Source organism: Malus domestica, chromosome 08 (assembly GCF_042453785.1).
Source record: "Malus domestica chromosome 08, GDT2T_hap1".
NCBI classification, from domain to species: Eukaryota; Viridiplantae; Streptophyta; class Magnoliopsida; order Rosales; family Rosaceae; genus Malus; species Malus domestica.
The window spans coordinates 29,648,545-29,720,633 of NC_091668.1; the positions used below are offsets into that span (position 1 = coordinate 29,648,545).

A 72,089-nucleotide genomic window follows, 5' to 3' on the forward strand; every position below is an offset into this window, starting at 1 on the left:
CATGTGCAAGATACTCTCCACCACTCTACTAGGCAAGGCGCAAGATTGGTTTTATACCTTGCCGCCACAATCCATCTGGAATTTCTATGAACTTTCTTTGGTTTTTACCAAAGAATATTCATCCTATCGTTCGATAAAAAAGAAGTCTGACCATTTGTTCAACGTCAAGAAGAACCAAATGAGTCGCTTCGCGACTATGTGAGGAGGTTCAATGTAGAGAAGGCAAAAATAGTCGGATGTAACGACTCGATAGCTAGAGCAGCCTTCCAAAAAAGACTTCCAGAATACCACCTACTATTCGGAAAACTGATAATGAAAGAAGATCTAACTCTGGTAGACTTTTTCACTCTGGCAGAAAACATGCACTTTGGGATGAAGTTCGGCGATCTTGAATATGAAGGTCACCCTTCAAACGCAAACAGTCATCATCATGATGCACCATTCTGCCAAATCCAAACGTGCGACGATAAAGGAGTAGACCTTAGCGGATGCAAAGTTTTCTAACGAACATAACAACTCAGCCTAAAAGACATACCAAGGGCAGAAGAACATTGGAAGGAACACTCAGAAGCAAGTTTTGTCCTCATCGTCCCAAAAGATTCTACATAAGAGCAACATGTCCTTATCGTCTCAGAAGCAAGTTGAGCACTACCTCCTGCCGCACATTCACGCCTAGCCTTGACAACGCAACAGAGCAGCCCAACGATGCCCCGAAGGCAGTCGAGCACACTTTAGCCGCACCTACTCCTTCAATGGAGATTTCTAGCATTTACATGTCAACGGTGCATCCAACTACAAAGGCTCACGAGCAGCTGTGGTTCGTGGCAACCGACTATTTCACCAAATAGGTGGAAGTAGAGCCCATGATAACCACGATTCAAACGGACATAGAGCGCTTCATATGGAGGAACATCATTTACCGATTTGGCATCCTTTAATCCATCGTCACCAACAACGGCCTGCAATTCGTGGGCAAAGATTTGGCGAAGTTCTTCCAAAAATATGGTATCAAGAAGCATATGTCCACGCCGAGATATCCTCAAGGTAATGGGCAGGCCGAAACATCCAAAAAGATGATCCTCGACTGCCTCAAGAAATCCATCACCTACAAGAAGGGAAAATGGCCAGACGAACTCCCCGGATGTCTATAGGCATATCGCACCACCAAAAGAAGAGTAACCAAAAGAAGATGGCTACAAGCTTAAATCTGGCAGAGGAAAAGTGCGAGCAGACTATCACCCGCATCACAGCTTACCAGCAGTAGTTCCTTTCCAGCTACAACAAAAGGGCCAAGATCTGGCAGTTCTAGCCCAAAGATTTAGTCCTAAGAAAAGCCTTCATCATTGCCCACAAAGAAGGCTTCAAAAAGATGAATCTCATTTGGGAAGGTCCGTACAGGCTCAGCAGAATAGGCGCCAAGAGTAATTACATCCCCGCTACCATGAAACGATAAAAAGATCAGAAAGTAGTGGAGCGTCTACAATCTGAAGAAGTACCATGTGTGACTTTCCATTACATCAAAGCCCGAAGAATCAAGAAGCTCGACGAGCACCACCTCACAAGTCAAGGACTATCCAGTTGTTATGCAGTTCCTACCTTACAGCTAAGTTCTCGTTCGTTTCACTCGTTTTTCAATGAGGAATTCAGAAGTAATCACAACTTGGCTCGGCTACATGCTTACAACAACTGATCACTCTGGCACTTCAAAAGAAGGCTGCGCCCTTCTTAGAGACCCATCGCAGGAATTGCACCCCCCGAGGGACCAACCATGCTCTTCAGTACGAGAGGGTAAACTAATTGCTCTCCAATGCAAGAGGGTAAACCAATTCCCCGACACCCATATAGGTCAGCTCTCTAATTCGAGAGGATAAACTTTACGCTCTGAATATCCAGACGTGGATGAGCCTGGCTGCCCTAGTATAACTAGATGTACAATGGCTTGCGTCGGGATTCCTAGAATTAGCCACAATGGTCTTTTTCAAGGCTTAGCTAACTGAAGGATTTTGGGTCTTTTGGCCTAATCTGTGGGGAACCGAGCCCTAGAGATGGAGGGGGCACATTACGTAGTACGCCCTATAGACGGCTGCCCTGGAACCCTAAAGCTGCTACCGAGTGCACTAAGGTAACCTACGGATTCCGGAAGACTACCTACGGCTTGCCCTTCGAGCAGTAAAGTCGCGCTAGACTTATACAACCGCACATTCTTGTGAAAGGTTAAACAAGCTAGCGCACATATACAAAGTTTTATCCACTGCCGACATGCTACTAGTCGATAAGCTTCACCTCTGCCAAGCGCGGAACAACCTACACCAAGTCCTAAAATGTTGTGATACTTGTTACGCAACCTACGGAATTGAAGAAAGTCAAGGTTAACAGCCTAGTGGTTACACGGACTTGTCTGCTTCTGTAAGTAAGGCATCCAACTACCAACCCTATGGCTAACAACTTTGCAAAGTTCTACACTAACACTTGCGGCTACATAGGCTACGCGAGCTTGTCTGCTTATAAAAAAGTAGCATGCCTGCCACTGGTCTATCAAGTCTAAAGGTTAGAGCATGAACAAAAGAAGCGAAGATGAAGAAAAGCAAAGGAAAACATGTTTATAAACAATTAGCAAAGACCGAAGGAGTTCAAGCAAAACAAGAGCTACAAGGAAAAACAAAGAAAATCCTAAAGGCTACCTAAAATACTACACTACAGCAGCTTGGACATCCCACGACTACTCGGTCGCCACACCTTCAGCAGCCGTAACGCTCTTAGCAGCGGCATCATCCGGCGCTTCACCCTCGGCTGCCCCAGCCTGGGCACTAACTTCTCCAACTACTTCACCAATGAAAGCCTTAAAAAGTAAAAACAAGCAAGTCTTCCGGAGAAATAGAGAAGGTCTTAAAACCTCAAGCCCATCATTTTCACCCTTCAGCTGCTCATTCTTCTTAAGCAGACTAACACGGACGCGCTGCAGCTCATCCACTCCCTTCTTAGCATAAGCAGCGAAACGAAGCTCAGAAACTGCAAACTTAAGATCTTGAATTTGAGGTATTGTAACATTCAATCTCATTCTCTGTACTTTCATACTTATCTTGGATCGCATCAAGCCTAGTCTTCAAGTCAACAATCTCGTGGCGAGCGGTCTCAAGCTGCTTAGAAGTGGGGGTAGAAATATTAGACCCCTTCAAAGCAACAAGCTCAGAATCCAACCTCTTAATCTCTTCGACTGAGGAATAAGCTTCAGCTGCCATAATCTTCGCCACCTCTTTGATAGCCTTGCTATATATGCATCATAGCAAGCAAAGTAGTCATTCTATATTGGGTCGTATGTTTCGCAAAGAAACTTGGGCAAACAACCTTTTTACCGCTATCAACAAACTTGGTACACATGTTCATGACTTCAAGCAGATCTAGTTTTAAAAGCACATAGATCGCAGCAGCCTCCCCAGAAGCAGGCTTAGTGGATTTCTCACAGCTGCCCACGCGAGCAATATCTTCTTTCCTAGCAGACGAATCAATCTCAGCAGCCAAGGGAGTAGGCTTTGGCGCCATTTTAGCAGCAGAGTCCACCTTACCACTCTTCATAATAGCAAGTCTCTACAAAGGTGAACCGGACTTGGCTCCCAACGAACGTCTTGGTACAGACTTCGGCACTAGGGGCATGATAAAACCTTTACGCTGAGCAATCTTATCAACAATTGTACTAGCCATTCTCAACATGGAAGATGCCACATGCTCAGATCTAGCAGCCTTATTTTTCTTCCCATTGGAAGAAGTCATGTCAATCACATACCTCTCGGTAGCAGGCGGACCCTCATGAGCAGCGAAAGAAGTCTTTAGTTTTTTCTTAACTGATATCTCATGAGCAGATGGGGAAGATCTCTTCTTTCTATCTTCATTCATAGTAAGCTTCACGACAGCGATCAGACGAGCCAATGCATCAGCCTTGATCCTCTTTACCTCATCTTTCGGGAGCAGCCCACCTTTCTTTCAGCAAAGAGGACTAAGCAGCCAACGACATTCATGGTACTCAGCAAGGGAGCTCAACCCAGCATTCCAGCAGGCAGGAGGCTTGCATGCCCAACATTACAGCAGCCTATGAGACCTGCAATCTCCTCATTTCTCTCAATCGCCAGCCTGGCCCGAGTCAGGTCCAAGAACCCAAAGGACATGAGCCATGCGGCTCGCCTAGCACTGCGCCCAAGCGCCACAATCCTCGACCCCAGCTGCACAAGCTACCCTTGGCTCAAGCCAAGCCAAGCTGCCCAAGCAGTGGTCCCTACCACGATATCTCATCGGCCCATGTCGAGCCAACTTCTGGCCCCTGCCAACCGACGTGCCGCACCACTCCGACAGTTGCCCCGCAATAGCACTATCTAAGAAGAATGCAAGAAAAATTAAATTTTTCTTACATCGGTGCGGCACGAAAAAGATGAAGAAAGCAACGAAATACGGTCATTTGCACGGGCAAGATGTAGAAGATTGCTAGAGGAGGGGGAATAAATATCCTCTAAGCTATCTCTCGCTTGTAGGGTAGAATAAATCGCTCTCCAAAGTTGATTTAATAACCCACTTAAGGTGGACTTAAATAGGCTTTGAGAGAAATTTATTTTCCTTTTCTAGAAGGATCTAATTTCCTATTAAAGAACATCAAAATAGGAAGCAGTCATAAGTTTCCTAAAGCAAGAAAATCTCTACACCTGCTGCCCTTTTCTGCGAGCAACCCAACAGGTGTAGGGGCATTTGTGGAGCCAAAAATATTCACATGGCGACACGTGGGTTTTTGGACAAAAAGGACAAAAATACCCTTGCAGTACAACGAGGTTCCTATGCGCAAGCAGCGGGCAACCCTCTTTCAACCAAGATAGAAGTGCCCAAAATAGGTAACAATTCAAAGTCCATTTCATCAAATCCTTTCTACAAGGTAATTCCCAAACACATTCCTTTTAAATTATGTTAATTGGCTAATTAATGGGTTTATTGCCTAATTAACCCATTAATTGTCAATTAAACCATCCATTATATCCAAATAACCACAAAATACATCCAATTCAACCCTAAAACACCACATGGCCGGCCATCCCCTTAGCTTTCTACCTTCCCTATCTTTTCCCACTTTACTACCCCAATTAAGCTAGCTAATTGATTCTATAACCATCCATTTATTCCCTTTATGTTTAATTAGTCAATTAATCATAATAAATTGGCTAATCAAACCTAAAATTCAACCACAAAACCCACTTAATAGCCGGCCACTTTCTCTAAAAAGTGGACCGGCCAAACCCTATAAAAAGGCTCCCATTTTCACAAAATTTTCATTCCAACACTTTGGCAAAAATCCCAAAATTCTCTAAACACTCTTTCTCTCTAAATTCTAACTTTGGCATCAGAGGTTCTTCGGCCAAAACCCCCCCATTCATCGTGGGCGTGTGAGGCTCTTGGCCTTAACCTAAAGTGCTAGTTATTTTGTAGGTGCAAAATCGTCCAAGATCGAGGAGGAGAAAATTTGCATCCACACATACAACGTAAGTAAGTATGTATCCACAATACTATAGCCAATATGTAAAAGAGAATATATGCCAAGTCATGATAAGATTAATGCCACAATAATATAATCATGTGATAATCAAATATAAACAGTTTGCTCATCATTTAAGCTAGCACACGAGTCGGAGTTGCCTAATGCAACCTGTACGACAAGACTGGTGTAATAATACTCTTTAGTACTATAATCATGAGAAGACTGGTGCTAAGCACGGTCACATACGATTCAAAATTGCTTAATATAATCTATACGACAAGACCATCACATAAACTTGGATCCAAGGTGAGCAAACGGTGCAGATGTGAACATACACGTGAAAGACTGGCCCTAGCCCTGGGCGGAGTACCAACACCGGGGTGCAGCACGATGAGCATATACACATATGTATGAATGTCATGACAATAATATCCCAACCATATAGCAGCATTTATCACATTACGTATCACAATATCAACTATTTGGCAATATAAGCGTAAAGTGCAGTAAATATGCATTTCTGGAAACTATAAATACGTATAGGTATAAAAATAAACTACCCATTCACAAGTACGTCATTGAGTCATAGCCCCCGAGCCTAGCCTGGCCTCGTACGTTCTTGGGATACGTTTCTCCTATATATGAAATAACTATTTTTGAATTAATTAAAGCACATATACGAAAACCTAAATAAACCCCCTAGTTTGCTCAAACCTAGGGTTTAAATATACAAACGTGACCTACTCAACATCACAAACATTCCCATATTTTTAGAATAAATTATGGACCCTTCACAAACCCTCACGCACCGGCAATGGCACGGCCAGACGTACCCCCACACGCAGGCCAATGCCGTCAGTCCACCTGACGCCGTCATGAATATTCCACGGAATATTCCGTTAAAACCTAACTGAAGTTAACGGCATTACCTGACCCCTTCAAGAATATTCCGTCAACTTTGACGGAATATTCCGTCACCTTCTCTGGCGAGCCTCGCCATCGCCGCTGTGAACTCCGAAGTTAAACGAGTTCACGCAAGAGCAATCCCAGGATGGGTGACACATTGGGAAGTTCTCGTGTGAATTCCTAGAAACAAAACCGTGAGGACGCGGTAAGGGCCTAAAGCGGACAATATCATGCTATGGCGGAGTCGAGCCCGGGCCGGGATATGACAATTTGGTATCAGAGCCACTCCCTGGCTGGATGTATGCCGACGAGGACGTCGGGCCCCTTAAGGGATGTAAGATCCCACATCGCCCAAGGGTGAGGATCCTGTAAGCCTTATATGTACATGCCCACCTCCAATTAGCACGAGGCCTTTTGAGAGCTAATTGGCTTCAGAGTTCATCGGAACTCCGAAGTTAAGCAAATTCGCACGAGAGCAATCCCAGGATGGGTGACCCATTTAGAAGTTCTCGTGTGAGTTTCTAGAAACAAAACTATGAGGGTGTGATAGGGGCCCAAAACAGACAATATCGTGCTATGGCGGAGTCAAGCTCGGGAAGTGGTCGAGTCGGACCAGGATGTGACATGATACGTGAAGGCTCTGATACCAACTGTAAGTATATAACTCATGAAAAACTAAATCACGATACCAAATTAACCACTCACCAGATGAAGACATTACTGCTTGAGTTGAAAGGAGTAATCAACTAATTAATTAAAGTTTAATTAATGATGGGCCAAATTAACCACTCAACAGAAGTTGGTTTAAAGAAAGAAGGCCAGTAATCAACTAATTAATTAAACTTTAATTAATGATAGGCCGCCAGAGTGGATTCGCTGCAGACTCGCTTTGTGGGCAAGTCTTGCTAGCATTTCCTTATTTTATTTATTGTTAGACAATAAATCAACTAACAAGATTCTGTGTATTTTGTTTGTTCATACAACAAGACTATTGATTAATATCGCAATGTGATCACAACTACAAGTTGAAAAAGAAAGGAGAAAAAAACGCAATTTTTTCCACAGTTTGAAGAATGGAAGAATAGAAGAATCTCACGTTTAACTGTTATCAAAATAGTCACTTAGTGATATGGTCTAGTAGTGTTCCCTTTAGCTTGTAATTGTGAGCGGTTTTAAGTTTGATTCTCATAAAAGACGAATATAAACCACATTATTGCTAGCCTATTATGAGACTAAGCACACCTCATCTTCCTTAATGTAGATAATATCATTAGTTCGAAAAAAAAAATGTGTATAATAAAATAGCTAACAATAGTTGTTTGAGTTAGTAAAAATTGTTTTCTTCGCTAAACTAATATCTAGGTTCGAGTCTCGGGTAATCTCTCTTTAAAACCAAAAAACCCTTTCTAAATCCTCAAAGAGGTTTATGGGAGATCGTCCCTTTCTCCTTATAAAGACTCCATTTATTGTAATTTTGTAAGAAATAGTGGGTTGCGTTTTAATTTTGGAATTCACCGTATAAAATTTTATTTGACTGCAATATATGATATCTTGTTCTGTTTAAAAGAGTACTACTATTGTTGACCCTAGAAACTACCAAGCCTACGTGGCGCGCAGGCCGAGTAATCTATAAGCTAACTACGTCCTTCGGTGAATGCGGGGCGTTCCAACTCGTCGGCCGAGCTCGGCCGAGGAGTAAATTTTGTTGATGTTGCGTTGGGTGCGCGGCTGACTTCTGCGTCTTGTGATTGCGGCCGAGAAAGGAACACGTCTCGGTCTCTTGGGTTCTCGAACCTGAAGACAAGGTTATTATTCTTACGAAGTTCAATATCGAATTCGGCTTTCAATGTGCCGAATGTAATAACTGTAACACCTCACTTTGCCGAGAAGGCTGATGAGATGACCTGGACCAATAAGGATTCAAAAATCCTTCTCGACCGAGACTTGGATAGGTAATCAACCGTCCTCGCCGCAGTGCTGTTGATGCCAACGGAAGATGCTGCGAGACCGGCTGATTCTACGGTGACAGAGCTATCTATGCCGACTTAAGATATCACCGGTTGCTTTCACAGTGCTGTTGATGCCAACGGAAGATGTGTCAGCGAAAAGAGAAAATAAAAATCTCAGTTGTTGAGAGAGTTTGCGCAGGGCAGTTGTGTGTTGAATTGGAGGTCCCTTGAACGTTGCCTGCGACTCTGTATTTATAGTGACGAATACGCACTGGTTGATAAGCTGAAAAAGACTCCCAAACAATTAAAACTCATCTTATCGAATCCAAGATAATTTGCAAGCTTGGGTAACGTCCATCTAATCAACCACCCAATATATATATATATATATATATATATATATATATATATATATATATATATATATATAAAAGGTTGCACCTTTCCCATGAATTGGCAGACCTCATGTCGTCAATTATATATATATATATATATAAAAGGTTGCACCTTTCCCATGAATTGGCAGACCTCATGTCGTCAATTATATATATATATATATGGCTGATAGCTTTTGACACGGCATACATGCCATGTCCATCATCAATTTACTTCATCCGACAACACCCCTTAGGTCTCCTACCTCATCCTCACCTCATCCACAATAGCCATCATCATTCTGATCAAACGAATTTTAAATTCATCTTACTTCCCAGTGTTGACAGTGTTCCAAATCAATTCGAATTGTACTGCTTATTCGGGATATGAATCGCATTCTATTTATCTGGTTTAAGAAGATACTGAGATAATTCATATTAAAAGATAATTAATATTATCCTTTAATAATCAAATTATCTCTACTTTCTCATCTAGCGGTCGAGAATCATGCCCACCCAACGGCCTCGATCGCTTGGGCCGATGATGTAAAATCAGGTCCAAACAACTATACTTACAGCATACCACTTATTAAAATAGAGGTAGAGCCCACAACCACATTTGGGTTCCATCTCTATTAGAAAGTTGACACAAATATAGTATGAAAAATATAATAAAAGTAGCCAGTTTGCGTTTTTAATATGTTCTTGTAAGATTATGTTAACAAAGACTCCATTTATCGTAAGATTATGTTAACTGGCCAATGTGCTATTCAATAGGCAATGCCACGACCCCTCCCAATTTTCGAGTGCAAAATCCAATGCCGTGGAGAATCTCCCATTCGTCGTGAGCTCCTGCCTCCTCTTCCATAAGCAACAATCTGACTCGAACCGTCTTGGATAATCGGTGTTCTGCTACTACTTCCTATGGAGCCGACTGCAGTAGTTAGAAGGATAAGAAAAGTATTTGGACCAAATTAGCGAAGTTCATTAGTCCCGATTTCTCAAATTAATGAAGTTTATTCATTTATATGTTATAAAAAATTCAATTCGAGTAGAAGTCTCGATAACAAAAATTGGTTGAGAGGTATCAAACTCAACAATAAATTGAACTGAGCACTTTACATTTTTTTATTGCCTGAAAAAACTCTCCAAATGATTAGTATTACGTAATCTCTTTCCATTAAGGCCAAGACATAATTGGGTCTGTATGGAATCTCCCAATTTCTAGGACAGAAAATAAATTTGCAGGGAAAATGCTAGCAAGACTCGCTCAAAAAGCGAATTTGCTAGGACTCTCTCTGTTGGGCTTCCACATGGTTGCGGAAAACCAACAACATTAAAAATGTTATAAATATGTCAAAGTTAGAAAGATAACCTTTATAGTGAGTGGAACGAAGCAGAAGTAAAATATCACATTGTAATTAAAACACAAGGAGTTGGCAAATTAAGGAGGGAGGAATGGATGATATTATTGATCTGTTTGTTTTCTATCTGTTTTTCCTTATCCTTTGATTGCATTCGAGTGCTCTATTTATAGGGCAACTCAAACAACCGTATTAATTGCATATGGAAATTTACAGCATGCAACCTTTGACAAACATGATCTCCTGCATCCAAAGTCACTTTCCAATTTGCATGGTCATTGAAAACTTCTACAAATGTTTTCAGTTTCTACGTGGGCATTCAATACCCACTAGTATTTTCAACACTCCCCTTTGGATGCCCACATATCAACATCAGTTGCCTCGTTAAAACCTTGCTTGGAAAAACCCAGTGGGAAAAAAACCATAGCGAAGGAAAAAGAGTACAACTTTTCTTGGATTGTTGATATAGTGTTCAGTATGCTTATGTTGCCTTGTTAAAACCTTGATAGGAAAAACCCAGTGGGAAAAATCCTAATCGAAGGAAAAAGAGTACAACAAGCATGTATCATGGATGCTCCCCCTGAGATGTATCTCCCCCTGATTCCGCATTCTCCAAACTTAGTTGTTTGGTAAGTCGACGTAATTCGATACTTTGCACTAACTTCTGAAACGTGCATTTTGGTAGGGACTTGGTGAACAAGTCTGCCAGATTTTCATTAGAACGGATTTGTCTGACTTCAATAACTTTAGCCTTCTGAAGCTCATGTGCGCTGAAAAACTTTGGAGATATGTGTTTAGTCTTATCGCCCTTGATGAATGCTTCCTTCATTTGGGCAACACAGGTTGCATTATCTTCATGAATGACAGTTAGATTATCTGTCTTTGAAGGTAGACCACATGAATTCTGAATATGATGGATCATTGATCTTAACCAAGAACATTCACGACTTGCTTCATGTAAAGCAAGTATTTCTGAATGATTAGAAGATGTAGCAACTAACGTTTGCTTTGTTGAGAGCCATGAGATTGCTGTATCTCCATTCTTGAAGACATATCCAGTTTGTGAGCGGGCTTTATGCGGATCAGAGAGGAAACCAGCATCTACATATCCAACAAGGACCTGGTCATTTGTGGAGTTCTTTGAGTAAAAGAGACCTATATTTGTTGTCCCACAAAGGTATCACAATACATCTTTGACACCCTTCCAATGACGGATTGTTGGAGCAGAGCTATACCTGGCTAACAAGTTGACTGAAAAAGCTATATCTGGTCTACTACATTGTGCTAAATACAACAAAGCACCTACTGCACTAAGATATGGTACTTCTGGACCAAGGACCATTTCATCCTCTTCTTTTGGACGGAATGAATCTTTCTTAATGTCCAGAGAACGAACGACCATTGGCGTGCTGAGTGGATAAGCTTTGTCCATACCAAATCGCTTCAAGATTTTTTCAATGTAAGCTGATTGGTGGACCAAAATTCCACTAGCACAATGCTCGATCTGCAGGCCGAGACAATATTTTGTTTTCCCAAGGTCTTTCATTTCAAATTCGCTTTTCAGATATTCAACAGTTTTATGGAGCTCTTCAGGAGTCCCAACTAAGTTCATATCATCAACATATACTGCCACTATAGCAAATCCAGAGTTGGATTTCTTAATGAACACACAAGGGCAAATGACATTGTTGATATACCCTTCTTTGATCAAATACTCACTGAGACGATTATACCACATTCGTCCAGATTATTTCAGCCCATACAATAATCGCCTTAATTTGATCGAGAGCATATCTTGTGGTTTGTTACTTGTTTCAGGCAACTTAAGTCCTTTTGGGACTTTCATGTATATGTCAATATCTAATTCTCCATATAGATACGCAGTGATGACATCCATAAGTCGCATGTCAAGCTATTCTGAAACCACTAAACTTATTAAGTAACGGAACGTAATTGCGTCTATTACAGGAGAGTATGTCTCCTCATAATCAATTCCAGGTCTTTGTGAAAAACCTTGTGCAACGAGTCGTGCTTTGTATCTAGAGATCTCGTTTTTCTCATTGCGTTTCCTTGTGAATACCCATTTGTAACCCACGGGGTTTACATCAAGCGGGGTTTGGACTACTGGTCCAAAAACACTTCGCCTTTCCAAGGAATTTAATTCTGCCTGGATTGCATCTTTCCACTTATGCCAATCTTGTCTCTGTTTGCACTCATCAACAGAGCGGGGCTTAATATCATCACTTAATATGATTTCAGTGGCTACTACGAATGCAAACATATCGTCAATGATTATTTCATTCTGATCCCACAATTCATTAGTACATGCATAATTTATAAAGATTTCTTTGCTTTCATGTACTTCTGTCTCTTCAGGGACATATGTCTCATCAAGGACATTTTCTTTTTCTGGAAGTCCAAAATCATGAATTGTGGATTTGTCATTCATTCTTTCTTCCTGAATGATTTCATTTGGATTCAGTTGTGCCCTTGTCTTTCTCTTTCGAGAGGCAGAATCTTTTGAACCTGGTGGTCTACCATGCTTCAGGCGTGCACCAGATGAATCATTCGCTGCCACTTTATTTTTTCCAACAGGGACATCAATTCTTGCAGGTGCATTTGCAGCTGGTATATGTGATTTTGTCACTTTCATAGCATCATTAAATGTATCTGACATTTGATTGGCAATGCTTTGAAGATGAACGATCCTTTTCACTTCATTTTCACATTGAATGCTTCGAGGATCAAAATGAGACAAGGTGGGAACAACCTATGTCAGCTCTTTCCGTTCTTCTGGAACGGTCTTTTCTCCCCCTAACGACAGGAAGACTGTCTCATTAAAGTGACAATCAGCAAAACGTGCTGTAAACATATCATCTGTCAGGGGTTCCAAATATCTAATGATAGATGGTGAATCAAAACCCACATAAATTCCCAGTCTACGCTGAGGTCCCATTTTAGTGCGTTGTGGCGGTGCAATAGGCACATAAACAGCACAACCAAAAACTCGTAAATGTGAAATGTTTGGCTGATGCCTAAACACGAGTTGTACTGAGGAATATTGGTGGTTGGTTATAGGTCTCAATCGAACCAATGATGCAGCATGTAGGATGGCATGTCCCCATGCAGAAACTGGTAATTTGGTTTTCATAAGCAGAGTGCGGGCTATTAACTGAAGCCGTTTGATCAATGTTTCTGCTAAACCGTTTTGAGTATGGATATGAGGAACAGGGTGTTCAACATCAATGCCCAATGTCATGCAGTAATCATCAAAGGTTTGAGACGTAAATTCACCAGCGTTATCAAGTCGGATTGACTTAATGGGATAATCTGGGAACTGTGCATGTAACTTAGTTATCTAAGCAAGAAGTCTCGCAAAAGCTACATTCCGAGTAGACAAGAGACAAACATGTGACCATCTGGTGGATGCATCAACCAAAACCATAAAATATCGAAATGGTCCACATGATGGTTGAATAGGTCCACAAATATCCCCCTGAATTCTTTGCAGAAATGATGGGGATTCAACATCAACCTTAAGTTGTGATGGTCTAATTACCAACTTCTCTTGGGAACAAGCCTTGCAAGGGTTATCATTTGAGATAGCAATGTCTCTGCTCAATAATGGATGTCCATTAGAGTTGGTAATGATCCTACGCATCATGGTGGATCCTGGATGACCTAGACGGTCATGCCAAAGCATGTAAACCTTTGAATCAATGAACTTCTGGTTCATAACAGTATGTGATTCAATTGTCCTTATGTATGTATAATATAATCCACTCGAAAAACCACGTAACTTCTCCAATATACGCTTCTGGGTATCATTGGAGGTAATGCATAGATACTTCACATTTTCTGCACTTTTCGTTTCAATGTGGTATCCATTTAGACGTATGTCTTTGAAACTCAACAAATTTCAAGTAGATTGAGTAACATACAATGCATTTTGTATGGACAATATTGTTCCATTTGGTAACAGAATCTGAGCTTTCCCTGAGCTTTCAATCACATTTGAAGGTCCTGATATTGTTGTTACCCCTACTCTTGTAAGCATTAAGCTTGAGAAATACTTTCGATCACGAAGTATTGTATGTGTGGTTGCACTGTCTGCAAGACAAATATCTCCGTCATTTCTCATGTTCTGAGAATAACCACAGTTTTTATCCATGCTTTCTGAGTAAATGGAATCACAGTTAACAAACAATTTATAACAGGAAATTTACATGCCACTTTTATTGAATCTGAAAAACTAGTTTTAGACAACAAGTTCAGCATAATAAAAGTACATTAAACATAAACGATTTAGTCGGACAGATATACTTTATTCCCCCTTTCCATAATGAAGTCTGAAACATCTAGGTGAGTTGTGTCTAATTGCCCTGATAAATCAAACACTAGATCAGGTATATCCATTGGTTTAGCCTGGTCGAGAAAATTGGTCTCAACACCCTTCTCTTTGAGGGATACTTGATACAACTCCACCAGATGTTTTGGGGTACGACAAGTTCGCACCCAATGCCCATTGCCACCACACCTATTGCAGGCTCCTTCAGAGTTCCTGTGAGCATTGGTCATGTGAGCTTTGCCTTTGTGATGATTGACATTTTTGAAGCTCGGCCCAGAATTATGCCTCGGAACCTGGTTGTGAAACTGACCACCATGGTTCTTGTTGGAGCAATTATGTTTTTATTTAAATGTTTTAAATATTTATATTTTAGTTTATTACAAACATTAAATTTAAAACATAATTTGTTATCATCCTTTGATTGTAGACAGTTTTGCATCCCATAAATCCCCATAAATATCCTTGATTTTGTACGGTTTCACACCCTCCAACGTGCATCCCATAAACATCCATGATTTCTTACGGTTTCAAACCCTCCAATGTCTATTTCTTTATATATATATAGATTATATATAGGTTAGAAAAAGTGCAGAACAAAGACGAAGTAAGAAAAGTTTTATATATATTGATTTATAAAAAGCAACATATTGGTAAGGTGTAAGTTCGAAGGTTCTTCCGATGTGCAAGGAAGAATCTTATCAGAAGAATGTTATGGGCTGTTTTATCCTGGGGACTACGTGGTGTTTGTGAACTGCTTGCACACTTTGGGCAGAGCCGCGAAACGTCTTAAAGAGAGCTACTTAGTCCGCGACTCATCCCAAGAATCATTCACCACTCCAGGCTTTTACATTTTTTCGGGTAACTTCGTTCCTTTCTATTTTCAGTTTACAACAATTTTAAGACGACTATTCAATTTGCCATGCATTAGAAAGAAAAGAAAATCATATTTTCTTCATTGTTTGTTTAAGAGTGTTGCTGCATGTGTTAGGTTTTTTTTTTACAAGTCATATGTTTCTCTCATGCGCTGCATGCATTAGAATGGGCTTTGGTTTTGGCTGCTGCTGCATATATTCGAATTAACATGCTTTTGGGTTTTGGTTTTTGCTGCCGTATGCATTGATATTTGTATTATACTTTCTATCGCTGCATGAAATATCATTGGAGCTCAAAAGTATGTTAGCATCTCCAAGTGCACAAAGAGCTACTTTCATTTCAGAAAAATCAGTAGTTTTATTGCTTAGTGTTTTTAAAGAGAGAGTTTATTTAATTTTTAATCACTGATTTTTCATGTTCTTTAATTTGATAACAATTTATGTTTTATATTTAATTTGATATCAATTATGAAAATGTGCCTTGTGATTTTTGTAATCAGTTGATTCTTTTAATCTTCGAAATAGTGGGGGTTCTAATTCTTCGAAAAATTATGAACCTACTGTCAGATACCTCTTTATGGGAGAAGAAGCAGGATGGTTGAGAAACCTACTGTTAGATACGTACCCCTTTATGGGAGAAAAAGCGAGATGGTTGAAAAACCTACTGTCAGATACCCCTTTATGGGAGAAAACGATTCCAGTCATATACGATCTGAAGAAAATTTAGTTGATCCTTTCACGAAAGGACTAACATGAGAAAAAGTTTGGAAAAATCCTTTGACGAAAGGACTAACATGAGAAAAGGTTTGGAAAACCTCGAAAGTGATGGGACTAAAGCCCGTAGAAAATTGAGTCATTTGTGATAGCAACCCAACCTATAGACTGGAGATCCCAAGAAATAGGTTCAAAGGGTAATAACAAGTCACAAGTGATATGAGTGAAGTCTTGCTAATTTTAATTTGGAATATTATTCCATGTCCATCCCTAAGAAGCATGACATCCTGAAGCGTTTTTAGGTTGAGATTTTTTCTCTTAGTAAGGTCTATACTCTATGTTGAGTGGGATATCTAGCTACAGGAATATCCTTGATAGTCTTACCTATGTGAATGTGGAAGTGAGGTTGCTTCCTATGAAATCTTGGGCAAGTTTCTAGAGCGTTCACTATACTGGGATACAAGCACATGGCCGTAATGTGCTGGCTTTTTGAACTTCACCTTAATAAAGTTATGTGTGTGGTGTTGTCAGAGATAGAGTTCAAAACTATAAGTTACTCTAGTATAATCTGGATCACTAACACTATGTACAGGTTCAAGTTGAGAAACACCTTTACTTATGCATAGCTTTATGATATGTTGCTTGATATATATTTTTTAAATAAAAACAAGTGGGGGATTGTTGGAGCAATTATGTTTTTATTTAAATGTTTTAAATATTTATATTTTAGTTTATTACAAACATTAAATTTAAAACATAATTTGTTATCATCCTTTGATTGTAGACAGTTTTGCATCCCATAAATCCCCATAAATATCCTTGATTTTGTACGGTTTCACACCCTCCAACGTGCATCCCATAAACATCCATGATTTCTTACGGTTTCAAACCCTCCAATGTCTATTTCTTTATATATATATAGATTATATATAGGTTAGAAAAAGTGCAGAACAAAGACGAAGTAAGAAAAGTTTTATATATATTGATTTATAAAAAGCAACATATTGGTAAGGTGTAAGTTCAAAGGTTCTTCCGATGTGCAAGGAAGAATCTTATCAGAAGAATGTTATGGGCTGTTTTATCCTGGGGACTACGTGGTGTTTGTGAACTGCTTGCACACTTTGGGCAGAGCCGCGAAACGTCTTAAAGAGAGCGACTTAGTCCGCGACTCATCCCAAGAATCATTCACCACTCAAGGCTTTTACATTTTTTCGGGTAACTTCGTTCCTTTCTATTTTCAGTTTACAACAGTTCTTGCCTTTCCTATTCCATCGACCTCGTTTGTGGCCACGTCCTCGTTTATGATAATCACCACCAGAGGATGTGGCGTTTACTTCGAGGGAAGCAGCATTCACTTCTGGGAATGGTGCAGATCCAGTAGGTCGGGAATTATGGTTTTTCATCAGGAGCTCATTATTCTGTTCAGCTACCAGGAGCACAGATATCAGCTGGTTGTATTCAATGTAGCCTCGCGCTCTATACTGCTGCTGCAGGAGCACATTATTGGCATGAAATGTGCTGTAAGTCTTTTCCAGCAACATTTCCTCAGTAATGGTATCCCCACAAAGCTTCATCTGAGAGGTAATCATGAACAACGCAGAATTGTATTCTGCCACTGATTTGAAATCATGGATTCTTAGGTGAGACCACTTATAGCGAGCTCTTGGAAGAATCACCGTTGTCTGGTGATTGTATCTGCTTCTCAAGGCCTCCCAAAGAGATAACGGATCTTCAACCGTTAAGTATTCACTCTTTAGTGCCTCATCAAGATGGCGGCGAATAAAGATCATGGCCTTCGCCCGATCTTGAGAGGATGAGTTGCTTTCTTCCCTGATGGTATCTCCAAGATTCCCTGCTTCTAGATGGATCTTGGTATCCAGTACCCAGGTAAGGTAATTCTTCCCGGTAATGTCCAGGGCAGCATATTCAAGCTTTGCCAAGTTCGCCATTTTCTTTTTTGAAAGAAAATGAGATGTGTAAGAACTTGCAATCATATGTATTCCTGGAGGAATATAATGTTAGAACTTCTGGTTCTTACAAATTTTTCATTTTGATCTTCAGGCCAAAATGATAAGCACTCGAAACTTCTGGCTCGAGATTTTCCAGATGAATGAGGAGGGCGATTGTACCGCACCACTCTCATAACATAGAATGGGTGATTATTCCACACCACTCAAGTAACAGAAAATTGAAATATGCAGAGCAAGGTGGGCGATTATACCGCACCACCTAAAATTGCAATGAAATTAAACAGCAGGTGAATTTAAATTTGCAGAGCAAGGTGGGCGATTATACCGCTCCACCTGAAAAATTTGCAGTAAAAGTAGATCTGCAGTCCAAGATAGACAATGATACCGCACCATCTTGGATTGCAGTAAGATGAAATTTGCAGTTCAAGATGGGCGATTGTACCGCACCATCTTGGATTGCAGTAAAATAAATACTGGGTTAGTAATCAATATCCAAACCAAACAAGTAATCAAAGATGTATGTAACCGCTAGTTGGAGAACTACAAGCAGGCATGGAGCAAATAGTTCGTCGCGAGGGTATACCGCGCAGTTGAGGCAGAGGAAGAAGATGAACAAGAAAAACCTTAGAGGAAACTTTTTTTTTTTCGTTCGGCGGAGAGAAATGAGAGAATGATTTCCTTTTTGTTTAGTGAATGTAAATGAGACATGATTATATTTAGAGACTCGTGCTGATAACGTGTTATAAATATGTCAAAGTTAGAGAGATAACCTTTATAGTGAGTGGAACGAAGCAGAAGTAAAATATCACATTGTAATTAAAACACAAGGAGTTGATAAATTAAGGAGGGAGGAATGGATGATATTATTGATCTGTTTGTTTTCTATCTGTTTTTCCGTATCCTTTGATTGCATTCGAGTGCTCTATTTATAGGGCAACTCAAACAACCGTATTAATTGCATATGGAAATTTACAGCATGCAACCTTTGACAAACATGATCTCCTGCATCCAAATTCACTTTCCAATTTGCATGGTCATTGAAAACTTCTACAAATATTTTCAGTTTCTACGTGGGCATTCAATACCCACTAGTATTTTCAACAAAAAATAATTTGTAAGGGAGTTTGCAAATAATTATAGAGAGGAGAGAGACGGACATTGACAATCGAACCAATATATATTATATAATTATATTTGATTTGGTTTTGTATTATTGAACATACTGTGTTGTAGTCCCGATTTCCATATCGAAATTTCGGGTATTATTCAGTTTCCATTACCGAATAATTCAGGATTTTCAGGTTTTGTTTTTTTTGAGTTTGGTTCAGATTTTTCGAATCGGATTTCTTTCCTACCCTACAAATAAAGTTAGAAATATCACATTACTTATATATAGCAAAGTGATGTAAGCAGTACACATCATTGCTATGCAAATTTTTAGTTTGATATTAAAATCTCTCTCAGTTTTTTTCAATCAATAATTAAAAAAAAAAAAAACTAATCAAAAAGTTAGCTTTTCGATAATAATCGTAGATGGACTTTTTTTTTTTTTTTGGTTGTCCTGTTTGTGTACTAGCGAATGGGTGGGTTCTTTTCAAACAAATTTAAAATTAAAAAAAATATATACGAAGGCAACAGGTCCAAAAGAGAGCCTAATTGGAAATGTAATAAACACATACCATTTATTGCTTAGGGAAGGTCAATATACTCTGCGCAATATCCCTATTCCTCAAACACACATTATTGCTAGGTTTTGTATCTTACATTGTCCAATGTTTTTATTGATTTTACGATTACATAGATATATAACAACGAAAACCTCTTATTCATATCACACACATAATATTCTATGTTTTCTTCTTTTATCCATAGAATTCAGAAGATAAGCGAGGTTTGATGAGAATATTGAGTGGAGTTGCCTTAACGTTGGTCAGTCCAAAACTCTCCGTCATATCAATTGGTGCACTCGACGGGTTTGAGATTTCAAATGCATGTAGAAAACTAGCCAACGTATATTGCACCAATTGAAGGCCAAATGCCATACCAGGGCATGATCTTCTACCACTTCCAAAAGGAATAAACTGAAAATGCTGACCCTTCAGATCAACATCCTTGTGCGTGGTTAGAAATCTCTCTGGCTTGAACTCTAATGGCTCGGACCAATTTTTTGGGTCAACTTGGATCTTCCAGAGGTTTGGGATAAATCGGGTGCCCTTTCGGATATGGTAGCCAGCAATGGTGCAATCTTCCTCGAATACACGCGGCCCTGATAATGGTCCTGCTGGGTACAAACGTAACGTCTCCTTTACAATAGCTTGGATGTAGACCAAGTTGCTCAAATCTTCCTCACTCACAACTCTTTGTCCGCCTATTTTGGTGTCCAGTTCGTTTAGGGCTTTTTTCATAGCGTGAGGGTGGTTCAGCAATAACGATATTGCCCACGTCATTGTCACCATGGTGGTATCGTTACCTCCTGCAATAACAGTCTGCCAAAAAAAATATTTGCTTGATTGATTAGGGGATATCTATATTTAACATCTATACATTCTTTAGGTGACGAAAATAAAGAGACTATTTTTATAAATCACATCTTGTAAAATCAAAGAATGTGGCGGTTAATAGTTGGATTCTATTTTTAAAGGTTTAAAGAAAGAATCTAACGATCAACCGTCATATCATGTGGTCTACAGAGACAGTCTAAAAAGATAATCTATCTACCATCACCTATTGGTGAGCACTCAAATATGTTGCATGAGTCATACATAAAATTGGAAATCATATGTTTTCAAAAAAAATTCTTGTCTTATGTTTTCATTTTCTTTTTATAAACCATGCATTTAGGTTAATTAAGTATTGACACTAAAAATAAAATCTTGATGTGTTGAGTGTCTTAACTCCAGCCTTTTATGGTTAATTATTCGCCTGCAAATTAATGAATTATATGTACGTACCAAGCTTGTGGCTTTGACGATCGTATCAGCATCAAAACCGCCAAGGTCTGCACCATCAAGCACAGAAAGCATCGCATCCATGAAGTCCTGTTCTCCTTTTGCATCACCTTTTGCTCTCCTCTGCTTATGCTCTTCAAGCCACTCTGCAGCAATTGCGTGCATTTCCGTTGCACTTTTCTTCATCGCCTTCTCATATCCACCCCAATCGAACCACCGCAGATAAGGAACTGCATCACCCACCAAAAACATGCCCATATAATCAAATAACTCCTTCAATGCAGTCTGAACCTTAAGCGCTTCTTTCTTCTCATCCCCAGTGGCAGCCACGGAGTACCGCTTTCCGACCACCATTTTAAGAATCACGTTCAGCATCATGTCCCCAAGCCATGGCTTCAGGTCTACAACCACTCCATCTTTCGAGCTCTCCTTCTTTGTACTCCAAAGTTCGTATAAATCTTTCAAGAAAGCAGTCACTTCATATGCTCGAATGTGCTTGAGCAGCTCAACCTTCCGGACTGAGAGCAACTCCAAGGAGACTAGCTTGCGAATTTCTCGCCAATAGGGTCCAGATGGTCCGAACCCAAACATGGCGTAGTCGTAGCTAACGTGGTCTACAACCACCATCTTTGGGCGGGAGAGTGAGCTCACGTCTTTGGTTGTGTAGCATTCTTTTGCGATCTCACTGCTGCTTATCACCAAAGCCGGATGGACGCCAAGGCGGATAGTAAAAATGGGTCCGTACTTGTCCGCCATGGCTCCCAAAGTTCTGTGAGGAGGTATGGAGTCTCCAAACAAAGGAAGGTGACCAAATATAGGCCATCCACCCTTGGCTTCAGGTGGTGATAATTTGCCCTTGTGATTTGCAGCTCTCCATCTTCGTGATAAGTAATAGAACACGATGATTACTGTGAACAAGCCAGCAGTGATAGAGTTTGCATATGGGAGAGAATCCATTTTTGCAACTCAATCATTAGAAAGCTAGAGGCAAAATGATTTTTATTGAACTGGGTAAAGGCTTAAGTTGATTTGCCTTGTCATACACACACGTATATATAGGAGTATGGGCTTTAGTACGAGATATTTTTCAGTGTGATCCAAACACAGGGTGTTACACCATATGTCATTATATAAATAGTGAAATATGTGTGTTAAAAAGTTAATAACTTAAAAAATAAAATTTTGCACCATTTATATAGAAACATGTGGTGTACTATCCGTATTCCGGTCACAATGAAAAATTTCTCGTTTCGTACATATGGTTGTTTTGAAATAGATAACTCTTTATCTTCGAGGCATGTTGAGGGGAGAAATGAAAAAAAATATGACTAACTAAAAGGTAAAAGATAGATTGTCGTTGTTTTTTTTTTTTTGAACAAAAGATATTATCTAAATTAAAGAGGTGGAGAAGTGGGCTAAGCTTCACAATAGGTTAATAATAATGTGGTTCAAATTTTCCTTTGACAATAATCAAACATAGAAACCCACATAGAATTAATTGTGTACATCAAACATGCAATAGGAATATTTTAAGCATTCGAAAAATGTAAAATATGTAAAGTATAATTGATGAATTTGCTTATGTGGATCTTAGTTATTAAGAGAAAAAATTATGTTGGGTTCTACGTAGAACATAGTGCTGGGCATTTGAAAAAAAACCAACTAAATTGCTCGAATTGCACCCGCGGCTTGGTTTGGTTTTGTTTTTTTTTGTTTTTTTAATTTTCAATGGCTAAACCAAACCGCACCGATCTTAATCGGTTTGGCAATTGGTTCCCAAAATTCTTATGGTGCGGTTAACCAAACTGACCCGCATATATTTAATTTTATTTTTTAATCATAATTAATACGTGTAATAATATAATTGGTTAGTTATTTATGAGTTACCATATTTCCACCACATGAAAACAAAACTTGGTTAGTTTAAGAGTCTCTTTAGAGAAGAACAAGGGGACCATTTAGAGAAGGCAGCAACTGCTACTTTGGTGCTCCTCTAGGGCTGCTTCATTTGTGCTTTTTTTTGAGCAATTACTCATATTGATGCTTCGTTATGTAGCTTTTGGAAGACTTTCTCGCTTGTTAATGACGTGATTGATTACTTTTCAAAACTATACTCTCTTTAATTTTTTGAAAAAAAAAAACAATATTTTCTACACTAAAACCATCTCCAACCCTTGGGCTAAAACCTAAAATTTTTAGCCCAGAAACAGTTTTTCTGCTCCAACCCTTCTAGTCTACAATTTTAGCCCTAGATTATTAAAGAATGAATTTAGGCTAATTTTTTTTAAATTAACTTAAAAAAAATTATGTAGACTATCCTAAATTAATTTTATGAACATTTTAACCTAAAAATATTTAAAGTTCGATAAATTTTGAAAAATCACTAAATCAATACATGACACTCATGAAACATTACTGAAGAATATGAAAGTCATGATAGAGATGTATAAACTCAAAATACATGAAACACACAAGACACACAAAACTCATATAAAGCACATACAAAGGACATGATAGAGATGTATAACACACTAAACATGTGAAACACATGACACACACAAAATACATACCAAAATACATACAAAACACATGATAGAGTTTTTGGGTGAATTTGAGTTAAATAATTTTTTTTTAATTATTTTAGCCATTGGATTTAAATTTCAACCGTTAGATCTTTTTTTTACGATTCGATTTGATTACATTCAATCTCAGCCGTTAGATTCAATGTATTTTAAAATTACATTTTTTAATAAAACAAAATTTGAATTTGGACCGTTGGATCAACCAACGGTCCAAATATATCAGCAGTTGGATGAACAAAAGAGTCGTTGGGCTCCTGATTGTCACGCCCCAATCCTAACATACGTCCAAGATCGACACACTACGTCACCAAATACTCGTATATCTAACGTACCTTGCCTCATGGATATGAATAAACCACCACTCAAGGTCCAAATTGCGTAGTAATTTCCATATATTTTATGGTTGCATCTAACCTTCTCGTTAGACTACCTAAGTACCCTCAACAGGAATCAAGCCATTCGTAGTTCGTCACTCACTACCCATCTACATTTACCATAGTACATTCAAGCCGAAAGATATAACATTCCTCAATCAATCATTAGAACTTGACAAGTATGGAAGTACTAGATTCAAGGCTACATAACAATCCAATATGACAATCAAGGTTTCCATTCCACCCATCATATAAGTCACTATGTTTTCAACATAATATTACAATCCAGTCATGTAACATATCAAGGATCAACCAAGCACAATATTTCTCTAGTCACATTCATTAACTAATCTAATCGTATTAATAGCAACTATATCCAACGTCATTCCACAATCCCGTCAATTAATCAATTCATGAATCAAAGATGCACGATTTTAACCTTTAACTATATTAATCAACCAATGAGATAACATACCATTTCACCAATTCAATTAGAGAGCTTTGTATAATTCTCTACTTAGGTTATGAGTAATAACATGGTATATAAATTCACAAGGTCTATTGTGGGTAATTCCCATTCACTCGAATCTAGGGTTCTAGACTAATCTTATGGGAATGAGCGAAAGCAAGGATTCCGGACCACTCAACAGAATCCAACAACATAGGGTTATGAACCCCTCAACAGAAACAAAATATCAAGTATAGAATCATGCTTTATGAAATCATAATCAAGTCTCTGAAAACTGCGAAGGAGTCACCTAGACATCCAACGGCTTCTCTAATTCAAACCCCAAGATTCCCAAAAACCATTGTTCATATGTACATTAAAAACTAGGCTAAAGGGACGCAGTTCGGCCGAAGCCTACATCTTGGAAGCTATCTCAATCCAACTCAATGAAACCCGAGGTGGATATGATCCCGGACCATCACTCAACGGAATCGCGGAGTAGAAAGTATTCCGAACCATCTCTCAACGGAATTTGAGTGGATACGATTCCGGACCATCACTCAATGGAATCGCGGAGGGCCAACAACCATATATACAACGGCTCAAAGAAATAAGACAAGCACAAGTTACTTAATTTACAAAAGATCAACCAAGGGAAATAAGGCACAAATACTAAATTTAGAACGAATCAACAAAGTGGAAGATGAAACCATATCGAAACAACGAATCCCCATCACCACGGGTTAACGGTCTACCACTAGTCCTCACATTTCATCACAACATGTCAATCAAACCAATCAAACCATATTTCAATATATACATGTCAAATCTCATTTCATAAACTTAAATCATTGGCTAAACATTGAAAATAACAATTCAATAGAAAACATATTTATAAGACTAAGTAATATCCACATAGGATAACAATTACGAAAACAGGGTAATCACCAATATCACATATATTAAAGTCACTCACCTGAGGTCCACACTAACGCACTCTAGCATGAAATTCAAGGCATCAAGCTCTATCACTGCCAAAAACAAAGCACAAGTCCACATTTAGATTTCTCTCAATAAATTCACATACCTAAAACTCTCATTAGTCTCCCACAACGACATTTAATGAGAATCAAACCGTCAATCAAAGGTATGGTCCATGATCTTACATCACTTGCTCCGTAAGATCCAACCACTAGATTTTCACTAGTAAGTTCCTAAGGTCCAACAACTGATAATTGGGATGATCATAAAATTGTACGACGATCCAACGATCGGATTGTCGTGAATCGTGCAAACAAGTGGTGGTCCAATTTGATCACCACACAAAACAATTGAATTTCGGGAAACTGAGCTAGACATAGGTTCATATGGTCACTAGAAGGTATTTGGTATTTAGACAACACTTGTGGACGGTCCCATGCACAGCTACACACGATGCTAGTCATGGTGAAGGGTTTGAAAACCCAAATTTTCAACATTAACTAGATGAGCTCAAATTTACGTGGTAACTAGAGCTCAACAAGGGAAACATTAATCACAACTAGACCAATGACAAATTCAAACCGGAAACCATCCAAATTCATCGGGGAAAACCGAGTTTCTAGGGTTCTAACACCCAACTCTAAAATGAATACGAAAGCACAAACCAAGCATACCAACTTGAAGATTATGAAGAGTAGATGAAGTTTCATACCTCACTCGAAGGAAATGATTGCCGGAATCACCGGAAAAATGATAAAACCGTCGGAAAACCCACGGAAATTTGCTGCCTCGAATTGGAAAAATAGATAAGAAAATGGAAAATTTAACACTACAAAGATGTAGGGCTCGTCAAGAGCTTTTCATGGACACCAAGATCACCCAAAACGGAGCTCGGATAAAGGAGATACAAGCGGGTCAAGGGGTTAAAGGGTTGAAAACGCCCCAAAAACGGGTCAAAACCAGACCCCTCCTTCCTTTTTCTGAAAACTTTTCTCTTTCTAATTGGTCCCTCACTCTTTTATTAAGCTCACTTAACCTTTAACCCACATGTGGGAATTAAATAGTTCCCACAATCTATAGTTCACAACTTCAAACGTCCGTAACTATATCGTTATAATTCGGACTCACAAACGGCTTTCTCTTATGCGCTCGTGACTTCGAGACCTATTCAAAAACGTTACTTGTGACCTCAAAAGGTCAATGAATTTTAAATAATTATTTTCCAAACTTCACTCTTCGTAACTAGTTTAATTAAAATCTAAATCCAAACAATTTAAAATAAATTCTCGAGAAATAATATAAAATCTCAATAATACAAAAACGTAGATTATAAAAGTGAAATCCGGAAATGGGATTTCACACTAATGGTGGCCGACAGCTACCCTGACAGTGGGCCCTGTCGGGCGCTAAAGGCTTCAACCCGCGTGGGGCGTTTGAGGCACGTGGTTGGGCCGAGACTGGGCTGGGTTTTGGCGAGTCCACGTGCATCTAGGCTAAATCCTAGGTGGAATTTGGTTTTTGTTTGGGTTTTAGCTTTTAATCCACACATTTAGGTTGGGTTGGGTTGGATTTGGGGGAGAATTAAACCTAAAATTTGGCAATTAGCCCAGGGTTGGATTTGGTCTAAAAGAAATAGAATGAGTTTAGCCTCAAAATAAATTAACAATAATGTGGTTCAAAAATACTTTTGTCTATATTCTATCTATCTATCTATCTTTACAAAGTCAAAATATAAAAATAGTAACACATTCAAAATACTTGAAATTATGCTTTCCTTTATAAAACTCTTGAAAATGACAATTTAATTAATAATGACGTGTTGATTACTCTTCCAAAAATACTTTTCAGAAGATAGAAAAACGAGACATTGAAAATATTTAAAACTACCCTTTCCTTATCTGTTCGTTGCAACATGCAAGTAAGATGGGATTGTCTTCTGTGTGATGTGTGCATAATCTTAATATCGTTGCCCCCACTAAAATATTTAAAACTACCCTTTCCTTATCTGTTCGTTGAAAACGGTCATTCTATAACCTGCTAGGGGATGACCCACTGATTGAAAACGAATTTCAAACTTATATTTCATACACGGTACGTTTTGGATTAGATTGTTAACGCGTGTGTTTCACATGATAATGGTTAAGAAAGTTGAAATGACTATGTGAGTCTTTTCGATCTCTAAAAAGTAGACTATTGTGGCAAAGCCACCAAGTAAATTTTTTTTTATCACACATCGATGACATACTAATCCTTTTAGTCCATTTTGTGGTGATTAAGTTTGTGTCTAAGCTTGCTTAGATTTGAGTTCTCTATCACTTATTTTTTTTGTCCTTTTTCAATCCATTTTTCCTCTCAAAATCTTCCCTCTATGGTTGTTTGGGTAGTGTGGGGTGTGGCAAGAGATGGAGCTGAATTTTTATGGTGTGGGTTGTCTAGATATAATGCGGCTCTCGTCCATGTTAAATTTGCCTTTTTGAGCTTTGTGTCTTTCTTTTATGTCTCATGGTGACGTTGATGGGATTGATCATGATGAAATCGATAGCTTCATTGGTAGTTTTGTGTGCAAAGTCCTTATTGTAATGGTCACTATTTATTTATTTTGCAATTCCTCTTTGAAGTTGACGTTGCTTGTATATGTAAACAGTGCTCTTTACTAGTTTTGTTGGCAATTTTGTATGCAAAGTTTCTCATGAGGCAGATTTGAAGTGATTGAATTTTTAGTTGCCAAGATTATAGTACTTTTAGTTTTAGAGTGCTAGATGTGTTATCATGTTAGTCACACTCGAAGATCTGCCGATATGGTAACTATTAGATTGGTCAAGTTGGGTTTATTTTTTGTTTTGGAACCGTTTTGTTTGAGGATCATTCGAATTTGATCTAAGATACTCTATATGAAGTTTGTACTTTAAAAAAAAAATGCTAATCAAACCATTATCGTTTTGCCTAAAAAAATTCATTTTCTCTATAGTCTTGGTCCCACATGAGGCATTAAGACAATAATGTACTTTTGATCCCGAGCAAAATGTATACCAGAGCAGAGTTGGTGGCTCCCACCCCTTATCATCTCTTCTCAACGAAATAGCGTGGTAGGGAAAATAACATGCAGAGGATCAGAATTCATACTCATCAGTCAAATGTTGAAGTGAGGGGCATCAAGCTGATTGGTGAAAAGTGTGATATTTCTTCGACGACTACATGGCCTTATACTTATTATTTAAATTTATCCCATAATATTTTCTTGTCTATATACCATACGACATCGAGAAATATTAATGCTATTCTCTTAAAAGTACAACTCCAGATAAATTTTCTGATACTTTTTTTTTTTTGCATAATGATCTAAAATATTGGTACAATAATTGACGTTAAATTATGAAGTGATAAGAATTACTTATAAAATCTCAATTTAAAAAAAAAATTCTTAGCATTTCTCGTATAATATTGGGGCATTTCAATAGAGATGCATTTTCATTGGCACGTAATGGATGTGATCCAACGTACCTGGACTACAGCGTACAGACCCTACGTCAGCAAATTTTTGTGCAAGTTACATTATCTATGTGTTTGATTTCATGTGCAGGTTAAAAATAGGCTGCTGCTCCATCTTTTTGGAATTCAAAAAGAATAAATTCAAATGAAAACTAATGAAAATGGCTTCAAAACTTTGCGTTTTAACTAAAAACCACCTACTAACTTTATTTAATGATAAGGACAATAGAAAAAAAAAATACATAACAAAAGTTTGGTGCAACCCCTACTTACTACGCCAAGTACGCCCGTGAGGACTTTGTCAATTACAGAGAGGTCAAGGCCAGCGACGACCAAGCCCTCCATGAGCTTTTCCTCAGGGCCTACAATCACTCCCTATGGGTCCTCAACAAGGTAAATAATGGTGTATGATCCAAATGGATATGGAAGGAAAGGGTACAATGAACAAACTGAGTTCGATTTTTCTTTTTGGTCTTTTGTTGTGGTGAATGCTTCCATTGGTGTAAGCTAGAAAGATCTCACTCCCTAGTTCCCAACCCACTTTGGCCGTTATCAGTGTGGACGTAGTGACCTTGTTGTCATGTTCTACTTTCAAGTTTCTTTCTGAAACATCATTTTATTTTTTTTTGGTTTTTGACGCTTCCGTGTGAGTTTCTGGTGAACCCAATTGGGGTTTCTTGCGATTGTAGTACTCAGTGGACGAATCTACGACCGATAAGTTGAAGAAAATATGCTCCACTTAGCACGCCTGCCAAGTGTTCGATGTAATGCCTAAAAGATCACGAAGATATCCAGGCTGCAAAATGTGACTAAAGTTATAATAATGAAAAAACTTGAATTAACTGAGTCATCATCTGTGCCAATATATGTGGAATACTTTTGTCAAGTTTTCAGAAAACCTAATGCCAACATTGATAAAGGGAAGAAATAGATATTTGTTCAGAGTTCAAATTGATTTTGCATTTAAAATGCAAGAGAGAAAGGAACGCGTGTGCATAGCCACAGTGGTTGAAAGGATATGCAACACAACAGAACATCCACCATTGAAAAGGTGAGGCCCTTGAGGGCTTTGATGGTGCCCTCTTCTCCATTAGGCATGAATTCGCCACAGCCATCCGTAGCAGTCCCTTCTATGGCTACTGCATGGTTCTTGAGGCACTCCTTGTAGTAAGTTTTCATAAACAGTGTCCTAAGTTTCATAAATAGTGTAGTAAGTTTCATACACAGTGTACCGTGAGTCCGAGTCAGATTTTTTGTCCTTTTTATTAAAATTATGCTTTTTTCATTAAAATTTAGGATTAATCTCTGTTTACTATCCTGAAGTTTCGTGGTTTTCAATATTTAGTATATCAAGTTTTTTTCATCCTAGAGTCATACCTAAAGTGTAAATTTTGGGACAGTCTCATACATCCGTTAGTCAAACTGTTAATTCTCCCGTTAAGTGATGATGTGGTGCCCATGTGGACAATGACTGGGCGCCACGTGTCATTAAGAGGTTTCACGTGGAATTATTATTATTATTATATTTTTTGAGAATGACTTAAAAAAATTCAAAAAAAAAAAAAAAGAAAAAGAAAAAAGCCCGGTCTCCTCTCTCCCTCATCCCCCCGCACCTTCTCCCTCCCTTTTCTCTTCTGTAGCCCGCACCCTTTCCCTCCCTTCTCTCTTCTACAAACTGCACCACCCTCCCTTCTCTCCTCCTTCCTCCCTTATCCCTCCCTTCTCTCCTCTGCACCAACCCACCAAACCCTAGTTTTATAAAATTTCATCAAATCTGTCGCCAAGGGAGCCCGAGTGTGGGACGCAGGCGGATTGTGAAGGGAAGTTCACTTGTAGGTCTGACCCGGCTGTCGGGGTGCTGGTAATTAATGAGCAGGTAGACATTGAAGACAAAGACGATGATGCAGAGAACAATGGCGACGATGACGAGCGCGAGGTTGAAATCACCCATCGCATTTAAAAATGAGGCTTCTATATCAAAACGCCCTTAAATTCAATGGAAAACTAATGAAAAAGACTTGAAAACTTTGAGTTTTAACAATAAGGACAAAATAAAGGGTAAAATAAATAGTACCAGGTTTGACTTTTTAGTGTAAAAATGTGGTTTTTCGTTAAAGTGAACAGTACCACAGGCTTTTCGTTAAAACTCCCTAAATTCAAACTAGCAATGGATATTTAAAAAGAGAAATAAAAATCCTTGAATAAAAGAATAGAGATTATTTAAAATATAAGGGCAAAATTGAAATAAAGATTAATAATTTAAAAGATAATAAAAATGACGTGGAATGAACTTATGTCAACAATCACGAGAAATAGATTGTTCTTAATATTGACTATGAAAATTGGACTTAAATTAAATTAAATCCTATAATATTCAGGTTCTTCAGGTGACCCAAAAAAATGGGAATCACATGCTCAGACTCAGTCATTACATATTTTTTAGGTTTTTTTAATCCTAAATGATTCATGAAAATTGCATATAACTCCTCATTTTAGTCATTAAAATTTGAAATCAATGGAATTGGTCCCTGAGTTTGTCTACCATCAATCATTTTGGCCATTCCTTGAAAAATCTCTATTAAATAAGAATGACCAAAATACTCCTAGTTTTTATTAAATCATTTTAGCCCATTGTTTATAAATTGAGGTATATTTGTCATTTTGATCCTTATTTAACGTAATTTTGTACGGAATGACTAAAATGATTGATAGTGGACAATCTCAATGACCACTTCTATTGATTTCAAATCTTAGGGACCAAAGTGATGTGTTATGCAAATTTCAGGGACTATTTTGACTAATAAACTATCTTTTAATGGGATCGTATGGCTGTTAGTTAACTAAAGCTTTATTCGTTTTTAACTAAAGCTTGTTGAAAATATCAGCATTGTTGACAACGTTGGCTGATAATTGAATGCCCACAAATGGATTTTCAACATTGCAGACTAATGAAAATATTGGCAATAGACTTTGGAATTGTAGGAATCAAATTTTCAAAGTATATGCTGTAAATTTTGAATGTACAATTAATGGGTTTGATCGAAGCTGCTCTATAAATAAAGCGCTCCGTATGCCTACAAGAAGATACAGAGAGAAAGCATACAGAAAAAAAGAAATCTCTTCCTCCATCTTTTATTTGTCATTCACTTGAGCTATAGTTTCAGTGTGATATTTTACATCTGCTTCGCACCTATCTAAAAGGTTATCCCTCTAACTTTGACATATTTATAACACGTTATCAGCGCGAGTTTCTAAATATAACCATGTCTCATTTACATTCACCAAAAAGAAATCATTCTCTCATTTCTCTCCGCTGAACGAAAAATAAAAAATATTTCCTCTACGATTTTTCCTGTTCATCTTCTTCCTCTGCCTCAACTGCGCGGTATACCCTCGCGACGAACTGTTTGCTCCATGCCTGCTCGTAGTTCTCCAACTGGCGGTTACATACATCTTTGATTACTTGTTTGGTTTGGATATTGATTACTAACCCAGTATTTATTTATGTTAATTTTACTGCAATCCAAGATGGTGCGGTACAATCGCCCATCTTGAACTGCAAATTGCATCTTACTGCGATCCAAGATGGTGCGGTATCATCGCCTATCTTGGACTGCAGATCTACTTTTACTACAAAATTCAGGTGGAGCGGTATAATCGCCCACCTTGCTCTGCAAATTTAAATTTACCTGCTATTTAATTTCATTGCAATTTTTAGGTGGTGCGGTATAATCGCCCACCCTGCTCTGCATATTTCAATTTTCTTACTACTTGAGTGGTGCAGAATAATCGCCCATTCTATGTTACATTATTTCAATGAGAATGGTGCGGTACAATCACCCTTCTCATTCACACTGAAAATCTCGAGCCAGAAGTTTCGAGTGCTTATCATTTTGGCCTGAAGATCAAAATGAAAAATTTGTAAGAACCAGAAGTTCTAACATTACATTCCTCCAGGAATACATATTATTGCAAGTTCTTACACATGTCATTTTCTTTCAGAAAAGAAAATGGCGAACTTGGCAAAACTTGAATATGCTGCCCTGGACATTACCGGGAAGAATTACCTTACCTGGGTACTGGATACCAAGATCCGTCTGGAAGCATGGAATCTTGGAGATACCATCAGGGAAGAAAGCAGCTCATCCTCTCAAGATCGGGCGAAGGCCATGATCTTTATTTGCCGCCATCTTGATGAGGGACTAAAGAGTGAGTACTTAACGGTTGAAGATCCGTTAGCTCTCTGGGAGGCCTTGAGAAACAGATACAATCACTAGACAACAGTGATTCTTCCAAAAGCTCGCTATGAGTGGTCTCACCTGAGAATCCAAGATTTCAAATCAGTGGCAGTGTACAATTCTGCGTTGTTCAGGATTACCTCTCAGATGAAGCTCTGTGGGGATACCATTACTGAGGAAATGTTGCTGGAAAAGACTTACAGCACATTTCATGCCAATAATGTGCTCCTGCAGCAGCAGTATAGAGTGCGAGGCTACACTGAATACAACCAGCTGATATCTGTGCTCATGGTAGCTGAACAGAATAATGAGCTCCTGATGAAAAACCATAATTCCCGACCTACTGGATCTGCACCATTCCCGGAGTGAATGCTGTTTCCCTCGAAGTGAATGCCACATCCTCTGGTGGTGATAATCATAAACGAGGACGTAACCACAAGCGAGGTCGATGGAATAGGAAAGGCAATAACCATGGTGTTCAGTTTCACAACCAGGTTCTGAGGCATAATTCAGGCCCGAGCTTTAAAAATGTGAATTGTCACAAAGGCAAAGCTCATATGAACAATGCTCCCAGGAACTCTGAAGGAGCCTGCCATAGGTATGGTGGCAATGGGCATTGGGCACGAACTTATCGTACCCCAAAACATCTAGTAGAGTTGTATCAAGCCTCCCTCAAGGAGAAGGGTGTCAAGACCAATTTTCTCGACCAGGCTAAACCAATGGATATACCTGATCCAGTGTTTGATTTATCAGGGTAATTGGACATAACTCACCTAGATGTTTCAGACTTCATTATGGAAAAGGAAATGAAGTATACTGGTCCGACTAAATCGTTTATGTTTAATGTACTTTTATTATGCTAAACTTGTTGTCTAAAACTAATTTTTCAGATTCAATAAAAGTGGCATGTAAATTTCCTGTTATAAATTGTTTGTTAACTGTGATTCCATTTACTCAGAAAGTATGGATAAAAACTGTGGTTATTCTCAGAACATGAGAAATGGCAGAGATATTTGTCTTGCAGACAGTACAACCACACATACAATACTTCGTGATCGAAAGTATTTCTCAAGCTTAATGCTTTCAAGAGTAGGGGTAACAACAATATCAGGACCTTCAGATGTAATTGAAGGCTCAGGGAAAGCCCAGATTATGTTACCAAATGGAACAACATTGTCCATACAAAATGCATTGTATGCTACTCGATCTACTCGTAACTTGTTGAGTTTCAAAGACATACGTTTAAATGGATACCACATTGAAACGAAAAGTGCAAAAAATGTGGAGTATTTATGCATTACCTCCAATGATACCCAGAAGCGTATATTGGAGAAGTTGCGTGGTTTTTCGAGTGGATTATATTATACATACATAAGGACAATTGAATCACATACTGTCATGAACCAGAAGTTCATTGATTCAACGGTTTACATGCTTTGGCATGACTGTCTAGGTCATTCAGGATCCACCATGATGCGTAGGATCATTACGAACTCTAATGGACATCCATTATTGAGCAGAGATATTGTTATCTCAAATGATAACCCTTGCAAGGCTTGTTCTCAAGGTAAGTTGATAATTAGACCATCACAACTAAAGGTTGATGCTGAATCCCCATCATTTCTGCAAAGAATTCAAGGGGATATTTGTGGACCTATTCAACCATCTTGTGGACCATTTCGATATTTTATGGTTTTGGTTGATGCATCCACCAGATGGTCACATGTTTGTCTCTTGTCTACTCAGAATGTAGTTTTTGTGAGACTTCTTGCTCAGATAACTAAATTACGAGCACAGTTCCCAGATTATCCCATTAAGTCAATCTGACTTGATAATGCTGGTGAATTTACATCTCAAACCTTTGATGATTACTGCATGACATTGGGCATTGATGTTGAACACCCTGTTCCTCATGTCCATACTCAAAATGGTTTAGCAGAAGCATTGATTAAGCAGCTTCAGTTAATAGCCCGCACTCTACTTATGAAAACCAAATTGCCAGTTTCTGCATGGGGACATGTCATCCTACATGTTGCATCATTAGTTCGATTGAGACCTATAGCTAACCACCAATACTTTTCAATACAACTCGTGTTTGGACATCGGCCAAACATTTCACATTTATGAGTTTTTGGTTGTGCTGTTTATGTGCCTATTGCACCCCCGCAACGCACTAAAATGGGACCTCAACGTAGACTGGGAATTTATGTGGGGTTTGATTCACCATCTATCATTAGATATTTAGAACCCTTGACATGTGATATGTTTACAGCTCATTTTGCTGATTGTCATTTTGATGAGACGGTCTTCCCATCGTTAGGGGGAGAAAAGACCGTTCCAGAAGAACGGAAAGAGCTAACATGGGTTGTTCCCACCTTGTCTCATTTTGATCCTCGAAGCATTCAATGTGAAAATGAAGTAAAGAGGATCGTTCATCTTCAAAGCATTGCCAATCAAATGCCAGATGCATTTAATGATGCTATGAAAGTGACAAAATCACATATACCAGCTGCAAATGCACCTGCCAGAATTGATGTCCCTGTTGGACAAAATAAAGTGGCAGCAAATGATTCCTGGTGCACGCCTGAAGCGTGGTAGACCACCAGGTTCAAAAGATTCAGCCCTTCGAAAGAGAAAGACAAAGGCACAATTGAATCCAAATGAAATCCTTCAGGAAGAGAAAATGAATGACAAATCCACAGTTCATGATTTTGGACTTCGAGAAGAAGAGAATTTCCTTGATGAGACACATGTCCCTGAAGAGACAGTAGTACATGAAAGCAAAGATATCTCTATAAATTATACATGTACTAATGAATTGTGGGATCAGAATGAAATAATCATTGATGATATGTTCGTATTCGCAGAAGCCACTGAAATCATATTAAGTGATGATCTTAAGCCCCACTCAGTTGATGAGTGCAAACAGAGACAAGATTGGCCTAAGTGGAAAGATGCAATCCAGGCAGAATTAAATTCCTTGGAAAGGCGAAGTGTTTTTAGACCAATAGTCCAAACCCCGCCTGATATAAACCCTGTGGGTTACAAATGGGTATTCGCAAGGAAACGCAATGAGAAAAACGAGATTGCTAGATACAAAGCACAACTCGTTGCACAAGGTTTTTCACAAAGACCTGGAATTGATTATGAGGAGACATACTCTCCTGTAATGGACGCAATTACGTTCCGTTACTTAATAAGTTTAGTGGTTTCAAAAAAGCTTGACATGCGACTTATGGATGTCATCACTGCGAATCTATATGGAAAATTAGATATTGACATATACATGAAAGTCCCAGAAGGACTTAAGTTGCCTGAAACAAGTAACAAGCCACAAGGTATGCTCTCGATCAAATTAAGGCGATCATTGTATGGGCTGAAACAATCTGGACAAATGTGGTATAATCGTCTTAGTGAGTATTTGATCAAAGAAGGATATATCAACAATGTCATTTGCCCTTGTGTGTTTATTAAGAAATCCAACTCTGAATTTGCTATAGTGGCAGTATATGTTGATGATATGAACCTAGTTGGAACACCTGAAGAGCTTCATAAAACTGCTGAATATCTGAAAAGCGAATTTGAAATGAAAGATCTTGGAAAAACAAAATTTTGTCTCGGCATGTAGATCAAGCATTGTGCTAGTGGAATTTTGGTCCACCAATCAGCTTACATTGAAAAAATCCTGAAGCGATTTGGTATGGACAATACTTATCCACTCAGCACGCCAATGGTCGTTCGTTCTCTGGACATTAAGAAAGATCTATTCCGTCCAAAAGAAGATGATGAAATGGTCCTTGGTCCAGAAGTACCATATCTGAGTGCAATAGGTGCTTTGTTGTATTTAACACAATGTACTAGACTAAATATAGCTTTTTCAGTCAACTTGTTAGCCAGGTATAGCTCTGCTCCAACAATCCGTCATTGGAAGGGTATCAAAGATTTAATGCGATACCTTCGTGGGACAACAGATATGGGTCTCTTCTACTCAATGAATTCCACAAATGACCAAGTCCTTGTCGGATATGCAGATGCTGGTTTCCTCTCTGATCCGCATAAAGCCTGCTCACAAACTGGATATGTGTTCAAGAATGGAGATACAACAATCTCATGGCGCTCAACAAAGCAAACCTTAGTTGCTACATCTTCAAATCATTCAGAAATACTTGCTTTACATGAAGCAAGTCGTGAATGTTCTTGGTTAAGATCAATGATCCATCATATTCAGAATTCATATGGTCTAACTTCGAAGATAGATAATCCAACTGTCATTCATGAAGATAATGCAGCCTGTGTTGCCCAAATGAAGAAAGGATTTATCAAGGGCGATAAGATTAAACACATATCTCCCAAGTTTTTCAGTGCACATGAGCTTCAGAAGGCTAAAGTTATTGAAGTCAGACAAATCCGTTCTAATGAAAATCTGTCAGACTTGTTCACCAAGTCTCTACCAAAATGCACGTTTCAGAAGTTAGTGCAAAGTATCGGATTACGTCGACTTACCAAACAACTAAGTTTGGAAAATGCGGTATCAGGGGGAGATACATATCAGGGGGAGCATCCATGATACATGCTTGTTGTACTCTTTTTCCTTCGATTAGGATTTTTCCCACTGGGTTTTTCCTATCAAGGTTTTAACGAGGCAATATAAGCATACTTAACCCTATATCAACAATCCAGGTAAAGTTGTACTCTTTTTCATTCGCTATGGTTTTTTCCCACTGGGTTTTTCCAAGCAAGGTTTTAATGAGGCAATTGATGTTGATATGTGGGCATCCAAGGGGGAGTGTTGAAAATATCAGCATTGTTGACAACGTTGGCTGATAATTGAATGCCCACAGATGGATTTTCAACATTACAGACTAATGAAAATATGGGCAGTAGACTTTGAAAGTGTAGGAATCACATTTTCAAAGTATATGCTGTAAATTTTGAATGTACAATTAATGGGTTTGATCGGAGCTGCTCTATAAATAGAGCACTCTGTATGCCTACAAGAAGGTACATAGAGAAAGCATACAGAAAGAAAGAAATCTCTTCCTCCATCTTTTATTTGTCATTCACTTGAGCTATAGTTTTAGTGTGATATTTTACATCTGCTTCGCACCTATCTAAAAGGTTATCTCTCTAACTTTGACATATTTATAACAAAGCTTTATTAGTTTTTTTTTTTTAATTTTTCCTTTTGTCTTCTTTTCAAGGACTATGTTTGCTACATCATCACTTAACGGTTAACTTAACAGATTTTTTAACGAACTAATGAAATTGAAATAAAGGAAAATGAATGAAAAATGCTTCAATAGTTTGAATTTTAACCAAAAATCATATAATAACTTTATTTAATGGGTATGACATAACCAAATATAAAGCAGGCCAATAAGACTGGGTCAAACAAAATAGTTTATCATGCTTCCGATATTACCCCAAACGTCAAACCCTCGCCGTTGCTTCTGCCTCTTTTCCTCAAACCCTCGATAGTGTTTGCACTACTTCAGCTCCGTTGCTTTTCAACTCCATGGGATTTTTCAACTCACAGCAAGAAAACCCACAAAGGTACATACCTTGCTTTTCTACTCCATGACTTTTGTCTTATATGTCGAATTCTTTTTTGGCTAAATCGTCAAAATGGTCCCTGAGATTTGCATAACTCATCACTTTGGTCCTTGAGATTCCAAATCAATAAAAGTGGTCCCTGAGATTGTCCACCATCTATCATTTTAGTCCTTCCGTTAAGTGTCCTGGAGGAAGTTTAGGCAATTTTCAAAGCTTCGTAACTCAATCGTTTCTTAACCAAATTCGACCCATAATTTATCAAAATAAAGATAGAAAAGTTTAGAATAAGATTATACCTATGTCGAAGCCCAATGGTTGCCGGAGATGGCCGAAAAATAGCCTCAAAGTTGACTGGTCCGAGCGAAAACTGGAAAACTCGCCAGAAACTGGGTAAACTTTAAACGTTCATAACTTCTTCAATACTTAACGAAATCAAGTGATTCAAAACGAAAATCATACTTCTCGACGAGACAAAGCGAATGGTACCTTTATCGACTGCTAGATCGTCGTGGTTGGCCGAAAAACTGCTCGAAAGTGGCTAACTCGAGATCAAGACAGCCACTTTCAAGCCGTTTTCTGGCCAAAACACGGTGAGTTAGTTGTCTAAAAAGGTATCATGCTCTTTGTCTCATCAAGAAGTATGATTTTCGTTTTTGAATCACTTGATTTCGTTGAGTATTGAAGAAGTTATGAACGTTTAAAATTTACCCAGTTTCCGGTGAGTTTTCAAGTTTTCGCTCGGACCAGTTAACTTTGAGGCTATTTTCCAGCCATGTCTGGCAACCATTGGGCTTTGAAATAGGTATAATCTTATTCTACACTTTCGTATCTTCATTTATGAGTCGAATTTGGTTACGAAACGATTGAGTTATGAAGCTTTGAAAATTGCCCAAACTTACTCCGGGACACTTAACGAAGTTTTTGTCGGAATGACCAAAATGATGAATGGTGGACAATCTTAGGGATCACTTTTATCGATTTGGAATCTCAGGGACCAAAGTGATGAGTTATGCAAATCTCAAGGACCATTTTGGTAATTTAGCCTTCTTTTTTTGCTTGATTTGTGTTTGATTGAGATGATGAATGTAAGGTGGCTCTATAAGGTTATCTTGGGTTTCTCCTCTAAAGCTTCATAAAACTCCTCAACATCACAAATTTTTTGAAATTGCTCGAAATCAACCGGCAACACCGCCAAACTGCCCATCCTTCATCTACACCAAATGCCATTCCAATTACAAATTATGAAATTTAGCCTCAAATCCAATGTTTCATAAACGCTAAACTCTAATTAATGCAATTGATGGCCAATACTCGTAATCGGTGTAATCAAATTATACATTTGGTGTGAAATTAATAGATTTCATAAAAGGAGCTTCATGCTGTGTACGTAGGGAAGTCCAGGAGAAGATACTTGGTCAGCGCGAACTTCGTTGACCACCCCCATCATTCAGGATCTGGTGGACACGTCATCCGATGAGGTTGTGGTGGCTTGTGAGGTGGTGATGTATGAGCACTACTTGTGGATGCTTAAGAACTACACTTGCTGAGTTTCTACATTAAGCTTGCTAATTAAATTTGTAAATTTAGATTAAGGTAGGAATTAATATTTGTTTTTGTAGTTTTTGTGTGTGTGGACTGACTGCTGCTATGTGTGTACCTACGTATGTATGTCCATTTGAGACTGCGAGATTTAACCCATTTCATTTAGAGCGAATGGAGATCGATCGACCATGTTAAAGTACTTGGTTAATTATAAATTTTCATCATTATAATTTGGGTAAATTACACAAAAATACCTCAACTATTGGTGTCGTGACATTTTCATACCTCATCTCACTACAAGAAAATTGGGCAGTGCACACAATAAATTATATGTGCCCTTTAATGCCAAAGGGCACTAACATATGTGCTCATTGGTCAATGGCAACAATGCAGCAACTATGTTTCCATATGTACCCTTTATGGGCGTTACCATTGCTGATAGCACACAATATGATGTTTTGTGCCCAAAGGCTAAGCACAAATACAACCCTTTTTGTGTCTCACCTCTAATAAAGGCTATTGAATGTATGGTGTAAGATGGGCACAATTGTTGTTTTAAAGGTTCAGATTGATGTATAGATGTTAAAGCAAAGGCACCACAAGTTTAAAATTGTGCCACTCTATTATATTTTAATAAATACAATTAAGCTCCAGCACAACTTTAAAATTGTGCCACTCTATTATATTTTAATAAATAGCACAATTGTAAAAATGTGGCACAATTGGATATTTTTATTTAAATATAGAAATCATCTGGCTTGCTCACAGGACCTAATTTCCACCAAATTTTAGGAACTTACAAATCATCCATTACAAGCTAAACATAAATCAACATTAGCTTCATTAACATTAGCACTAAAATAGTGAAGTTAATATATTACATAACCCATGTTCTTGGCTAAGACCGATTCATCCAACCTAACAATACAACCCATCCAAATGTTAAACCAAAAAATACATGTTATCCTATTCTGGACATACCCGGGATTCTCTATATACAACAAAATACAACATATCCAAGCTTGTATCCCCAATTTAAACGTACTAATGGTTAAACTAGCAATATATAAACACAATACTCATCTACAAGGGCTGCTTGATGACAACTAACCAGTATTCTCACTTTGGCAATCCTCATGCATCATAGCACTAGAAACCGGAGGTCCACACTGCACATTCTTGTCATTTCCACCTTCGAAAAGTGAAATCTGACCGTGTGAGCTTCCATACCCTTGTTGCTGAGTTAAAGTACTTTGTAGAGCACCCACTCCAAATGAACCAATGTTGTTGCCTACATGTGCCAACATGAATTTCAATTGCTCAGCCATTTGCACCTTTGCTAACCTTAAATTCTCCTCTTGTTCGGCCCTAAGCCTTTGTATGCTTTCTTCTTACTCTTTTTTTCATCTTTTCCGCTTTCTCATTTGCCTCATGTTTCTGAGCTTTATAAGCTTCCCGAAGATACTTCACTTCCCTAGAAAGACCTCACTGCTCAGTAACAATTCCTGGTACATCTGCCTAACCAACTCCAAGGCCAAAGCCACGCACTTGATTTCGCTTCTCTGGCCCCAGCACTTCGGCATAAATCCTATTGCGAACCTCTGTTGTTACCCCTTCACCACGCTCACAAACCTCCACTTCCAGATTTTCAAACGCCAACTGTTTAAAAAAGTCTTAATCATTCGTAAATACATAAAATTTCATTAAAGGTTGCTGGAAATAAATTTGGTCAAGTGAAAATGTACAAATTACCATCATTCTAGCAGATTCAGCATGCTCTGGGAGTTGCTTAGGTCCTCTTGTGTGTGTCATTCTGAAAAAGGTCACACAATCAGGTTCACATCCATCATGTTCTTCATCCTAAGACACCAAAAAAGATCCCAAAAACAACCACATCAAATTCAAAGAAATCTTAAAAGAATCAACATTTTAAAGACACCCAAATCTTATGCAAAACAAATCCAACTTTTAAGCAACCAAAGCTACTTCCTTCAAATTTTCTTCCTGGTCAGGTGGAAGTAGCCTTTTTAAAGTTGTCCCTCAAGGCAAAAGTTGTATGATATGAATTAACTTTATACATAGATGTTAAAGTTCTCTTCTAAGTGTGTGACAACCAATAATAATGAGAAATGCTCCATCTAATCTACAAGTATTATTTGTTCGAAGTGAATGAAATACCACGATTGCTTTGGAAAAAAATGGATTCGTTGGCTTCTTAAGTAATCTCTCAATCACTTTGAACCGTAATAGCAATAGATTAGAAGTATTTTTCGACAGTACTATTGCTATAAAGCTGATTAAATTGTTTATGTAGATGCATAAATAGGGGCATGGATCTCAATACAGAAAAGGGCCAGAATCTGTTAGGGGAACACAACCAACAGCCATGCTTAGACTGCCTTGCTATTGCTGTGCCCAGGCTGCAGAAACAACATCGACCATCCAAGGGCAAAGCCTCTCAAAGACTTCAGAACCCTACAAACCCACTACAAGAGAAAACATGGGATCAAACCCTTCATGTGTACAAAATGTGGCAATCACAGTTACTGATTTGACATTGGCCAAGGACAACCAAGTTGGCTTTGAGGACAATTATAATAGTAATGAAAACAAGTATTCATGGCATGAATGAAAACAAATCACAGAAACTAACCTATGATACAAAATTAAGAAAGATCTTATTACCATCCCCAAACTAACCTATAAGTACATGGTTACAACTAAGTCAAGTTATAACCATGTACTTATAACAGGAATGAAAACAAGCATTCATGGCAACATCAAATTATAATGGTAAAAGAATCCACTCACATAATCATTCTGTATTTAAATAAAAGTTGTTGACCCAGTTGTGTGACTCATCTTTAACATTCTTTGATTCTTGGCATTAGTTGCACATCTCCGCTAGTTCACAACAAATAAAGAACACCACAAAGGAAAATAATCATTTTATTGAACCTTAAGTTTCGTTTCAAATAAGATTTAATGAAGTATAGTAACTATAATGTTGAAAAGTTTTACAAACCTTATTTTCCATTTTATCCCAATGAGCTACCAAGGCTTGCCATTGTGTTTGGATTACCCTAGCATCATCGCAATGCTTCCTCTGCTCGGAATTCTCAAAGGGAACATAATACAACTTACAGAGTTTAGCCTTCTATGTCCTGAAACGATCATGTATTTTCGTTTCCACAATACCCCTGACTTTCTCCTCCTTGCCAACAACTCTTGAATTTGTCCATTCTATAGTGGCCTACATAAACAATAATTAAGTTGTCACAGAAAATTGTAACCATCCAACAAGTCAAATTTTACAAATTTGAAGTATCTATTGCATCAATACCTGGACCAACAACCACACTCGATCAAGTTTCGAAGAATCTATTTTGCGCCAATCAGGTGAATCAATTGGGATCAATCCACCATCACGAGCCAACATGGCTATGTAGCGGCCAAATCTGGCCACATTGTCATGAGGAGAAAAAGCTTGACCGAATCTGTTGAAGTTCAGGTTTTCACGCCTCCCTCTGCCCAACCGTATCCTGTTAACTCCCATATTCTTCTTTCGAGTTGTGGCTGACAAAGAAGTTAAGCCACTTGATTGCATATTTCCACTACATGTCTCATGGTGTTGGTAGGTTGCAAATGATTCATTTGGAGCGAGTACACCAAATGGGGAGTGTGGTTGAGTTTCCACAGATGCCAAAAATGCATCATCATCAAGCATCAGATTAGGCATCTACATTGCAAATTGCAAAGCAAATACACAATCAAAGTGAATATCCTTAAACTTTAAAGGAAAAATAAAACCTACTAAATTTTACGTCTCTCTCACTGAAGGGCTATCCTTTTCTCCAAATAAATATTAAATCAAATTGGTTGTGAAAGAAAACTATGGGAACCTTACATTGTAATTTGGTTTCAAAGCATGAGCAGCTACAATGTAGATAGCCAATTGACTATACAACTCATTAGGTGAAACTTCTTTGGGGTGTCCAGATCCCCCAGTTCTTAGTGTGTCCTCAACCAATCCGTACTGCAAGTAAGAAAAAGAGCAAGGTTTGGTAATTCAAGTTACGGGGGATTATTAGATAAGAGAACCAGTGGTTTCTTGTTATCCAGTATAGAGGAAACTGAGAGTCCATTTAAATTATGAATGGAGTATCACATTATCCTAAAATTATTAAGATAAGTAACAAACTAACCAATACGGTTCCAAAATTGTAAATTGCTCTATGGAAATCAAACTACAACAGAATCATTTTCTGACATTTTATAAGAGCGAAATTCTAATTTATTCGTAACATCAACGACAGGAGAAAACTCAAACTATATAATCAATCTTATTTGTCAATTTCATAAACATAAACATAGTAAACCTTAGTTCTATTTATCAATTTCATACCAAGCAAAAAAGCTGCAGCCGTTGCACCCACCCACCCTCCCAACGACCTCTAGGTCCTGCAAAATCGGAGCACACCCAAGTTGAAACCCTTCCAATCCCAATGACTTGCACCCATACTAGATTCCTAATCCCAAACCCACTGTCCTCCTAAACCCATTGTCTTCAAACCATAAATCATATTCGACAATGAACATCCAATTTGACCCCAAACCGTAAAGAACAAAAACCCATTGAAAATTTGAATTTAAGAAACCTTACCTGTGGGCCTCCTGTATCTCTGTGTGTGTCGCCGGAGGAATGCCTTTGAACTGGACAGATGAGCGGTGTTGAAATTGACGGACTCGACGGAGGAGCTGTGTTTGATTTTTTGGAGAGTAAGGGTGAGACGGACTGGGAGAGATAGAAGGGACTGAGAGAGATAGAAGGGGCCGAAATAGATATAGGGTACATTTTTAATTATTATTATAAGAGTTAGTGGGCACAATTATTATTATAACAACTATTTTTTATTATTATTATAAGAGGTAGTGAGCACAATTGTGTATTACAATGGTGGAAACCCAAATTTTTGAATTTGGTGGTGGGAAATCCAAACTTGCACCATAAAATAGAGGGAGAAGTTCAATTTGGAGAAGGGAAACTTAATATAAATCCAATTTTATAAGCCATTATTAGTTATAGTCCAATTTTGAAGTTTTATCGAAGATTAATTATGTTTATCTACTTGTACCATCGGGTTTTTTTTTTATTTTTTATAATACTCTACTTATATTACAGATTAATTGCATATGTATAATTTGTTTTTTTTTGTTTGTAAATTGACTACCTGCATTGCTTTTAAAACCGCCAATCATTTTTTTTTAGCAGCTGCATGTTTTTGGCTAATTGCAGCACGTACTCATTCCTTGTACTTCTTCTTGTAAGAAACTTAATGTGAGTTTCATCAAACATTTGACAAGTGTAATATTATAAGTTAAGTGAGTTATATATATTGAACTTAGCCTAACTAATGTAATAATGCAGTTTTCGGAATTAAGACTTGGAGGGAAACCTAAGAAGATTCAAATTGATTTGAATCGGACAGTTGCATTGAAGATGTAACTGGTGGTAACTCCTTTCTTGATATACAAAATATATCAAGTTCAAGTGGTCATTACTATTGTGACAACACGTCCCTAATTTTAAGAGTTTTTAAAGTTTTAATAAAGGATTTTACAAAAATGCCCTTTTACGCACGCGCATTATTCGAGGTTAATCGTTGTGTCATTCCATCTAAGATTTATTTTCTTGACATATCCTCGTAGTATTCGTCACTATGGACGTGTGGGCGCTGACGGTTCGTGATTTGGAGTTATATCGAAGAAGTTATTAACGTTTGAAATTTGGGATTTTAAGGAATTATAATTTTAGTAAAATCTAGAATTTCTTTTATAAAAATGGACAGCCCAGATTTATTGAAGAATTAAATGGATGGATCGGATGTAAAGGAAAATAAAAATAAATAAATAAAAGTGAAGGAAGGTTTTGTGTGTGTGTGTGCGTGTGAGGAAGAAGAAGAAGAAGAGATTGGGCAGAAACTGCCCAACCAGAGGAAGAGAGAGCAGGAGCTCCACGAGAGAAAGGAGAGAGAGCTGACGAATCAGGAGAAGAGAGAAGGAGAGGATGGCCAATCGGAATAGAGGAAATGAGGAAAGGAGGGAGAGTGTGGCGCGGGGGATTAGCCGGATCCCCTTGGCCCATTTTTGACCCGGTCGGCATCCATGCCTATTTCCGACGATTTTCACCCATTTTTCTGGCGAATTTCTTCAAGAAACCTCATGGGAAGCACTCTAGGAGCCTTCCTCTATCCATTCCATCTCAAAATTGGAGAGATTTGGCCTTGAAAATGGAGAAAACCGCAATGAGGGGTGCGGCGGCTTTGGCTTCGAATCACCCAATCCTGAAGCAATTTCTTTCAATTGCCACCACCCATAGCTTCCTCTAAAGGCCTAGAACAAAGCCCAAGCATTAGTTGGAGCATCAGAGTTGATTTGAGGACGAATTGGAACTCACCCAATTCTAGGGTTTCGCACGGGTTTGAGAAAATTGGAGCCTTTCCAGGCCAAATTGGCCTTGGCCTCAGGTATAAAGTTTACTCTACTCATTGAGATCTTCAATTATGTATTTTTTGAGAATTTTTGGAAATAGTTGGATTTTCCGACAAGCTGGGGCAGCCAACCGCCACTCGCGGCGGTCCGTGCGCCGGCGCGTGGCCAATGGCCCGCCAATGTCATTCTTAGCATGTGTTTAAGGTTCTAGGTTCAGTTTTTATAATTGATGGACGTAAATTGAGTAATTGAACCTAAGTTTGTTACGATTCGTGGTTAGGCCAAAAGGTGAATCGACGATCCAACCGTCGGATCGTCACCAAACTTTGATACGTTGTAATACGTAATATTTGAGGATTATAGAACTTATGGATCAGGAATCCGATTTACGGATCTTTCGGAATTGGAGTTGTAAGTTCATAAAATAGAATGTTAACCGTCACTTGGTTTTGGAAATTGATGGAGATCCGACCATTGGATGGTAATGAAATTTTAGGATGTTGTCCTAGAGGTATATGGTGAACCTCTGGAAGTTATGGATTGGAAATCTGAGTTACAGATCTTCTGGATCGAACTACGTAGTGACGTGTTTTATATAAGTTATATATTCTATCGATATGATTTCTGAGGTTGGATTTGATTATTGTTCTAGGCGCCGATCGTCATGACACCTTGACGCGTTGTGCTAGGGAGTTGTTGGGCGAACTCCAGGTGAGTGGGCAGTATTTCTGTTTATACCTATATACTATTGATATTTTCCCCAGAAATTGAGTTTAAATGAAAGTACGTTTTAAAATGCCATGCATGCATATTATGAGATATATGAATTGATAATTGATGCATATATATATATATATATATGTGAATTGGTGTTGTGGACACACAGGTGAGTATCAGGTGAGTTTTATGTTATTCCTGTGAATCATTGATGATGTGAATTGTGTTGAGAGCTCATAACCTGCACCCTTAGTGTTAGTGCTTATATTATTCACCGCACCACACGCTCACCTTGGATCCAAGTAGGTAAATGTCGTACATACCATGAGAGGGTTCCGACATGCTAGTCGTACAGACCATTAGAGGTGGTTCTGACTAGTAGGTGACCTTAGATTATGTGCACAGATGATTGATGAGAGAAGCACTAGAGCGTATTCTTACACCATTCTTATCGTACAGACTACTTTAGGTTGTTCCGATTTATGTGCAGAGTAGTGTCGTACAGGTCACAGTGGTGACTCCGGTTGGATTGGATATTAAGCTATAGAATTAACCGTATAGGACCAACTGCAGGGTCTCCGGTTGATTCCTTATTTCACCTGTTATAATGTTGCATCCTTATTATGTTTTGATGCATAGCATGGCATATTTTTCTTGAAAAGTGTTAAAGATTTATGAATTGAGTTTTGAGATTAATTATGGTTATATATATATACTATTTTATGGGAAAGTATACAGGTTTTACAGAGAGGGGTTAGAAATGTTGTTAATTGAAATGTTTTCGAAAAACTTTGTTTTACTGACCCACTCAACTTTGTTTTGCGCCCCTCCAGGTTCTAGATAGCAGAGCTTTGGTGACCACGAGGAATCCAACGATGTTCTAACAGAATTCACAAAAGTAGGACTCACCCTCGGGTGTTTCATCTTAGTAATTGTATCTGTAAAGCTTCCGAACTGTGTAAATGGTTACGTCACACTCACGTGACGACTATCATGCCCTCCTTCGGGACGGGGTGTGTCAGTTGGTATCAGAGCCTAAGTTGCAATTATGGACATCTTGAGAATTTCCTAGTGTCTTCTCTCAGAACTATACCGTCTTGTAACGAGCCACGTTGTTCGGATGAGCCTAATTTCCCTGATATAGTAGTTTAGGGGGAAATTATTGCCATTGTGATTCAGTCTATTATCTAAAGGAACCCTTTGAGACTGGTTATAAGTTAAATTTGAATCACTTTAGGGAAATGAAGAACCTAAGGGAGCAGATCGATGGCTTAATCATTTGGGAAAAGACGTTTCGGATTATGCAAAGTCAAAGGAATCTTCCTCCCGACAGGTGGGTCAAGATGACTACCTAGTTTCTGTGTGTTGAATCTGCATTATGATCGAGATAGGAATGTTATCCGATGTCATCAGAAGAACAACTGTTTGGAAGTCGTTTAAAGAATTGTTTAAGGAAAAGTTCATTCCTCCGACATATTATTATAAAGAGTTTACAGACTTGCCTTGTTTCCATTCGGATGTTGTTGCTAATCCGGTCAAGGTGTTATGTCGTTTTTGGCTAGATAATAAGAAGAAGTAGCGTTCTTTGGCGACCACTATTCATTGTACTTTTTTTTACCAGGAGTTTACGAGATGTTGTCGAGCATCGAGGACTCTGAGAACATGACCAGCGAGAGTAAAGAGGAATAAGAAAAGAATGAGAATCAGAAGAAAGACGATAAAGTTAAAGATCCGTCATATTAAAGACCTTGGAAGACTCAGAGCTTCAAAAGAAGTGAAACTAGAGCTAATTTTCCCAGCTGAGGTTTTAGTGCCACTGGTCAGATGCGAAGTGATAGGTTTACTAGTGATCCCAGATCTCAGAGACAAGGTGACTCTGGTAGAGGAGATGTATCTTTGTACCATAGGTACAATATTAGGCACTTTGGAGAGTGTGGGAAGTTGTGAATATGTTCATGTGGTTAGATGAGACATAAAGGTATGAATTGTCCCTAAGATCAGTTGTTACCCAGCATGCTTCCTTGACATATTACTTGGAAAATTGATGAGTAAGTCGTACAGGTCACTATAGGTGACTCCGACTTATGTGCTAACATGGATGGTCGAGTTGTAGACTCAGCCGTACAGGTTATTCTAGCTTACTCCGGCTGATATAATTCTTATTATGGATGATGTTGCCAAAGGAAGTAGTGAATGAGCACGATCGAGGCGTATATATGTATTTTCCCTGTGAGGAGTAAAATGATAATATTGCACCCTTAAGAATTGTTGCTTACTTATCGAGACGACAATGAGTTATCGTTATTGTGGGCTGCAGACCGTAATATCCATAACTTATTTGTTGGATTCGTTAAGTAAGTAAACATGTAGGTCATTCTATGTCGGTTATGACTATTTAGGGTGTCAAGTGATGGTGGAAGAAGTAGTTATGCCAGTGAATCGTATCCCGTTAGACATCGTGGACTTTGATGTGATTTTAGGCACATATTGGTTACATTATAATCGTGCCAATATGGATTGCTACGGGAAATCAGTTACTTTCCATTGTCTTGGATTATCAGATGTTACTTTTGTGATTGAGCAAAGTGGAGTGAGGCATGCCGTTATTTCTGTTGTGAGAGCAAAGAGATTGTTATCAAAAGGTTGCCAAGGATACCTAGCTCATGTGGTGTTGTAGGATCATACTCCTAGTATTGTGGATGACGTACAGGTGGTAGACATTTTCCTAATGTGTTTCCGGAATGATTTACATGGATTGCCACCAGACAGAGATGTGGTGTTGACTATTGAATTGTCTCCAAGTACAAACTTTATGCTATAAATTGGTTCCTACAGAGTTAAAGGAATTGAAAATTCAGTCACAAGAATTGGTTGATAAAGGTTTCAGTCAACCTAGTACGTTACTTTGGAAAACCCCAGCTTTGTTTATAAGGAAGAAAGACGGGACCTTAAGAAAATGTATGGATATTAGGTAATTAAATTGGGTAACGAGTAAGAACCGTTATCCATTGCCGCGCATTGATGATTGTTTGATCAGCTTAGAGGTGCCTATGTGTTTTCAAGGAAAGAGTTGAGGTCTGGTATACTTTTAAGTGAAAGTAAAGCATACTAGTCATTTTGAGTCGGTGTTAAAATGTTTGAGGGAACATCGGTTATATGCTAAGTTTAGCAAATGTCAATTTTGGACGAATCAAGTGGCATTTTTGGGACATGTGATATTTGCACAAGGTATTCAAGTAGATCCTTAATGAGTGACAACTGGGGAGAATTGGGAACAACCTCGAACCGTCACTGAGGTACTGAGTTTTCTTGGTCTAGCAGGCTACTATAAACGTTTGTAAAGGATTTTTCAATCATTGCTTTGTCATTGACGGGATCGACTAGAAGAGAGGTTAGGTTTGAGTGGATGAAAATTGTGAACAAAGTTTCAGCAACTGAAGCATTATCTCACTCATACACCTGTTTTAGCACTCCCAGATGATAAAGGTAATTATGAGGTCTACAGTGATGCATCCTTGAATGGGTTAGGATGTGTGTTGATGCAACATGATAGAGTGATTGCTACACTTCACGACAATTGAAACCTCATGAGATGAATTACCCTACTCATGATTTAGAATTAGCAACTATCATCTTTGCTTTGAAGATTTGGAGACATTGTCTTTATGGGAAGAAAAGTGCAAGATTTTTACGAATCAAAAGAGTATCCAATATTTGTTTATTCAGAGGTATCTTAATCTTAGGCAACGAAGGTGGATTGAGTTGTTTAGTGATTATGATTGCACAACCAAGGTGATCGTGCAAATGTTGTGGCTAATGCTTTTAGTAAGAAGACCCTAGCAAGAATTAATGCTTGGTACGATTGCCATGTTCATCTTCTTGTGGATTTGAGATCTACTGGAGTAAAGTTGGGAATGGAAGATCGAAAAGAAAACGTACTTGCTAATTTTCAAGTTAGGCCTATTTGGTAGGTCGTACTCGGAATATTTAAGTAATTAAGTCTAACCTGGAACTGAGCCAGGATCGGCTGAAGAGCTTAGCAGACAAACATGCCACTGACCGGACGTGTAATGCAGGAGATTGGATGTTTTTGAAATTATCACCTTGGAAAGGTGTGGTTCGGGTCGAAATGGAAGACAAGTTAAATCCTAAGTACATCAGGCCGTCTTTGACTATTGAACGAATCGGTGAAATACTTTCAAGTTTAAGTACCTTCAGGATTGGATAAGGTGTATAGTGTAGTTAATGTTTTAATGCTTCGTTACAAAGTAGCAGATTCGTCGTGTATGATTCCGGTTCAACCCTTAGAGGTTAATCCGGATTTGATTTATGATGAGGAACTAGTGACTATCTTGGATTGGAAGGACAAGGTTCTAAGGAATAAAACAGTGTACTTGGTAAAAGTTTTATGGAGGAATCATTCAGCAGAAGAAACTACTTGGGAGACAAAAGATCGAATGAGAGGGATATGTTCCAGGTTGTTTTATGGATATTGATGGATTGTAAAGATTGTGTAAATTTCGAGGACGAAATTTTTTAAGGTGGGTAGATTGTGACAGCACGTCCCTAATTTTAAGAGTTTTTAAAGTTTTAATAAAGGATTTTACAAAAATGCCCTTTTAGGCACGCGCATTATTCGAGGTTAATCGTTGTGTCGTGCCATCTAAGATTTATTTTCTTGACATATCCTCGTAGTATTCGTCACTACGGACGTGTGGGCGCTGACGGTTCGTGATTTGGAGTTATATCGAAGAAGTTATTAACGTTTGAAATTTGGGATTTTAAGGAATTATAATTTTAGTAAAATCTAGAATTTCTTTTATGAAAATGGACAGCCCAGATTTATTAAAGAATTAAATGGATGGCTCAGATGTAAAGGAAAAAAAATAAATAAAAATGAAGGAATGTTTTGTGTGTGTGTGTGCGTGTGAGGAAGAAGAAATTGGGCAGAAACTGCCCAACCAGAGGAAGAGAGAGCAGGAGCTCCACGAGAGAAAGGAGAGAGAGCTGACGAATCAGGAGAAGAGAGAAGGAGAGGATGGCCAATCGGAACAGAGGAAAGGAGGGAGAGTGTGGCGCGGGGGATCGGCCGGATCCCCTTGGCCCGTTTTTGACCCGGTCGGCATCCATGCCTATTTCCGACGATTTTCACCCATTTTTCTGGCGAATTTCTTCAAGAAACTTCATGGAAAACACTCTAGGAGCCTTCCTCTATCCATTCCATCTCAAAATTGGAGAGATTTGGCTTTGAAAATGGAGAAAACCGCAATGAGGGGTGCGGCGGCTTTGGCTTCGAATCACCCAATCCCGAAGCATTTTCTTTCAATTGCCACCACCCATAGCTTCCTCTTGAGGCCTAGAACAAAGCCCAAGCATTAGTTGGAGCATCGGAGTTGATTTGAGGACGAATTGGAACTCACCCAATTCTAGGGTTTCGCACGGGTTTGAGAAAATTGGAGCCTTTCCAGGCCAAATTGGCCTTGGCCTCAGGTATAAAGTTTACTCTACTCATTGAGATCTTCAATTCTGTATTTTTTGAGAAGTTTTGGAAATAGTTGGATTTTCCGGCGAGCTGGGGCAGCCAACCGCCACCCGCGGCGGTCCGTACGGTGGCGCGTGGCCAATGGCCCGCCAATGTCATTCTTAGCATGTGCTTAAGGTTCTAGGTTCAGTTTTGATAATTGATGGACGTAAATTGAGTAATTGAACCTAAGTTTGTTACGATTCGTGGTTAGGCCAAAAGGTGAATCGACGATCCAACCGTCGGATCGTCACCAAACTTTGATACGTTGTAATACGTAATATTTGAGGATTATAGGAACTTACGGATCGGGAATCCGATTTACGGATATTTTGGAATTGGAGTTCTAAGTTCATAAAATAGAATGTTAACCGTCACTTGGTTTTGGAAATTGATGGAGATCCGACCGTTGGATGGTAATGAAATTTTAGGATGTTGTCCTAGAGGTATATTGTGAACCTCTGGAAGTTATGGATTGGAAATCTAAGTTACAGATTTTCCGGATCGAACTACGTAGTGACGTGTTTTACATAAGTAATATATTCTATCGATATGATTTCTGAGGTTGGATTTGATTATTGTTCTAGGCGCCGATCGTCATGACGCCTTGATGTGTTGTGCTAGGGAGTTGTTGGGCGAACTCCAGGTGAGTGGGCAGTATTTCTGTTTATACCTATATACTAATGATATTTTTCCCAAAAATTGAGTTTAAATGAAAGTACGTTTTAAAATGTCATGCATGCATATTATGAGATATATGAATTGATAATTGATGCATATATATATGTGAATTGGTGTTGTGGACGCACAGGTGAGTATAAAGTGAGTTTTATGTCATTCCTGTGAATCATTGATGATGTGAATTGTGTTGAGAGCTCATAACCTGCACCCCTGGTGTTAGTGCTTATATTATTCACCGCACCGCACGCTCACCTTGGATCCAAGTAGGTGCATGTCGTACAGACCATGAAAGGGTTCCGACATGCTAGTCGTACAGACCACTAGAGGTGGTTCTGACTAGTAGGTGACCTTAGATTATGTGCACAGATGATTGATGAGAGAAGCACTAGAGCGTATTCTTACACCATTCTTATCGTACAGACTACTTTAGGTAGTTCCGATTTATGTGCAGAGTAGTGCCATACAGGTCATAGTGGTGACTCCGGTTGGATTGGATATTGAGCTATAGAATTAACCGTACAGGACCAACTGCAGGGTCTCCGGTTGATTCCTTATTTCACCTGTTATAATGTTGCATCCTTATTATGTTTTGATTCATAGCATGGCATATTTTTCTTGAAAAGTGTTAAAGATTTGTGAATTGAGTTTTGAGATTAATTATGGTTATATATATATATATACTATTTTCTGGGAAAGTATACAGGTTTTACAGAGAGGGGTTAGAAATGTTGTTAATTGAAATGTTTTCGAAAAACTTTGTTTTACTGACCCACTCAACTTTGTTTTGCGCCCCTCCAGGTTCTAGATAGCAGAGCTTTGGTGGCCACGAGGAATCTAACGGTGTTCTGACAGAATTCACAAAAGTAGGACTCACCATCGGGTGTTTCATCTTAGTAATTGTATCTTTAAAGCTTTCGAACTGTATAAATGGTTACGTCACACTCACGTGACGGCCAGCATGCCCTCCTTAAGGACGGGGTGTGTCAACTATTCATATACAAAATGTATTAAAATCAGATTCTGTCTTCAGATTGTTGAAGTAAAACAAGATACTTATGTGTATAAAATTAAATAATTTAAATATACTAAATCAAAGGGCACAAAAAATATTTATGTGTGTACATAAATTAATAAAAAATTATGATTACTGATATTTATAAACAGTGACACAAATTTTGGTGCAAACATTTTAATGGGCACAAATGCAAGACACCAACCAATGTGCCATTTGTTTAGAGGGCACATTTGAGATGGTTTTGGTGCTCATTCATATTTAAAAAGCACATATATGTAATTGTGCTCAATGATAATGAAAAGGGCACAAATGAATTGTGTTCTTAGCCCATTTTTCTTGAAGTGTCTTTTAAAATTGACAATATCATACCTCATCTTACGAATTTGTGCCAATATCATACCTTCCGTTACTTGGCAATGAATTTTTCAGTTAAATGCTGACGTGGCTTGATTCGGGACCCACTTTTTATTAAAAAATTATTAAAAAAATTATTAAAAACTAAAAAAAAAAATTAATATTTTAAATATTAAAATAATAAAGAAAAGTAAAAATAAATAAATAAATTTAAAAAAAAAGAAAAAAAGAAAACAACCCTCGGTTCGTCCCTCCCCAATCTTCTTCCCCCCACCTACAACCTAGAAAAAGGAATGAAAAAAAAAATCCAATTTGTCTTCCCCTTGCACCCACCCTCAGTTTGTCTTCCCACCTCCCCACCCCACCCCACCCCCTCTTCTCCCCCACCTAAGCCCAACCTGCACCAGAGAGAAAAAAAAAAACCCATCTAACCCCCCTTTCCTGCAACCTACCCCTTTCTTCCCTCTCCCCTCTTTCCTAAATCATTCGCACCCACTACTTGCAACCCAAAAAATAAAACCCAGATCTTGTCTACGCCGCCATCGCCGGGTTCGTGATGGGAAGATGGGTGGGCGGAGAAGGTGGAGGATGGGTGCGAAAGAGGATGTGGAGAATGGATGGGAGTGGTGGATTTGGGGTTGGCAGGGGGTTGGGGTTGGGTTTAGGGTGGGGTAGGGTGGGGTGGGGGGGGGGGGGCGAACTGGGTTTGGTTTGTGTTTTTTTTTTTTTTTATCTCTTCTTCTCTCTAGGTTGCAAGGGGTTGGGTTTTTTTTTTTTTGGGTGGGTGGGGGACGAACTGGGTTGGGTTGGGTTGTTTTTTTTTCCTTCTTCTTTTTCTTCTTCTTCTTCTTCCTCCTTCTTCTTCTTTCTTGGGTTTGTTGGGGGGGGGGGGGGCTTGATGGGTTTTCAATTTTTTTTTTGTTCAAGATTAAGTAGGGAAGAAGATGAAGATGGGGAAAGAGAGGGGCAGGTTATGGTGGAGCATTATAGGTCGGGTGGGAAGGGTTTTTGGGATTTTAGGGATGCAGGTTGCAGGGAGAGAGAGAGAGAGAAGAGAGAGGGAAGGTTGGGAAAGAAGAGGATCTGGAGAGGGGGGACACGAGTTGATGGGTTTTTTTTTTTTTTTTGGTTTTTTGGTTTTTTTAATTTTTTAATATTTAATTAATTTTTTAATAAAAAATAGGTCCTGTCTCTAGCCATGTCAGCACTTAACAGAAAAACTGACAAATGTATAACATTGGCACAAATTCGTAAAATGAGGTATGACATTGTCATTTTAAAAAGATTAGGTATGAAAATGCTGTGACACCAATTGTTGAGGTATTTTGTGTAATTTACCCTTATAATTTACAACAAATTACGCTAAAGAAGAAATGAAGTATTTTAACCAACTACTTAGTGAGTTTAAGAGAAATTGTCTTATTCATTAAAGTAATCTTGTCACATCCCGGCCTAGGGCGGATCACTTCCCGGGCCCGTTCTACCATGGGAGTGCTCTGGCCTCCTTCTCGCTTAACTTCGGAGTTTCTACGGAACCCGAAGCCAGTGAGCTCCCAAAAGGCCTCGTGCTAGGTAGGGATGTGAATATACATTTAAGGATCACTCCCCTGGGTGATGTGGGATGTTACAATCCACCCCCCTTAGAGGCCCGACGTCCTCGTCAGCACCGGGTCGGGATGTGATAAATCTACTACTTACAATTTATTATTTGATTTAACTTTCACATTTTACATTCATGCAACCAATTCATTACGGTGCGCAATGGCTTTGGTTTTTTATTTCTATACACATTCAAACTCACATTGTTGAGAAAATAATTAATTAGTTAATTTTGTTGCCGATACATTTATAATTGTCATTTTCCATAATGTGAGAAAGTTTACATTTATCATAATCAACGATGTGTTTTAACTTCAGTTAAATTGTTGTCGAGATTCTCATTATAATTTTTTTAGCAAAAAACACAAAAAAAAAGGTAAGAAGTCTTTAATAAATAGTGATAATACCCATGTTCAGTTCTAGAAATAGTCAGTGTTTAGTTTAAGAAATAGTAATAGTACCTATGTTAAGTTAAGAAATAGTGTTAGTACCCGTGTCAATTTAAGAAATAATGATATTACTAGTGTTAAGTTTAAGAAATAGTGATAATGCCCGTATTCAGTTTAAGAAATAGTCAGTGTTTAGTTTACGAAATAGTGATAGTACACGTGTCAGTTTAAGAAATAGTCAGTGTTAAGTTTAAGAAATAGTGATAATACCTGTGTCAGTTTAAGAAATTGTCAGTGTTAAGTTTAAGAAATAGTGTTAGTAACCGTGTTCAATTTAAGAAATAGTCAGTGTTCAGTTCACGAAATAGTGATTGTACCCTTATGATCAGTTTAAGAAATAGACATTGTTAAGTGTAAGAAATAGTGTTAGTAACTGTATTAGTGTTCAGTTTATGAAATAGTGATAGTAACCGTGTTAATTTAAGAAATAATCAATGTTAAGTTTAAGAAATAGTAATATTACTCGTGTTAGTTTAAGAAATAGTTAGTGTTCAGTTTAAGAAATAGTGATAGTGCCCATTTTCTGTTGAAGAAATAGTCAGTGTAAGTTTACGAAATAGTGATAGCACCCGTATTCAGTTCAAGAAATAATCAGTGTTCAATTATATCAATATCCTGTAAAATAATTGGATATCTAATTTTATGATGTAGCCTTCAAGGGGTATATAATTGGACGAAGAAGCCTAATGAATATTGCTGGATGTTGGGAACCTATAAGATTGATTTGGAAGACATGGAGGAAAAGAATGAAGAGTCTATTACTGCCTTCATTGAAGAAGTCCACTTAGCCATTAATTTGGTAGACATCGAGGAGAAAAACATGATATAGTGTAAATATGCATATATAAGTTCAATGAGCAGCTTTCCATAGAAAAAAAATATATTGAATTACAACCTTGTAGAGATCTGAAGGGCACAATAGGCATTACAATTTACAATAGAGAGAAAAATTGGAATAATAAATATTAGCTGACTCATTATAAATTCAAAGACATTGCACATTACCAAAACATTACGTAATTATGAAAGGCAACTAATATGAAGAACAAAGAAAACAAATGAAACTCAAACCAATGAAAACAAATGAAGAACAAACAAACACAGCAAGACCATAAAAATCTCCCAAAAAATGATTTGATTAATACCTTCTCTGAAAAAGCTCTTGAATCTGCTTGGCACATTGCGCAGATACCTCAGCCCTTCCAGTTCCAATGGTCTTCCTTCGGATCTCCTTTTGACTCCACTTGTTTACTAATTCCTTCGGATATCCGGGTGTTGCCAACCGAAAAAAGTAAAGAAAGCAACCTGTCAACTGAAAAAAAAAGTAATGCAAGCAACTTCAATAGCTTCAGATTCAGAAGATAAGTCTAAAACTTCAATAACTCTTCCAGGTGCTGCTGGTATAGATCTGTTCGGTAATATGCGGTTGACATCAACAAGCTTGGGTTATAGGAAGTGAAAAGACTGAAAATTGACAATCAAGGGCCGCAATGAATTTTGATTTTTGAAAAAAAGTTACTTGCACTACAAAACTTCTGTAAAATTTAAAAGACATGAAATTTCTTCAATGAGAAGAAATATACCAGCTCAATGAAGCATTATCATACATATATTTAGCCTCTCAAAGAACGCAAGTGTGTAAAATGTATAACGATCCACAACTAAAACACCGAGTAAACAATGTGATCATAATTAGATGAACTGTCAATGTAACATCCCACATCGACCAACGGAGAGGGGTGATGTGCCTTATATGTATGTACATGCCCACCTCCAAATAGCACGAGGCCTTTTTGTGAGCTCACCAGCTTCGGAGTTCGTTGGAACTCCTAAGTTAAGTGAGTTCGGGCGAGAGCGGTCCCAGGATGGATGATCCATTGGGAAGTTCTCATGTGAGTTCCCAGAAACAAAACCGTGAGGGCGTGGCCCAAAGCGGACAATATCGTGCTACGACAGAGCCAGTCTGGAATGTGACAGTCAAAAAGTGGTATATAATATGTAGATCGATTATGAATCAAGAACATGGTATAGCATTCTCCGTCAAATGAATTTGAAGGTTTAAACAATGCTATATGTTAAAAAATACAGCATACATCTGAAGTCCAAGTGATACGAATATGAGTTCTCTCCTTTCATGCTACTTCCAATAGCCAAAACTCCAGGTGATTGAAGCTGCAAGAAATCGATGATAGGCATACAGATTAAGCAGAAATCGAAAATGAGTTCTCTCCTTTCATGCTACAGAAAAAACATACAGATTAAGTAGCAAACTTAATCGAATTGATAGGTATAACTGACGAGATGGATGTTGGGAATAACAATCGGGCCTCTCGAAGGACATGTACGGAATGATTTTCTCAAAGGAAGACGATTATCTATTCTAAAGTAGGGGGAGGGTAGGCACTGTTTATTTTTTGTTATTTTGCTTTATTTACAACAATGCCGGCCGAATGTGGCTGGGTTGGGGGGTAATTCTCAAAAGTTCAGAGGGTGATTTTGTCTTTTGAGGTCAATTCCTCCCCCCTCGATTTTGCTTTATTTACAACAAAACCATAGGATTTGGGCTTGGGTTGGAAGGTAGTTTTTAAAAGTTAGGAGGTTAATTTTGTCTCTGAACAGATTTCAAAATATTTACGGTTTAACAGGATTGCACCTGATTTGCAAAATTGTCGCTGGGTTTCAGAAATTTTTTATTATGTAAAATGACGACACTGCCCATCTCATCTTCAGATCTCACGGTTAGGATGATGAGTTAGAGGGGTACAATCATCTTTTTATCAATAGAGTTTCAGATTGGGGTTAGGTTCCATCCCCCGTCACTTCGTTCTTTCTTCGGCATAGGCAAAGACATGCCGATCCTGGCATGGCAGAGTGGAAGGAGACAGTGAGAGAAAGAGAGAGTGGTTGTCTGGATAACAGGGAGAGAAACAGAGAGGGAAGGGTTGGGATGGTGAACAGAGCCGAGTAAGGTCCCCTCAGTCCATGATTCACTCTGGATCGTTCGTTCCTTTTTGCATGCCAGATGAATAGCTGGATTTCGAAAGCTAAGTTCCATTTTTTATTCCATTCTTTACTGTTAGCATAGATTGTTATCATTTCAGCCTTTTTGATGTGAATTATTTCCGAATTTTGTTGCACTGTTAGGTTAGGTTTTGGGGGTTCCTTTTTTCGTTTTCTCTCATTTTCTCTCATTTTGGGGATGCATCTCTCTGCTCTGTGCATTGTTCTTTGTTTTAAGGTCGGTTTTCTTCTTCTTTTTTAGTGGGTTTTTTTTGGGGGGTTTTCAGTTCGTTGATCTATGACTCTGTATTTAGATTTTTCGTTCGTGTATGATTAAATGGGTATGGGTTTTGGTGTTGAAAATATGTTTTTTTTTTTCTGCTTAAGCTTCTTGCTCATTTTCCTGGGATTTTTTTGTTTTCAGTTGCAAGGGTAAGGAGAACACCAAAATGTCAGGTTAAATGGTATTGGGTTTTGGTGGTTGAAAATATGATTTTTTTTTCTGCTTAAGCTTCTTGCTCATTTTTCTAGGATTTTTGGTTTTCGGTTGCAAGGGTAAAGAGAATACTAAAATCTTAGAAATCGGTATTGGCATTTGTATTAATACATTTGCATTTTCGTTGGTTTGCAAGATAGGTGCATTGAGACCTAAAAATATTTGCGTGAACTTCATAAATTTTTCTGAGGCTCCGAACCTTGAAGGGTAAGTGTTTTTTAGCTAAGTTCAATTTTTAATTCGATTCTCTACTGTTAGCATAGATTGTCATCATTTCTGCCCTTTTGCTATGAATTATTTCTGGATATTATATAAACTGCATAAAATTTGGATATGATGAGAAAACTAATTAAACTGAATCTTGGTAATGATTTCCTTTTTGAGAAGTTGTCGAAAAACAAAGTTTAAATAGGAAAAACATCGTCCTTACCAGTTAAGTAATTGATAGCATTTTGAGCATCCTGAAAAAGTAAATGAGAGTATGATGAGATTCAATTTAGTTACAAATTGACAAACTGTTAAGGCAGAGGCTGGGCTCTAAACTATTGACTATTGAAAGGAAAATTTGAAATTTAATGTCATTAGATTATGCCGTTACCTAAGTTCTCTCATCCTAATCCCTTGCATTCAGTTACCAGTCCATCAGAAACTACCATTCAGACTCACAATTGATTATTAATAAAAATGAATTCACTATGCATTCCGAAAGATAACAGAAGTAAGAAGTTAGTATCTAATTTAGTGTTATGTAATTTGAGAACTAGGATTTTGTTGCTTTAGAATCTTTAGGGGTATTTGTATTTACTCAGAGTTCTCCTCTTTTTTTTCTGCAACCATTTGCTTTATTTTAAGGTTAATTAGTTACTTTCAGTTTTTTTATGAGCTTTGAATTATTAGAGCTCTGGACTGCAAATTGTTTATGGTAGCTATTTTGGATGAAGCATAAAGGTGTGGCCTTTTAGGTGATGGTTGTTGTAGTATAACTATAAGCAGTATGACTATATTATGTGCTACTAACCGAAAGAGTGCACCTGCAATTCAAGCCCTTAACGTGTTCTTTAATTCTTTTAATTGAAAATCATGTTTTCGTACCCTATGTTTCCACCTTTAATTAGGGAAGTGGTGAGGTGTTGGATCATCTATTGATGTGTTATCTGATTCAGTGTTTGGGTGATGCCAAAATCAGTTGTGGCTCTTGCTGATTGTTCACATGTTCTCGAGCATAAATCAGTAAATCTTAGAAAAAAGCATTTTCTTTGGTACCTGTACACAGTTGAACTTTTTTTGTCATAACTTTTTGAGGTGGTTCTTTTCCGTGATTTCATAAATTGAGGATCCATTTGAAAAACAGTAGCACCAATAGAAAATAGGGTTTAGGTGGTTTTAATCATAACCCTGCCTTATGCTCTCATAATTCATAATTCATATTCTTTGGAAATGTTCAAAATGATATCATGTGAAGAAGTTTCATCACTGCTTTGATATCATGACTTTCAATATGCTTAAGAGCTTATGTGCAATTGCATTTTTCTCTGTGCACTGTAGTTGATATCATGACTTTCAATGTACAAATTTGATGGTTTTAAATTTTTAATTGTGGAAATGGGGTTGAATTGATTATGTTATTAATTTAGCCCGGAAAGATTGGAGACTTTCTGTTTATGCTTGCAAGCTTGGTTTTTGAGAGGTTTTTGGTCATGGAATTAATTTTGTGTTTATGGTTCATGTATTTTTAAAGTTTTTGTATAGTTTTATATTGGGTTGTGGATGTTTTTGGAAGTATAAGAATTTGTGCTTTTGTGGATACGAAGAATTTGTGCGTACTTAGCTTGATAATCAGTTGACGATAGATAACAACCCTGTAATGTATCGGAGTTTAGAGCGAGTTCATTGAACTCTTTAACTCAAACCCATAGAGATCTATGAACTCTGCACCAAAACACAGTTACCATGATATATATACACTTGGACACCTATATATATGTAAGTTATTGTAAATATGTTAGTCATTGTAAATGTGGTTGTAAATAGATTTTCACATGTATGTAAATATGTTAGTTATTGCAGTTTCTGATCTTTTTATTGAAATTGTTTTGGTCCCTGCTACTCAACTCTGATTTCTGCTATTAATTGCTGCTGAAATGTGACTTTTGCTATTAATTTTTTTACCCTTCATATTTATGCTGCTTTTGGATTCCATTCGAATTAAATAATGTAGTTAATCTTGATATGAATTCTCTCTGCAACAATAATTAGGGATTGTAGTTTAAATTATTACTGATTTGTTCTTGATCTGCCATTGAATCTTTCTTAATTTGGACTGCAGGTGGTTCTGACACAGAGGAGAAGCTGTAAAAGGTTATGATCTTGTTGCACTTAAGTGCAGCTATTCTTCAACTCATAAACTTTCTGGTAGGGTTCAAACTGTTAAGGGTTTTATGATTTTGTAAAAGCTTTTTAGCAGCAGAAGTTTGGTCTTTTTGTAGTTGCATTATTACACTATACAACTTGAGTTAGAATGGGTTTCTTGCTAACTGATATGACTTAGGAACTCTAAAAGCGGTTGCATTTTACAATATACAACTTCAGTTTGTCTCAGTTTCTCAATGAGTGCCATATGAATTCTTAATTTGATTTTGGAAGGTGATGTGTTTAAAGTTTGCTATGTGATGAAGTTAGCATTCTGTTTTTTTTTATTATATACTGGTGGTGAACATTTTAGCATATTGGTTGAGAAAGATTTATCATTTTCTCATTTTCATATTTCTATAAATTTTGAGAGAAAAAAGCATGTGAAAAAGCACATTAGTCTCTAGGTATAAATCACATTAGTCTAATTATGGCTAGGATAAAAAAACCATGTGATAAACTACGGCTTTTCAATTATTTTATCATGTATTTGTAAACCAGAGGTCCGATTAGCAAAGTAAAATTTCTCACATACCTGTAGTTTTCTTGCACTTCTCTTAGCTTTAGACTTTAGCAGATGATCCTATTAATTGGTCTTTTTCTTTGAACATCCAATCTCGCCCGTTGTTACACTGTTACCTGAGTGTTCCACGCAGAACAAAACAGATTCCTACACCTCCTTAAACTATGCATTAGGAGATTTTCACAACGACACTAAGAATAAATAGGATATGATTGGAACTTCTGAAGACTAAGTCTTTCAGATACTATATTCAACTTTATCCAATTCAATTTAAAATGTACAATCCCTGAATCTAAAAGATGGTGAGTGTATGTCTTTCATCATCATGAAAACTTCTTTTCCCCAAAAATTGTACTGCTTTTGTAATTAAGGCGAAAGAGAAATAAAATTTCCACAAACACTGCTATGTCGTCAGGTCTAAATCTTTAAGACACAATTACATTGATTTAGGAAAAGTTTAGGACAAAGTTAAGTCTTCGTTCTTCAAAAATCAGAAAGGTGACAATGGAGTAAGGGTGTAAGTGTTGCCCAGGATCAAGCAAAATGAGTAATACATTTAGCATTTACACACTAAAGTAGGCCAAAAGTGAAAACCGACCAGCAAAGATTATGGTAATTCACTAATTTAAACATAAACCAGCTTTGAGAGTGATACTCACCCATTGTCGGTTTTCCTTGTGAGCATATTTTCTACCCAAAGTTTCCCAAACTGTTCTCAAACGACTGCATCGACATATCTTTCCAACTTCTAATAGTCTCTGGTGCTAGAACATCTTCTAACTTCATTCTAAAAAAAAATAGATTCATAAGTAAAGACATCTAAAACCAGGTAAGTAAGCAGGTTAATGAGGACGAAATTCAAAAGTAGACCCAAATTGTTAGATATTCCTTGGTAGTAAGCATTGTTCATTTTTAATCGCAAATGGTAGCTGAAATTATCTTATTTATTACCACCATTGATTTGAATTTGTAATACACAATGTTTAAATCATTTGAGCTTTAGTTAGTTAAATTTAATACTAGCGGTTTGGTTGTGATCGAATTGATCCAATCTCAAAAAGTGTGACATGTGAGGTGATAACAGACTAACAGAGGAGAATAAGTTGATACATCTGTGTTTGATTTACAAATTTTGGCAAATTCTTGCCTTTTTTTTTGTTTCCTGGTGACATATATCTGTCTTCATAACCAAGTAGCGATAACTTGAGTTTCTAGAAGTTTTAATGCATGGTTTAATGAATTGATTTGGACGTGTGGTTTATTCAATTCGAATTTGGATATGTGCTAATTTGAAGAACTTGACAAAATCTGAGGAACCGTATTCACTATTTGGCCATTACATAAAACATCAACATAATTTCCCTCGCTTTCGCTGATTCTCTGTGATTAAAGTCTAGAAAAATACAGTGAAAAAGATGCAACTTTTTTATGGGATTGACAATTTTCGGATTCAAAATATTCCAAATTTTTTTTTGTTTTGTTTTTTTAGTGTCTTTGATCATTTAGCTAAAATTTCATTAGATTTTGTCTTTAAATTTGAAAGTCTTAGGGTTGCTAACGGATTTAGTTTTTGCATATTTCAAAAATTTGGACCGTTGGAGGAAGAAGTTGGTTCCTTGATGTTTTGATGTATATAATTATGTGCCATCATTTTTTTCAAATCCTAATTAGTTATCTACCTTTTTTTCATTTATATTCATGAAGCTTTCATGCTTGGATTTTAAATATATGATTAATTTTTGTTCATTTTAGCTTATATTGGAACTGAGTTTCTTTCTTTTTTATGTGCGTATCTATTATCTGTCCATTTATACGAAGGTTGAGTAACTAAGCATTTATTTGGTGGTTTGAGCTTAGAATGGAATTGGGCTTCTTTCTATTTAGTGAACGTATCTGTATTTGTCTATTTATGTAAAGCTTGAGAAAACTGAGTAGTCGGTGTATTTGTTCCAAACAACATTCAAATTGGATGATTGGTTTATTTGTTCTAAACCCCATTACAATTGTATTTGCTTGGATGGGCTGTTAGTATAGGGATAGTTAGATTACGAATTTTGTTTTGGCATTTTGTGATTGGGATCTAATTCCAGGTTTTGTGTTCATGTCTCCATGTTGTTTTTGTTCTGTTTGTGTGGTCGGTTTGGGATCTTATTGTCCAATGGTTGGACGGTTGGTTTGTTTTATTTTTTCTTTGAATTTTGTTTGTGTGATTCTGTTAGGGTTGAAGGTCCCTTGCTAACTCTCTTATTCTGGTTTAGGCCAGCATTGTAGCTTTTTTTATCAAACGTTGTTAGACATTTTATCTCTGTGATTCTGTTATTGGTTGGTTGGTGTTTTAATTGGGTTTTTCCAATAGTTAACTATCTCATCATTCCCGAATTGCTTTAACATATGATGTTCGTAACTGCACTTTCTCAACAAATCAGATTTTTTTTTTTTAATAAAAAAGCCCATGTTTTAGAAAATGAGTTGCCTTTTAACAACGCATGAATACATCTTAGATGTTTAGAAAAATTCGTGGGTATTTACATTCAAGTCGCAAGATGCATTAACTCATGAATAATTAGGTTACGTAGCTTCTTTATCGGCTATCACTTCAAAATTTGATTTACAACACTGTCAAAATGCTTTTTGATTGTGTTTTCTTTAATAATTTTCTAACTTTTGCAAGCTCTTATGCATTTACTTTATTAATTTGAGTTTTAAAGATATGACAGTGTTATTCTTAAACCTAGAAACTAAAATATATTTCAAAGAAAACATCAATATTAACGCTGTATTTAATGTCTGATTCAGAGTAAATAAAATGATGAATGAGATTGATCAAAGAGAACAACAGATTCTAGGAGTTTTGGTCAAAAACTTAAGGGAACTGGTTAAGGCACGAAGCGATGAAAAAAATCGAGAGACATTAGTGAGATATTTCGATACTCCCATGGGACCTGGTACAAAGAGAGCAGTGAAAATAGAAAAAATAAAGATGGGTTTGCGTGTTTATGGTAAAGGTCCGAACCGAAACAAGTTGGTGGTCCATACTATGTATCGACCTGCAAATCGTAGTAATCCACAGAAAGAAAAAGTTCCATTGGATGATAATGTTTTGCAACGATTTTTGGGGTTTTTTCGTGGGATGTTCAAGTTTGGTCGTTGCAAAGAGGTTGGAGTTTTGTTGTTCTTGCTTGCCTCTGCTGCAACAACCTTTTGGGTTTTAAATGTCTAGAGACGCCATGGGTCATGGATAAGATAAGGGTAGTGTAAACTTTTTTGTTTGGCGATAAGGGCAATAATGTAAACAATTAACCCCTTAACCATTGTAAGCATAAAGTGTTGTTGTTACTCTTTTTTTCAACTTTTTGGTACACTTTTGTCTCGCAATTTAATGTATTTTCGTGACCGTTTTACCATTTTAAATATGAAGTGTTGTTAATACTCTTTTTTGCACCTTTTTGATACAACTTTGTCTCATTTAAGAATAGGGGTGTGCTATCCACACATCCTTTTTTACTTCTCACACACTCTTGTTAATTTCTGTTCGCTGATCTTCTTCAATTCATCCGATCCGACGGTCAAAAACCAAAAAGGTGTGGGATAAGTAAAAAGGGATGTGTGGATATCACACCCCTAAGAATATTTTTTTGCTACCAATAACCTCATCGTCCTGGGATTATGTTTCTCTGCTTATAGTTTTATGCGTTTCCTGTTCTCATGAATGAATAATTTCTTTGCTTATTTGGTCTAATGCTGAACAAAGCCAATGTATGTGCAAGATTGCTAAAATTCAGCAAATTTGTTTTTGAATTGCACCTTTGGTCGGTTTTTGTAAGATTCTCTTCTCTTTTTTAACTCTGAAAATTTTGGTTGGTTCCTCACTCCCTAAAAATTGTGGTGGTTAACATGGTTTTTAGGTTGATTTTTTGATCGGGGAAGAAGAGGTGCGTATGGGTTTTACATTGTTATTTTTTATTGGTATATCACTATTAGAATATGGAAGACATGGATATCGTGCAAGAAATCCAAAAATTTAAAATAAAAGGGTTGAGTGCAGTTCGCAGAGGGTGGGTTCAAGAATGGGTGAAGTTTGGGTAGGTGGTGAGATTAATGCTAATGGTTTCATGGTTGTATCCATGCCTTTGGAAAACCGTAACGATTGTCACCTCGCTGTTTCTGTGCGGCGAGCACAATGCTGGCAAACAGAGGTTAGGAAGCTAAGTAGAGTAGCAGAGAAAGAGTGAGGCATGATTGCAGCAGCAACATTGTGCCTCGCAAGAATTGCCGGTGAGATAGAGATGGCTAACAGCCTTCGCGCTTGGGATGCACTTTCAAGTGTTGTCAGAGTCCTCATGTGGTGTTATGTCTCTTTAGATTATAAACTGAGAAAACTCTCTCCATGTTTTGTCTGTATTTCCGCCAAGCAGGAGCAATATCTTCTGCTGTCTTATCTCTCCCCCAAGTGGATGTGGATGTTTCTTTAACTGGAGTTTTCCCCCAAGATGGTGTATCATCTTCAGTTCCCTTATTTGCCTCTTGGGCAAATGTAATAGATTCTTCGCTTTTCCCTAGATAGATGTAGTATCTTCTCTGACAGTATTTGTTCACCATTCTGGAGCTGTATCTTCTGCTGACTTTAGTATCTCCCAAGCAGATACACCAAGTTCTTTAGCTAGAGATTTACCCCATGATGATGAAGACCATCGATTGTGTGCCTCTGACTCTTTTTGGCTTTTCTTTAATCCAAGAGTTTTTGTACCGTAATGAATTCTTTCTCATATTGCATATAAAAAAGTACTCTGGTGCTTCTATTAAACCGAAACAAAGTCATATGTCACTAATACAGTTTACATAGTGGTTGTTGGTTAGGTTTACTTAATTCTTTTAGTAACAATTTGTTTACACATGCTCGGTCCATTTGTCTTCGTATAAGTATATAAAAACTGCATCGTGTAACTAATTAGATTTTGTCTGCCTATGATTGAGCTTATGGGACATATCTACCTTTGATGAAAAAAAAAATGGCAAGCTAAAAATTTAAAGAATTTCTAACACATATATACAACGATAATGTTTTGTCTTGATCTCACTCTAACTCATTCGTTGTGGGAGCATATAATCGTTCCGTGAAATTTATGTGTGTTTAAAATATTTTTGGTGCAACACCTCCTTAATGGCATTATTGTTACTAATCATATAACTTTATATGATTACTTCGTATTTTTGTTATTTTGGAAAATTAATCTTTTTTTAGTTAAGAAATGAATAATATAATAAGCATGATAAATATTTATTTTTATAATGATGAAAATTGAAATGGAACTTGACAATCTTATAGATGATGTGCGATGGATAAATATTAGTTTCAGGCTTAGATTCCAGCCTGATGTATGCTATCCCAAGCGATGGAATTGCATCATTGGTTTCTATCTTTTCCTGAATATATTTAATGAACATTTTTTCCAACGTCTATGGGATCAGGCATAGCAAATGCAGACTTTCAATTTCCGACTTTCTAATTGTTGCAATCTTTGATGATTTGTTTAATACTCTTAAGCCTTTTATTGGAAGAACCAAAACTATTTTGGATTGTTGTTAATTTTTTGTGTTGTATGCTTTCTTATTGCTAGATCGGGTTTGATTCTACATGATTCGTTTATCTCGACGCATTTCATTAGTTAACGAAGGAAAAAAATTTGAATGTTTCAAACCCTGGTCATCTCTGTTTCAGGCAATACATCTTTTTTTCTACTCGAAAAACCTTTGGTGCATGTCCTACATAATGGATTAGAACTACTTTCTATGTTTGTTGTTGATTATGTGCGCAAAGCCCAACTCCATTTTTTATTGGTAAAAATGATTTGTTGTTTTAAATAAACGGGTTAGATTGTTAACTGTGCACTTATCATCTCGCCCCGTTTACTGGTCTATAGTGAATCGAGCCTAAATAATTTGTTTCTTTTTTTCAAATTTACGCGTGAATCGAGCCTAAATAATTTGTTTCTTTTTTTCAAATTTACGCATGCATGTCCTGCAGAACTAATGGTGTAGAGTTGTGACCAAGGATTTAAATATCGAAAATATCGTTTTTTTTAGTTACCGATATTTTAATGAGTATCCAATGAGTTTTCATCAAAATATCGCGATATTATCGATAATATCGCGATATGACATCCAAAAATTCTTAAAATTTTCTGAAAAATCTCAATTTTGAGACTAAAGGGATTCGAACCCCCTCCCATTTGACTCCTTAACGCCTTAACCACCATATCACTTATGTTGTTGTGATAATATGCTACTATATTTATATATATTGTTTTGTTTTGAATTCTTTTTACAAGAAACAAATTTGCACATATTCCAAATTTTTTGTGGTATTATATTTTAAATTGTGTCAATTAATTACTTAGTCAATGGCATGTGGTTTTTAATTTTTTTATTTTTTATTTGGTCACTTACATGGTAGGGCTGGAAAAAATTCCCGAAAATCCCAAACCAAACCGAAAAAGTCCCAAACCCAAACCGAAAAATCCCAAACCAAAACCATCCTGAAATTCGGGAATCCCATCCCGAAAAATACCGAAATTTTCGATATGGGATTGGTTTCCAAATCCCATTTGTTTGGTAATCCCGAAAAATACCGAAGTATTCGGTTTCCTATTGACTTTTGGGTTTTGGTTCTTGAAAACCATTGCCATGGTTGCTGACTACTCTTCACAATACACTTACTCTACAAATAGAGATGATGAAGATAGTGAAAATTTTGAACCTCATAGGAACTCTATGTGGTACTAAGTCACTCATGTATCTTACCATGCAATGTATAAAGTGTAAAATATTGTACTAATTCATTATATATAAATGATTATGGTGTGTTTAAACTTCTTTCATTAATTACTACATATTTTCTACATTCACAATATTTGCCAGCTCGCTATATAATCAACTTAAATCAGTTAAATCCATCATGCAATGCATTTCCTTCCAATTTTTTGTGATAAACTAATAGATAATTGACTAAATAAACATCCTGCAAAGTTTCAATAAAAATTTCCAAGTTTTTCTTACAATTTCCGTGGTTTCCATGTAATTTTTATCATTATCGATATTATCCCGATATTTCCATCGATATTTCCGTGTTTTCGGATTACCGATATTTCCGATATTACCGATATTTTCTTCCTTGGTTGTGACTTTTTATTTCCCTCCAATTATATTTGTGTTTATAATATTCCAGAAATTAATTGGATTGTTATGATTCTCTGCATTGCCGTGACAGCTGGGTTTAAAAATCAAAACCAAATTGGGAATGCCTCTGGTTAAAGATCGAGAAATTACACTTGGAAAAAGAAGGCAAGATAAGCTACAGACACTTGTCCAGGGATTTTAAAGTTGAGCACAAGGTTTTCATTTTGGAGATTGAAGAGAAGTCATTTGGCGAGAGGATTCGGGTAACAGAGAGAACGAGAACCAGAGGATATCAGATATCTTTTGACTTGGGTTGTGCAGCGTGGATCACTGATCAGTTAAAGGCGGCTATTGCCACAGGCGGACGGAACTTCTTCAGAAAATACAAGGGTCGCAACTATCAATTTTGGGTTGAAGGATTTCAGAACAGAAACGGGGAGATCCTTGTTCTTTCCAAAACTGAAAAGGATGGTTTTGTCAGAAATATCTTCGTTCCCAAAGGTTTTAAAGGCATCGAATGGAGAAATCTGGAGAAGTCTGAGATCCTGCGAGGGGGAAAAAAGACGGGGGCTACAATGAGGAAGGTGAATCGGGTTGGAACTGAGCCTAGGAGAAATCTTTTGGGCGGCTTTCAGGGTTCATATAGGGATGCAGTCATTGGAGGCAAGACGACGACAACTGTGGATTCCACACGGAGTGCTAGAGAGGAATTTTGGACAGAATTCACTTGGAATCAGAGGACTTGCTCTAAAGAATCTTACAGTTGGGGAAGTGTTGTAGTCTGTGAGAGAAAGGTGGTGCATCAATCCTGGAGGGAGGTGGAGGCCTCACTTCGAAATCTTCTGGGAACGGACATCAGACTCTTGCCATTTCAATGCAACAAAGCACTGTTTGTTTGCCAGAACGAAGAGGAAGCAAAAAAAATTGCACTACTTGGAGCAATAGCTATGAAGGAGTATCCCGAGGTGAAACTGGCGGGGTGGTGGGAGAGTTTGAATTCAAATCAAAGACTGGCGGTCAGTTATGGAGGTTAGGTTGCATTGGAAGGTTTACCACCGCATCTTTGGACCAAAAAAATCTTTCAGGATATAGGCGAGGCTTGCGGAGGTCTGGCGGATATTGACCAAACAACCGCTAGTTTCGGTTATCTGCTTGAAGCAAAGATAAAACTAAAAACCAATATCACTAGTTTCATCCCTAAGGTAGTAGAAGTGGCTGACGGAGACCTATGCTTTCAGCTGAAGATCGGGGTAGACCGGAATTTTTAGTTGGGTCTCTGAAAAAGGATCAGCAATTACAAAGGATTTCTGGAATACCTCATCCGGCGACGGCTGAGCTCGGAAAGGAAGTCCACGCGACGGGGACTTGTGCTAGCTTCCGAATCGATGTCTTTGACTGCCCAGTCACTATCAGATGTGACAGAAAGCTTGATCACGACAGGTCTGTGATTGTGGACGAGAGTTACGAGGAGCCTGCAAACCCACTCTCTGACCTTA

General features: G+C 37.8%; 4 protein-coding genes across 4 annotated transcripts; 2 read left to right on the forward strand and 2 right to left on the reverse strand.

Moving 5' to 3' along the window:
• Positions 1–19,662: 19,662 nt before the first annotated feature.
• LOC103442020 (strychnine-10-hydroxylase-like) lies at positions 19,663–21,988 on the reverse strand. Its single transcript, XM_029107380.2, has 2 exons — positions 20,958–21,988; positions 19,663–20,492 (listed from the first exon to the last, which is right to left on the reverse strand). Exons 1-2 carry the CDS (start codon positions 21,909–21,911, stop codon positions 19,869–19,871), a joined length of 1,578 nt encoding a protein of 525 aa, XP_028963213.2. The 5' UTR covers positions 21,912–21,988; the 3' UTR covers positions 19,663–19,868.
• A 6,832-nt stretch (positions 21,989–28,820) lies between these two features.
• LOC114826325 (LYR motif-containing protein At3g19508-like) lies at positions 28,821–29,664 on the forward strand. The gene is made up of 3 exons (XM_029106430.2): positions 28,821–28,826; positions 29,081–29,221; positions 29,518–29,664. The coding sequence occupies exons 1-3, from the start codon at positions 28,821–28,823 to the stop codon at positions 29,569–29,571; spliced, it is 201 nt and encodes a 66-aa protein (XP_028962263.1). The 3' UTR covers positions 29,572–29,664.
• Positions 29,665–32,838: 3,174 nt separating this feature from the next.
• Positions 32,839–33,435, forward strand: LOC139198169 (uncharacterized). Its single transcript, XM_070826438.1, has 2 exons — positions 32,839–33,062; positions 33,201–33,435. The coding sequence occupies exons 1-2, from the start codon at positions 32,839–32,841 to the stop codon at positions 33,433–33,435; spliced, it is 459 nt and encodes a 152-aa protein (XP_070682539.1).
• Positions 33,436–40,985: 7,550 nt separating this feature from the next.
• On the reverse strand, positions 40,986–45,016 carry LOC103437035 (uncharacterized). The gene is made up of 7 exons (XM_017332662.3): positions 44,825–45,016; positions 44,069–44,197; positions 43,505–43,900; positions 43,187–43,414; positions 42,973–43,065; positions 41,914–42,021; positions 40,986–41,820 (listed from the first exon to the last, which is right to left on the reverse strand). The coding sequence occupies exons 1-4, from the start codon at positions 45,014–45,016 to the stop codon at positions 43,319–43,321; spliced, it is 813 nt and encodes a 270-aa protein (XP_017188151.3). The 3' UTR covers positions 40,986–41,820; positions 41,914–42,021; positions 42,973–43,065; positions 43,187–43,318.
• Between the last annotated feature and the right edge of the window lie 27,073 nt (positions 45,017–72,089).

Coding starts and splice junctions, on each gene's coding strand:
- LOC103442020 (XM_029107380.2), bottom strand. CDS start 21,911: ATGGATTCTCTCCCATATGCAAACTCTATCACTGCTGGCTTGTTCACA. Junction 20,493..20,957: donor TCGTCAAAGCCACAAGCTTG/GTACGTACATAT, acceptor TTTTTTTGGCAG/ACTGTTATTGCAGGAGGTAA.
- LOC114826325 (XM_029106430.2), top strand. Junction 29,222..29,517: donor CCCTATGGGTCCTCAACAAG/GTAAATAATGGT, acceptor TTGCGATTGTAG/TACTCAGTGGACGAATCTAC.
- LOC139198169 (XM_070826438.1), top strand. CDS start 32,839: ATGGCGAACTTGGCAAAACTTGAATATGCTGCCCTGGACATTACCGGG. Junction 33,063..33,200: donor TACTTAACGGTTGAAGATCC/GTTAGCTCTCTG, acceptor TGCGTTGTTCAG/GATTACCTCTCAGATGAAGC.
- LOC103437035 (XM_017332662.3), bottom strand. CDS start 45,016: ATGTACCCTATATCTATTTCGGCCCCTTCTATCTCTCTCAGTCCCTTC. Junction 43,901..44,068: donor CTTTGAAACCAAATTACAAT/GTAAGGTTCCCA, acceptor TTTGCAATGTAG/ATGCCTAATCTGATGCTTGA. Junction 43,415..43,504: donor GAGTGTGGTTGTTGGTCCAG/GTATTGATGCAA, acceptor TTGTTTATGTAG/GCCACTATAGAATGGACAAA.